Consider the following 72,089-nt stretch of genomic DNA (forward strand, 5'->3'; position numbering starts at 1 on the left):
TGTCACAATCCACATTATCCGTGTTTTGCTCCCTGCTGCTACTGTCTCTCTCTCCGCAGGAGGCGTGGTTGACCTACTACCTGATGACACCAGTGATCGTCTACACCTGCGCAGCTCCTCCTCAGCTGTTTCTGATCAGCGATCAGAAGGACTCTTAAGGCGGGGCTTCGCGGATCACCGGTGTCAGTTCGTTGTTTCGCCAAGCTGGTAACAGTGACTCGAAACTTGATTCCCTCTCTGGATATTTACTCACGGCATGTTCCTCTCCAGGTCACCACGTCTCCTGCGCTCGAGAGATCACGGGGCTTCAGTGGACTCCATCTTCCCCGGAGTCACTTCCTCCTCCGGTCTTCTCCTCTCGTCACCTCCTCGTCAGCAGAACGCTTCGCCTGTGCACACGCCATCTTCGTCAGGTGGATTCCTCTTCTCCTCTTCACCACCTTGAGTGAATTCGTTCCGAGGAACCCGAACTGATGAACTGTTGCCTCTGTGGGATCGCTGACGTCGCCCAATTCCCCCCTATGCTGTCACATTTACCTATATGCTCATACTTACGTGCTCGCTAGCTTGCTGTACCTCAGGCTAAATCAATACGGTATTTTACATATGTAACCAGGGAGCCATGTCTGGGATTGTACTTCCGTGTTTGCTTTGTTTACATGTTGGTATGGCAGCTACCGGAGGCACAAGCACGGGCAGTATACAGCTGCGGTGAATCTTTTTATTTCCTTTAACAGTCGCCGGGTATCTCCTTTCCGGCGTTTGATCGCAGTATGGACTTGCAGCACGAGCAGCGATTACGGTATTTGTTTAAAAAGTTATTACTTTACTGATTTGTGTGGAATGCTTTTATCTTAACACTGACTTTGTTGTAGATTTCTGATGTGACGGAGGGCTACGGGGTTCTGTGTATGCCTGTGTGTGCGCCATATTGCAGGTATGAGGCATTAACATATAGTAATGACACGGCAAATGGCATAAATTGTGTGTTATCATGGTTTGTGTGATGCTAATTGTGTGTGTATATTTGCAGGAGTCTGCCATTGCTGTTTTGCCTAAACATTGTTATTATTTTTTTATTAATTGAATTTAGTTGATTGTGTTGTCCTGTCTTATTTTACATTTCTGATTTCGTAATCTGTGTCAGTAAAGTGCTTGATTGGGCAAAATTGGTCATGTGGTTAGGGTTGTGACGGTTTATTAATCTCGCCTCCTGGGTACTGGCTGTCCCGTTAGTTTGGGCAGTAGGCCCAAATAATAACCATTCGTCTCCCCCTTTTTCTTCCAAACAGCGGCCAGTGAAAGTGGTACCGGTGTACTGTGGGTTTTGGGTTCTTCCTTCTACACTGCATGAGTTGAGACTAGGCGTAAGGTTAATGAGCATGATTCACTGTTTTATAGTTTGCTGTGGATGCTTGTGTGTGTTCTGCCATTTTAGATATTTGAAGCACTTGAAGTGGTTGCTGCGGTGAACTCCTTTCCCTCACTGTACCAGGTAAACCCCCCTCATTGGCCTGCACTAATTTTACTTATCTCCAGACGGTTCTATAGGACAGCTTGTACCCTGCAATGGCTGTTGTGTGTTATTTTAATCATACTTCATTATAATAAAATGTGTTTCTATTTGACGTTTTCTTGATTTAATTATTTAATAAACATTGCCCAGTCAACTGGAATACCTGTTCCTGTCTCATCTTTATTGTAACAGAGTTACAAATTGGTGTTGTCAGCAGGATCTTGAATGGTGACAACAGAGACAGGTTTTCCAGATGGCACCTTTTGCTATGTGAATTTGTACAATTTGTACAATTTTTTGTTTGTTTGTTTTTTTTTGGTTCAAGTATCGTTAGAAGGCAAAACAGCAGTGGCACGGCGTGGGACGTTTTAAAGCACCAGCTCGTAAGTTTTGCATCCGACTGGTTTGGAAACTAATCCCAACTTCTTCTCCTCCTTGCTGCTGAAGCCATGTCTGAGGAGGTACAGGACCTGCAGGACTTGATCCAGCAGTTACAGGCTGAAAATGCTCACCTCAGGGATAGGCAGAATGATGGAGAGTCTGGTGCTAGGGGCCCCACCCCAAGGACTGATGGACAATTAAGGGATTCTGCAGCTGAACGATTACTTTATATACCCAGAGAAAGAAAATTTCCTGTTTTTAGGGGAAATTCTGGGATCGGGGTTGAACAATGGTTGGACGAGGTAAAGGCATGCATCAGGGCTAGACATTTAGTGGGCTTAGATGAAGCCTACTTTATGTATGACCACCTAGAGGGGGAAGCCAAAGACGAGATCAGATATCGCGATAGGATTGAAAGGGAGGACCCAGCTAAAATAACTTTGGTTTTGAGAGAGTTGTATGGTTGTGATAAATCCTATGTTGAATTACAGGAAAGTTTCTTTTCACGCAAGCAGCTGGAGGGAGAATCGTTACAAGCGACGTGTCTAATTCTGACGCTTTATTATGTGATCAGTTTATTGAATATGTGTTTGATCCAGATCTTCGTAGGGAGTTGAAGCGCCTTGTTCGACAGTCTCCCCATATGATTATGCTTGAAGTCCGGGCTGAAGCTATACGGTGGGAGAGGGAGGGTAGGCCCAGTGAGTGTGGGAGGAGTAGGAGTTATTCTGTCCCATCCCTGTGTGCCTTGCATCACTCCAGGCCCCCACAAAATTCTGTAGTACCCTCTAGTCAAGCTAATATGCAGTTGACAGAACTTGGATGTTGTTAAAACAGCAAGAACAAATCAATCGCCTCACCCAAAGTATTGCATCGCTTTCGGTCTCTCAGCGCCCGATGAGACCAAGCTGCCCAACCACTGTCATCTGCCGCAGGTGTCAACAACCAGGCCACTATGCACGTGACTGTAACAATCAACGTGTTGAAGTACCATCTCTACACACCCCAGCTGCCCAAGCTAATAGCACTTCCCAGTCATTGGGAAAACTAGGCCCCTCCCACGCACCGAGCCATACATTGGAAGGGGGCAGTGCTGGCTCCAGCCTACCTATTCCGGTAAGCCAGTCTAATTCTTACCTATTAAGTCAGTGTCCCACAGTAACTGTTACATTGGGAGGGGTGGAGGTGAACTGTCTGTTAGATACAGGATCAATAATATCAACCATACGTGAAAGTTTCTTTCGACGACACCTGCAAGGTCAACTTAATGATTGCAGCTGGTTACAGCTGCAAGCAGCCAATGGACTTGAAATACCATATTTGGGGTATGTTGAGCTGCCGGTTGAGGTTCTGGGAAGGTTGTTGCCTGAGAGGGGTTGGTTAGTGGTAAAAGATCCTCCTGGACAAGCCCCTCTTAGCACACCAGGTGTGCTAGGAATGAACGTGATAAAACAATGTTATTTTGAATTGTTCGTTCAGTCTGGCCCTGCTCTTTTTGACAGCCCGACGGCCACTCGAGATGGTAAAATGTGGAAGGAAGCCTTCCAGTTATGCCACAATGCCGAGACTAAGATCCCTCGCCCTACGTGGTTGGCAAAGGTAAGAGGCCGGAAGGCTGTCCATATTCCTGCAGGTGCCGTTAAGTTTGTAGCATCAACTTGTGCTCAACAGTTTTGTGAAAACCCAGGTTTTGTTTTACTTGAGTCCCCCAGTACTACCCAGCAATTACCTAATGGTTTAATGCCCCTTTCTGCCCTTCTTAAGGTGCATAATGGCACCGTCTATGTCCCCATTTTGAATGTGAATACGTCCAGTGCTCTCCTCCCTCCACGTTGCCCAGTGGGTATCTTAACGAGGGCCCAAATAGTGAGTCTGCCTCCCGGGGTAACAGAGAAAGTACAACCCTTGGGTCATCTTGCAGGGGGGGTGGGAATGTCACACAAGTTTACTGTTCCTGTGTACACCCAAATGACTGGCTGTAATCCAGTCCACGAGAAAATTCAGAAGTTAAATTTATCAGTACTTCCTGACCAAGAGCAGGAGAAGGTTAGGGGTTTGCTGAGTGGATATGCTTCAGTGTTTTCCTCCTCAGAGAGTGATCTTGGTTGTACAACACTTCTGTCACACGATATTCCCCTCCTAGATGACAAGCCAGTGAGGCAAAGATTTAAGCATATTCCCCCATCAGATTATGAAGCCGTTCAGGCCCATATTAGACAGCCAGGTTATCCGTGAGAGTTGCAGCCCCTTTGCCTCTCCCATTGTACTGGTCAAGAAGAAAGATGGCAGCCTCAGGATGTGTATCGATTATCGGCAGCTAAACAGCAGGACCCGTAGAGATGCTTTCCCCTTGCCACGCATTGAAGAGACACTGGATTCCCTGTCAGGTGCTCGGTGGTTCTCAACTATTGATCTGTCCAGTGGGTACCATCAAATCCCAGTAACAGAAAGTGATCGCCCTAAAACATCCTTTTGCACACCCTTTGGAGTGTTTGAGTTTAATAGAATGCCCTTTGGCCTGTGCAATGCACCCAGCACATTCCAGCGGCTCATGGAGCGGATATTTGGAGATCAGAATGGTCAAACACTATGGCTGTATTTAGATGACGTTATAATCTTCTCGTCTGATGCAGCTGAACATCTGAAGCGCCTAGAACTTGTACTGGGACGGTTACAGAGGGAGGGAGTGACAGCTAAATTGGAGAAGTGCTGTTTCTTTCAGAAGGAGGTCCGGTACCTGGGCCACCTTGTATCTCAGCAGGGAGTATCCACAGACCCTGAAAAGGTGGTTGCAGTGGCTAATTGGCCCCGGCCTAGTAACATCCAGGAACTGCGGTCGTTCTTAGGCTTTGCCAGTTACTATCGGCGTTTTGTGAATGGCTTCGCAAAACTAGCTGGGCCCCTACACCGCCTGGTGGCTGACCAAGGGAGCGCCAAGGGCCACAAAAGAAAGAGGTCGAATTTGGAAGATGTTTGGTCAGAAGAGTGTGAAAACCACTTCCAGGGCATGAAGGTACAGCTTGTCAATGCTCCAATATTGGCTTTTGCTAATTTTTCCCTGCCTTTCATCCTAGAAATAGATGCTAGCCATCAAGGTTTGGGAGCCGTGCTGTCACAAGAGCAACACGGGAAGATGCGTCCTCTGGCATATGCCAGTTGGAGCCTTAATCCAGCCGAGTGGAAGTACAGCTCCATGAAGCTGGAGTTCTTGGGCCTGAAGTGGGCCATGACTGACAAGTTCCGCGAGTATCTGTTGGGCCAACAGTGTGTCGTGTGGACTGACAACAACCCTTTAAGTCACCTGAATACTGCTAAGCTAGGGGCCACAGAGCAGAGGTGGGTTGCTGAATTGGCAGCATTTAACTTTACTGTCTGTTACAGACCCGGTCAAACCAACCAAAATGCTGACTCCCTGTCCCGGCAATGCTTCGCCCCCAGTGCTGACACTACTTTTGCTGTGTTCCCTGGAATTGTGCTACCAGCACCCCTGCAGGAGGCCATTGGGGGAAGGCTGCAACCAGCGACGCAGTCAACTATAACTGTCTTCCCAGGCCGCTCATCTGGAAACTTGAAGCAACTGCAGGAGGCGGACCCAACTATCCGTGACTTTCTCTCATTTTGGAAGGAAGGCTGTGTGCCAAGCCGGGCAGAACGAGAGGGGTTACCAGGGACCACCCAAGTACTGCTGCGGGAGTGGGGTCAGATAATATTGGTTGATGGACTCTTATACCGGAGGACTTTTAGATCTGATGGAGGGGAGGAATTGCTGCAACTTCTACTTCCATAGTGCCTGCGGGATGAAGTCTTGACCCAGCTCCACGATGTGCATTGGCACCAAGGGAATGACCGGACAGCTGATCTGGTACGACAAAGGTGCTTTTGGCCAAGGATGGCCAAGGACATTAAAGAGTGGTGCCAACGATGTGTGCATTGCACACTTTCTAAACTAGTTCAGCCACAGAGTCGGGCCCCCATGGGCCACTTGCTGGCATCTAGGCAAATGAAGTGGTGGCAATAGACTTTTCATTTTTGGAGCCTTCCAGAGATGGACTTGAACAAGTGTTGGTATTAACAGACGTCTTCTCCAAGTTCACCTAAGTCATACCCACCCGAGACCAACGGGCATCTACTGTGGCAGGTGTCCTCCTTAAAGACTGGTTTTACCGTTTTGGGGTCCCGAGTAGACTTCATTCAGATCAAGGCAAGTGTTTTGAGAGTTCCATTGTTCATCAGTTGTGCGATCTCTACAGGATCCAGAAGACACGGACCACACCATATCACCCCCAAGGGAATGGCCAGTGTGAGCGCTTCAATCGCACCATGCACAATCTACTGCGTACCCTTTCCACTGAACAGAAGAGCCACTGGCCACAGTACCTCCCACAATTGATATTTAGTTATAACACTACGGTCCACCAAACTACGGGTGAGTCTCCACATTTTCTGATGTTTGGTCAAGAACCCCAACTCCCTGTTGATTTCCTCCTAGGTCGAATCCCTGAACCACAAAGTGGTACCACCTGTGAATGGGTCCAGGAACATCAGAGGCGCCTAGATGTAGCCTTCAGTGGTGTCCGGGAGCAGCTGAAGCTAGCTGCAGAGCGTCGGAAGGAAAGGCATGATCGAAGGGCACAGTGTGCCCCACTGGAGGTGGGACAGCTGGTGTACTTACGTAACCATTCAGTGCGTGGCCGCAACAAGATCCAAGATGCCTGGTCTCCTGTAGTGTACCAAGTGCTTCGGTCTCCCAGCCCCGACGATGTGGTGTACACTGTGGCACCAAAACAAGATTTGAGCAAAGCACAGCAGGTACATCGGACAATGATGAAGTGCATTCCACCCAGTAGGCATCCTGACCCCACTACAGTGGTAAAATTTACAGAATCGCCATCCAGAGTTTCTTACCAAGCAGACCCCCTACATCAAGACGATGATCCTGTCCAAGGGATACTGTGTGCCGGAGCGATATCCACCACTGCCTTCCTTGTGGCCCAGCCTCCAACTGTCCAGTGCACCAGGAGCTGATCCCCTGGTCAATGACCCAACTCTGGATGTGGCTATAAGAAGACCACCAGCTCCCAGCCGAGTAACACCATTGACCGGTACTGAAGCCCCTCGACGAAGTACCCGACCAACAGCAGGGCAACATACCAACCTACACCACCTTCCAGTTTCAGTGGGTCTGGGCATTGGGGCTGCGGACTCTAGGAGACCTGGCTCTCCTGGTTCCAGCAATAGGTGTTAGTATACTAGTCACCCCCCTGCCCTTGCCTTTTACTTATGTAAAACTATCGATGGGACGTCGATTCATGTGGGGGGGGTAGAATGTAACCAGGGAGCCATGTCTGGGATTGTACTTCCGTGTTTGCTTTGTTTACATGTTGCTATGGCAGCTACCGGAGGCACAAGCGCGGGCAGTATACAGCTGCGGTGAATCTTGTGATTATGCTGATAGACGCAAGGTTAAAAACCAGGAACTAGTAGCTCGTACGTTTGTTGCCAATTCATCTTTTAGATATCCAGCCGCGGGTAACAGACGGGAATCCTGGCGAGGTGAGCGAGCCGGCGTTGTCGGGTTAGTGATCGCAAACTGACTAGATTTAATAGATTTTTTAATTCCTTTAACAGTCGCCAGGTATCTCCTTTCCGGCGTTTGATCGCAGTATGGACATGCAGCACGAGCAGCGATTACGGTATTTGTTTAAAAAGTTATTACTTCACTGATTTGTGTGGAATGCTTTTATCTTAACACTGACTTTGTTGTAGATTTCTGATGTGACGGAGGGCTACGGGGTTGTGTGTATGCCTGTGTGTGCGCCATATTGCAGGTATGAGGCATTAACATATAGTAATGACACGGCAAATGGCATAAATTGTGTGTTATCATGGTTTGTGTGATGCTAATTGTGTGTGTATATTTGCAGGAGTCTGCCATTGCTGTTTTGCCTAAACATTGTTATTATTTTTTTATTAATTTCATTTAGTTGATTGTGTTGTCCTGTCTTATTTTACATTTCTGATTTCTTAATCTGTGTCAGTAAAGTGCTTGATTGGGCAAAATTAGTCGTGGTTAGGGTTGTGACGGTTTATTAATCTTGCCTCCTGGGTACTGGCTGTCCCGTTAGTTTGGGCAGTAGGCCCAAATAATAACCATTCCTCTCCCTCTTTTTTCTTCCAAACAGCGGCCAGTGAACCTGGTACCGGTGTACTGTGGGTTTTGGGTTCTTCCTTCTACACTGCATGAGTTGAGACTAGGCGTAAGGTTAATAAGCACGATTCACTGTTTTATAGTTTGTTGTGGATGCTTGTGTGTGTTCTGCCATTTTAGATATTTGAAGCACTTGAAGTGGTTGCTGCGGTGAACTCCTTTCCCTCACTGTACCAGGTAAACCCCCCTCATTGGCCTGCACTAATTTTACTTATCCCCAGACGGTTCTATAGGACAGCTTGTACCCTGCAATGGCTGTTGTGTGTTATTTTAATCATACTTCATTATGAAGTATGATTAAAATACTTCATAAATGTGTTAAAATGTGTTTCTATTTGACCTTTTCTTGTTTTAATTATTTAATAAACATTGCCCAGTCAACTGGAATACCTGTTCCTGTCTCATCTTTATTGTAACAGAGTTACACATACTTACCTTGTCCTGTACTGCATTCGGGTCCTCCATTCTTACCTCTGTTTTCCCTTAAAGGAAAACGTAACAGGAACAGCCGTTCCTCTGTGGCAATTTAAAGTTTGTAGTTGCGTCCCAAAAGGAACGGACTCACTCGTGTTGCTGTTAGCTGCTCAGGAGACGAGAAGGATTGAAGAGTGACGCTTCTTCAGGAAGGGACGAAGAAGCGGCAGCGCCTCGGCTGAGGCGAAGGTGAGTGGGGGGAAATCACAGAGGACAGGAAGGTCCTTGAAGAACATGCTGTACGGCGAGGAGGCGACGAAGAGGAAGCAGGCGGAGGCGATCCCAGGAGAATAGTGATCGGCGAAACTTCCGTGTCTTTGCAGCCAGCAGGAGATGTGGCGACCTGGAGAGGAGACGAGGTGAGTATCAAACGGGAGTCACAGTTTGTAGTTGCTAGTAAGAGCTATCTTTACCAGCGGTAGCAGACTACTATCTGACGCTGGTGTCACGACTGGTCCTCGCTTATGAGCGCTCCCGATTGTCGATCAGGAGCAGCTGGGTGGAATCGCGCAGGTGCAGTGATCACCAGTGTCATCCGGAAAGTGGGTCAACCACGCCTCCTGCAGAGAGAGAAAACAAAGACACGGAGCAGCAGGGAAAACACAGGAACTTGCAAATGGATGTGAGTGAGAGTGTGGATTGTGACACATAAGTTAGCTTTATTTGTAAACCACCTATCCAAAAACAATTACAATAGCATAGCATAGCAATTACAATAGCATAGCATAGCAATGAGACCAAAAAGTCCTTTTCATGATAAATCCACCCAACAAGGCAGTGGCATAGCCAGGATTTTTCAATAGGGTGGACTTTTGCTAAGTAGGGTGGACCCCTATTTTCCCCTTTTTTTTTTACATTTCTAAAAAAATCACGTTATAGTCAGCAGGCCTACAGCTATTGTCCTGTAATTAAAGCGGACCTAGACCGGAAGTTCCTATTAACGCTGTTTTTTAGTGTGTATCTGCGTCATTAACTTGTTTATGAAGCCCTGAAGTTTCTAAACAAACAGTTCAGCCACTGCTGAGAACACTGTGTTTTATTGTAATCTCGGGCTCAGTGAGATCTCTGAAAAAACCCGGTCCGGTTACATAAACACCGGTTCTCCTGAACAGCCGATCGTCCTGCTCCGGGCACTAGTCCGGGCACATCCGGTTGCGTACATTGGACCGCAGAAGAAGAATATCGCCGTTGTGGAGGGGTTTCACTTCCGGGGAAGTTGAGCTCCAGCACAGAGCAGGTGTGCTGGGACATCCGCCCGGAACGGCGGAATAGAAGTTTTTTGTTCACCCGGGCAAAGTTTGCAGAGGTTTTGACTACTGGCGATCATATACCAGCAAAGAGTTAATGGTCCTCGGGACAGATGCCAATAAAAGAATAACCACAAAAATTGCCAGCGTTAGACGGCCTGCCAGACACACCGGTGCCATCTTGGACCATCTAACAACACTTTCTCATTACAAAGTAGTATATCAGAAACTACATGGTACAAGTTTGTGTTTATTTACCAGTGAGGTAAATTATCTATTAAAAAGTATATAGATTATTATATTATAAGAATGTGGTAACTACATGGAAACAAACAAGGCTTTCTTTACAGTACAATTTCACTTTACTTACTGAGAAAATGATCATGTATTATCTGAACTACATGGTACAAGTTTGTGCTTAATGAATGGCAAAGGGAAGGTATCTGCATCTTAATTTACCATACATATAACAGGGAAATACTTACCTGCTCATTACGAGTGGTCATTTTACAATAACACAATATAATTTACCAGATTAATACCTAATATTCGTCTGTAGATTCACTGCATTTATTTGGTGAAAGCTGCAGAAGAGAGGGATGAATAAAACGGCAGAAACGGGCTCTCACACCATCCAAGTTAATATTAACTGCTGAAAAGAACTCTGAGACTGTGGTCACTCAAGACGGTTCAATAAGGACACATGTACGGACATACACGTAGACTGTTGACTGTCCTGAGCTGAACTGCAGCTCTGATTGCTACTGCTGCTGAAACATGTTACGTCAAACTGTCAAAAGAAAAGAAAAGTGTATGCTGGGGTAATGGGGGCGGGACTAGATAAGCTTTTGCTTCTCCCGCTTTCCCTTTTGGTCATGTGTATGAATTAAACTGATGATCTGTGATAATGCTGATCTAAATGACATGCCCAAAATAAACAAATAAAAAAATAAAAAAATGTACCTACTTATCACTTATCATACCAATGACCCTTTATAATTTACTGGGTAATTACCCAGGCCATGGTTTCATTGTTCTTACCTTCTAATTACAGGTTAATACCTAGTAACACATTTCTGTTACCATATATTTACTGGGTAAATAGCTAGCAATTAGGGGACTGTAGCTACCTGCTTATTACCAGTTTATAACCCAATAATACACTAACATTTACCATATAGAAACCAGGTAATACCAACATTTTGGCCATAGTTTCATTGTATTTACTTTCTTAGAACCAGAAGTAATTAACCTAGTAACACTTTTGTGTTACCATGAATTTACCAGGTAAATACCTGGTAATTAGGGGACTGGAAAAGAAAAGGTTATCAAAAAGGGCTCTTTAATTATTATTTTTTTAGTCTTTGGTTTAATGAAAAGTCGAGTGATTCTTCACACATTAACCTGCAAATTTTTTTATTATTCATTTAATAATTGACATGTTTAAGTATTGAATATTTGGGTGCGTGCTACTGCCTGTCAGCTCACCCTGTTGCAGCGCCCCCTGGTAATAAACCACCCCTATTTCAGCCCCCTGTGTTTAAATCTAATCAGCCTCTGTGACCATGAGCTTTGTGTTCACTCTTATCTCTGTATCACACAAGGATTCTTTTTTATTTTTAATTACAGTAGCAGAGTTTTATGTAAGCATTCTGAAAAGCTGCTGGTGTTTCTGACAGCAGTGTCCTTCACAAACTTAAACACTGACTGTTTAACTACACACTTAAGATGAATACGAGCTTCTGTCACCAATTCAATTCATGAATTCACACTCGCTGCTAAGGGTCAACTTCATGTTTTTTCAAAGAGTCACTCATTAACCAGTGAGGAGAGATATGTTAACTTAGTTTTTCCCCAAAACAAATGCAGCAGTTAAACTTGTGTCACGCAGCTCTGCCACTGACGGGAGGTAAAGTCTGCTGACATCTTTCTTTGATGATTCTAATGTTTTTTTCTGGCAGATACTGAACCCAAAATCTCCTGACGCTAAAATTGTGTTATTTACCTCCGCCAGGAAGAATATGGTTTCGCCAGAGTTTATTTGTTTGTCTGTCTGTCTGTCTGTTTGTCTGTCTGTCTGTCTGTCTGTCTGTTTGTCTGTCTGTCTGTCTGTCTGTCTGTCTGTTTGTCTGTCTGTCTGTCTGTCTGTCTGTCTGTCTGTCTGTCTGTTTGTCTGTCTGTCTGTCTGTTTGTCTGTCTGTCTGTCTGTGTCTGTGTCTGTGTCTGTGTCTGTTTGGCTGTCTGTCTGTCTGTCTGTCTGTCTGTCTGTTTGTCTGTCTGTCTGTTTGTCTGTCTGTCTATGGTTAGATTTGTGTCTTTATTATTCAATCAAAAAAAAGTTTGCGTCAATCAAAAAAAACGTTTTCAATCAAAAAAACATTCACTTCAATCAAAAAAAACCTTTTCAATCAAAGAAAAAAATTGTTTGAATGCAAAAATATATTTGAGACTCAAAAAAATGCATTTGAACACTGTTTTTCTTTGATTGAAAATGTTTTCTTTGATCGAAGTGAAGGTTTTTTTGGTTAGAAGCAAATTTTTGATTGAAGTAATGCTGTTTTGCGTTTGGGCCATATTATGGGTAGGACATTTGTGTCTTTATAACTCAATCAAAGAAGAAGTTGCTACAAACAAAAAAAAAATATTTTCAATTAAAAGAAATCACTTAAATAAAAAAAATCATTTTCAATCAAAGAAAAAAAGTGTTTGATTGCAAAAAATATTTGAGATTCAAAATTCGCCACCGGCTGTCGGCTGGCCCCCGCGGGGCGCATTTCCTCCGCCGGTGGTGAGCCGCGACTGGCTCTAGGTCGGCTTGGAAAGGCTCGGGGCGAAGGTGGCAGGCGGCTCCGGCCGTCTGCTTTACAGCGACCCCCACCCGGACCTCGCCGCTTCCCTGGGCCGCGGACATGTGTACTCGTCTCGCTGCGCCTTCTCTCGCCCCCGCTGGCCGCCTCCTCCTCACCGGGGGGACGTTCGTCGTTCCCGTACGGAACGGCATATTTATGTCCTGCTCTCAAAATAAAAGCACCTGCCTCTGTCTGTGAGCGTTTGATGGTGGGGAGACCACTACCCGTGAACGCGCGCGCGAGAGAGAGAGAGAGAGAGAGAGAGAGAGAGAGAGAGAGAGAGAGATAGTCAAACAGCTGTACTGTGGACTGTGTGAGAACACAGGCTCTGCATTACCTGTTGCTGCTAAACAGTCAGGGCTGCGGGCAACAGTTGGCCTGTGGACTGTTGTTTGACCACTAATTACGTTACTTATTATAACATAACATAGCACTAGCACATAGCAAGCCTCTGTACTTAAGTAAAATAAACAATTCATTCAGTGTGCAGAGCCATGGGCTAACGTTATCAGCTAGCCGTTCGTGCACTATGACGGCGAGAGATATCTAACACCAAGCTTTATGTTTAATCCAAATATCAAACAGAGTGGGATAATAACATGACACAAATCATTTTAATACTGTTCTGCCACTGCACTGCGACCTGACTTGCTGACGACCATGACTTGCTTGTCAGAAAGACATCATTGGTGTAAACACTTGTCTCACTGTCTGTCTGTCTGTCTGTTTGTCTGTCTGTCTGTCTGTTTGTCTGTCTGTCTGTTTGTCTGTCTGTCTGTCTGTCTGTTCGCAACATAACTCGAGAAGTCACAGACGGATTTGGATGAAATTTTCAGGGAATGTCCGCGACGCGACCAGGAACAAGTGATTAAATTTGGGCGTGATCTGTACTCGCTGCGCACCGACAGGGTGTATTTTGTCGGCACTGAGTTGCCTTGGCGGAGGTCTGCGCTCTCCGAGTGCTTTTCTAGTTTCTTTTGTTTTTATCTTGTTCTTTTATTCTCCTTTTCCAAGAGGTTCTGACATAACGAAGGTCATCACTTCTGTCTGAACTGTAAGTCAGACTCTGATGATGCCTCTCTGATGCTTTGGATTGCTGATTTTCAGTTTAACCCACATTAGGGACTCACATTGGGGAAGAATCTTAGAAGCACTTTAAATCCTCCACTCTCCATCTGCAGGAGCCAAGTTAGAAAACGAAATATGATGATGATGTGCGTTCGCTTGCGACCCTCGTTTCGCCTCATGCTGCTGAGGATGACTGGTACTGCGGCCACCAGGTCGGTTGCTGCCAGGCAGCCTGACCTTCTCCCAACGACTCTGGACTTCACAGATCCCAGTGCCTTCAAGGTGAAGAGCTGGACTGAGCTGCTCCGAGCTCTGGCAGTCTTCCGCTTCTGCTCCTTCCCTGTCCTGGTAAATAACAGTGACAAGGTGAGTCATAATATGTCATGCATTGCTAGGAGAATAAGACTCTCTGAGGCATGAGCATAGGCTTGTTAAATATCATCCTGGATGGCATCATCTTGTTTAACTTTAAACACTAACAAAAAAAACTCTGTTTTTCCATAAAAAAACGACCTTTAACACAACTTTTAAATGTACAAATTAATGGTGAACCTATTGAACAAGTACCTGAAGTGAAGTACCGGGGAATATTTATAGACTATCAGTTGAATTTTAAAAGTCCTATTAAGAAAATCTGTAAAACCATTAAGACCAACCTGGGCTGTTTTAAGTTGATAAGAAACTGCCTGACTTATGACTGTGCTTTCATTTTTATGAACTCTATGATTCTTACAAATATTTCTTATGGCTTAACCACATGATTGGTAGACGGCGGTAGATGGCGCGTCATGCAAAAACATGATTTCATAACATAAACAAACTTTCCGGTGCGGAAAATATTTTTTTTAATGCAAATATTTTTTTTTTACTAGTTTTGTTGGTGAGTTCAGTATGTTATATGAACATTATTCCTGGTCCTCCGTGACATATTAGGAGGATTTTATGGCCAGTTGCTCTAAATTTATTACCAATTTTTCAATTTTATTCAGGTTAGTGTATAAAGCTACTGTTTATGACGGGTCATTAAAGCATGTCTGAGTGAATAATTTTCTTTTTTCCAGCTGTTGTCTGTAGCACGTACCCTCCTGGGAAGAAGAGGTCTGTCCCTGCTCATGAGTCCCACTGTGTACGCTCAGTTTGTGGCTGGAGAGAATGAGGAGGAGATTTCTAAGTCAATGGAGAAGATGAAGCTGCTGGGACTGAGGCCAATGCTGGCAGTCCCCATCGAGGAGGATCTTGGAGAAAGCACTGGGTTTGTGCCTTTTTTTTCTTTTTTAAATAAATCAATTTTAGATAACGGGCAGAAAAAAAAAAAGTTTTTAAACTTAAAGACAACGTCACACAAATGCTGAGTTTCTCCTCTTCACACGTGAAAAAACATCTGTGTAGTGAAGAATTATGGAGTAAAGACTGCAAATGTGCTGTCTAAAGATATGGTTCAGTGACACACATAGTTTGTCTTGTATAAAGTACATATAAGGGACAGAGTAAAAGTATGTTATTGAAGTCACCTTTTACAATATTACTAAGTATTAGTAATAATTTGTAATTAGTAATTTTCTGATGATTTAAAAAGTGAGGGGTTAGAATTTTACTATTGAACTTCACAACAACGTTTAAACGCTAAACTTTAAACTAAATTAAACTTAAGCTTGTGTGGTGCTGTAAACCTCCTTGTGAGTTATATGGACAAACTGCACACATCCTTTAACTGGCACAAAAACAATTTATGAGCTGAAATTGTAAAAGTGTTTTCCAAAGTTGTGGGAATTCATTTTTCCTCTTCTTCCTGCAATGCTGAAGAGGCAGGTAGATGAGTGTTCAGCTTCACAGAAAGCTTGCAAACCATTCCAGCCATGGTTTCACTGAGAGTGAGTGATGGTGTAGGGGAGGAAATTTCTACAGATATATTTGTTAATACAGTTACTGAGGTTCTCAGAACACAGTATTTAACCTGTCTCTACCTTAGTTCAGGGATGGCAGATATAGGCTTAAGCTATTTAGTGAACTTCTTAACATGGAGGAACAGCCCTGACACCCAGGTTGAGAAGCAGAGGTTTTACAACATAACGTTAGGTTACTCACGTAACCCCAGTTCTCTGATAACCGAATGAGGTATCTAACTATGGGAAACGCCCTCTGGCGTGACCGATCATGGAAGCTCCAATGACACCACGTCTGTCATATGACAGACCAATCATCTCGAGATGCATGGGCCAGCTCGCCCCCCTTATAAACTCGCTGTGCCCTGTACCCACCATTCTCAAACGTATTTCTTCCACCCCACCTAAGCTAATAGGGCAGTGTTGTGAGATAACTCACTCTGTGAGAGAATCGGGGTTACGTGAGTAACCTAACGTTCTCTTTCAAACCTCCCTCGGTATCTCACCATGGGAGATATGGCCCACAAAGTGGGTCGACACCCTAAACCCTCCCCATCTCCGTACAGGGATTCCCTCTGGAGAGTAAATCGGCCCCCGCTGTTCAGTAAACCCGGCACATGCGCCGCACGTAACGATAGCAGGTGCTCAATGCTCCATAATATCAGACTCTGAGCCAGCCTGTGTAAACTCACAGAGCGCATGCCTCCCTGCCTGTTTATGTAAGCCACGGCTGTCGTGTTGCTCTGAACAACACATGACACATTCCTAGGAGAGGCAGAAAATGTTTGAGCGCCAGGAAAACAGCCAACAGCTCCAGGTAGTTTATATGTGCCTGGTGAAGCGTCGGGGGCCAGGTCCCGTTCACTGACCTGCCCTCGAAAACCGCTCCCCACCCCGTTAACGAGGCATCTGTTGTAACGGTCATCACTACGGCTCCCAGTGGGACGCCGGTAGTAAATATCCACGGGTCTCTCCAGTAACGGAGAGCCAGGAGGCATTCCGGGGAAACCCTCACCATACATCTGAGGTCGTCGTTCATCTAGATGTAGGGAGGATACCCAGCGCTGAAAATCCCTAATTTTCAGCAGTCCGTGCAGAACGACAGAAATTGATGCCGCCATCCGCCCCGACAGCCGGAAACAGTTCCATAACGACACTGAATTTCCTCATTAAAATAGAGCCAGGTGACGGCGAAAATTCAGGGTTGTTCAGGGTTCAGGGCTGCTTCCACACATTTGCTGAAGTCCCTCGGGGCTAATGACAGCCTGAAAGGCAGGGTCTGATACTCGTAGGCTGCGCCTTTGAAAGCAAACCTGAGATATTTCCTGTGTGCTGGATATATGCTTATATGAAAATAAGCGTCCTGCAGATCCACAGAAGTGAACCAGTCGCCTGGTCGAATGGACTGGAACAGAACATTGTGTGTGAGCATTTTGAATTTGTATTTCCGGAAGTGTAAATTGAGGCAGAGCAGATCTAGGATCGGACGTAATGAACCTCCTTTGTTTGGGATGAGGAAATAACGGGAATAAAAACTCTGATTTCTCTCCCCCTCCGGTAAGCTTGTGTACACTTCGTGCATCGCCTCATCCTGGTCGTCATTAGCCACTTTCCTCAACATGTCGCCAATTGTTTTAGTGAATCGAGTGATGGCGTCCTCTGGCTTCTCCAGCTGCCGTAGGAGTATCGCCCTGTTCTCCTTTAACTCCTCCAATGCCTGGTTCACGTTGTCCTCCTGCTGCAGCCTCGACCTTTTCACACTTAAAAAATATTTTGTGCAGTCGGAGACGACGCAGAGGCTCTACGACAGGCTCTGCGTAACCTACGTGCAAGTCGACATCAGAAGGAGCAGGGGTTGGTTGGATTTCTCTGCTGACGGAGCTGCCAGGGCAGGATGTCTGGGCTGGAGGGAGGATGGCGTCCTCGTCATCATCCTCATTCTCGTCGTTGAGAAGGTCCAGATTATCATCTTCCTCCACACATTCCCCTCCGTATTCCTCTTCTGAGTCGAGGAGCTGGTCAAACTGCGTTAAGAAATCCTCCACCGGGAGGTTATCCCAGCTTGCGCTAGCTTTAGCCAGCTTCGGCTTAGCCGCACTGTCGGACAGACAGGGGTCTGCTTTAGAAGCGGCTGAAACTTTCTATTCCACTCAGAGGTTGAGAGTATAAATGTTACCTAAAGAAACTTATAATAACGAAAGACTTAAACAGAAAACAGATCCTTTGCCACTAAAATGAAATCCCAGCGAGGTAATGACAGGAATTAATGGTTAACATAATGTATAACAGTTTATTGCAATGTCCAAAAGTGAATAAGCTATAGTTAGCATAAACAGATATTTACAACACACCTGATGTGGGAGTTCTGGTAATCGGTTCAGCTCGCAGAGTGAGTCTTTTTTCTTTCCTTAAATATTAGTGCTGTCAGTTAAACGCGTTAATTAACGCGTTAACGTAAACCCATTTTAACGGCGTAAATTTTTTTATCACGCGATTAACGCTCTTTTTGGCCGAGCAAACTTGTCGTTTTTTTGACATGCTGTTGCAGGAACTAGTAACGTTAGAACAACTACAACACCACAGCGGATCTAGATAGACCAGAGACACATCGACAGACACGCTGCGCGAGCCGGCCAAAGAGTAGTCGGCTCTCGTAAGTAAGAGTAAAAGTTCCGTTTTGAGTGGATGGTGAGCGATGTGAGCTTCTCCGCTAGCTCCTTCAGCTCAGATTAGCTAGTTACAGCAACAACACTTAAACCACGGGACGTCGTCTGCGTTAAATAACGGCTCTTTTTTCACAGAACTGCAGGCTGATACAGTCTCTGTTATTATTGTGCAGCTCTCACAATAAGAGCAATAACTCAAAATATGCAGTGACAGAGATATTCACCTGCGGCTCGCTAATATAAACACACGGAACACATTATTTCCTGCTTCACCTACGCACCTACTCTGACGTCACACGCGAACGTCTCGTAACTCATACAGTACACACACACACATACACAGCTCCTCACACACACGCAGAAGTTACACACACCAGGTTTAGCCTGTAACATAGATTAGTTTGTCTGTCAGGGTGGTTGTCTGTAGAATAAGATGTGTAATAATAATTAATCTAAAATTCGATTTTGGCTTGAACAAATATTATAAATATTGTGTCTTGAAATTGCAGTAACTTGTATTGCAATTTAGATACATTTCGATTAATTGTTCAGCCCTACACTACAGTATATGCCAAAATATGCAAATAACAACAACAAAGCAAGCCAATCCACGTTTCTATGTTGATAAGAGTATTAAAATGAGGAAAAATAATGGTACAAAAAGAAATCACGTGTTAATGTGAGCCAATGCAAAAAAAGAGGGAACCACTAAAGTCAATCATAAGGGATTGATTCAATTACAAGTCATCAAAGACACAATACACAGAAAGTGGTTCCTTCCAGTCTGGGGCAAACTTCCATTATTTCAGAGATGAGAATCTAGGGTGGGGTACGGTGGCCCTGAGGTGAAAAACACAAACGCAAATCACAAAACACAAAAACGGAAACGCAAATCACACAACGCAAACACAAAAGCACGAAACATTAACTCAAAACGGAAACGCAAATCACACAACGCAAACACAAAAGCACCAAACACATTAACTCAAAGAACATCACGATACACACACACACAAAGGGCTGTGTTGTCTGCTTTAGTGTTTACATATTTTGCTTGAGGGATTCGAACCGGAGCTCTCTGTAGTGTGCACGTCAACATGTTCGCGATCATGGCAGAGCCCTCCGTTCTTCTGGCCAGCTCCTGTTAGATGTCCCGAGCTCTAGGCGTAAACAGTGGGGCGATCGCTCTTTTGCTGTCGCAGCTGCAGGCTGTAGAACAGACTGCCCTCTGAGATTCGCACCATTACTGACTTCAGCCTTTTTAAATCGAAGCCGAAGACACACTTTTTTAGATTGGCTTTTAACTCTGACTAGGGTAGTCCTCTCAGGTGTACTTATTTTACCTGTATTCTAATTTATGCACTTTTAGAATGCCTCTAACACCCTGCAGCACTAGTTGCACTTTCTGTTTTTATGTATTGTTTTTACATATTGTTTTTATGTATTATTTTATTGATTTTATGTAAAGCACTTTGGGTACCGTCTGGCTATTGTAAAGGGCTATACAAATAAGACTTGATTGATTGATTGATTGAACATGGAATGGCAGCTCTACTAAGTGAGCTAAAAGCCCTTTGTTTGTGTGTGTGTGCGTGCGTGTGTGTCGTGATTTGCATTTGTGTTTTCTGCTTTTGTGTTTCTGTTTTGAGTTAATGTTTTCGTGTTTTGTGCTTTTGTGTTTGTGTTTTTCGATTTGCGTTTGTGTTTTGCACCTCAGGGCCACCGTAGTGGTGATCGAGCTGTCTTACAATGGTTGGGGTTGTCAGCGGTTCCATAAAATAAGGATTTGTTCCGTATTTGAAAGATAAAGAACACACTTTGTTCCTTATTTTTGATAATCGACTCAGTGCAAAACCATGACAGAAAAATTACACATTAGTCCACTAATGAAGACAAATTGTGTGATTTGTATGAGGAAAAATTCAATCTTCCTACTGCTGTCATTCATTACATCAACAGGAAATGATCATGTTTAATTGGTCGTCCAATTCACTGTGAGTCCTGTGTATCGTAGTATAACTGCGACTTGGTGAAATGTAAAGGTAAAATGACGGTATGAAGATAGGGAATAGTAGGGGATGTGAAACAATAATACATGTTAACAAAATAACGTCTGTCTCTCCATCTCAAAAGAAAGTAAAGGACATCATTGTCACTGTTAATCACCTGCAGGGAGAAGCGGTATGAAGACAACATGGAGGCCATGCTGGAGTGTGTGCGAATGTCACACAGCAACTCCTGGAGCAAAGAGCCAATGATGCAGCTGAAGGTCACAGCTCTGATCAGCGCTGACCTGTGTGTAAGCCAACGCATCCATTCATTATGTTTTCAGTCACTTTTTAATCAAGGTTTTTGTTTTAAAATGACCTTTAAAATTGCATTTATTATTAGACACTCTAAATTGACCCCAGTGTACTCCTAGTGTAAATAGGTGGGTTGCATCAGGCATAAAAAAACTAAAAAGTACAGACGTCAACGGGGCCCCACCCTGGTGCGCCTGGTGGCTGGGTCTTTGTCCGCGGGACCCGGGGTCAGCCCGACCGAGCAACGTGGGCGCCTCTCCAAGTGGGCTCACCACCTGCATGGAGGGCCATAAGGGGTCGGTGCTGTGTGATTTGGGTGGCAGTCGTGGGCGGGGGCCCCGGCGGCCCAATCGCGGGACAACAACTCGAGCTATGGGGACATGGAATGTCACCTCGCTGGGGGGAAAAGAGCCTGAGCTTGTGCGGGAGGTGGTACCGACTAGAAATAGTCGGGCTCACCTCCACGCACAGTCTGGGCTCTGGAACCCAACTCCTTGAGAGAGGCTGGACTCTCTATTAATCTGGAGTTGCCCAAGGTGAGAGGTGGCGAGCTGGTGTGGGCTTGCTCATAGCTCCCCAGATCAGCCGCCATGTGTTGGAGTTCTCTCCGCAGAACGAAAGGGTCGTGTCCCTCCGCCTTCGGGTGGGGGGTAGGTATCTCACTGTTGTTTCGGCTTACGGGCCAAACAGCAGTGCAGAGTACCCGGCCTTTTTGGAGTCTCTGGAAGGAGTACTGGAAAGTGCTCCAACCGGGGTCTCCATAGTTCTGTTGGGAGACTTCAACACCCACGTGGGCAATGACAGTGTGACCTGGAGAGGCGTGATTGGGAGGAATGGCCTCCCCGATCTGAACCCGAGTGGTGTTTTGTTACTGGACTTCTGTGCTAGTCACAGTTTGTCCATAACAAACACCATGTTCGAGCATAAGGGTGTCCATCAGTGCACGTGGCACCAGGACACCCTAGGCCGGAGGTCAATGATCGACTTTGTGTTCATGTCATCTGACCTCCGACCGTATGTCTTGGACACTCGGGTGAAGAGAGGGGCTGAGCTGTCAACCGATCACCACCTGGTGGTGAGTTGGAGCCGCTGGCTTGGCAGACCCAAGCGCGATGTGAGGGTCTGCTGGGAACGCCTGGCGGAATCACCTGTCAGGGAGGTCTTCAACTCCCACCTCCGGGAGAGCTTTGACCAGATCCAGAGGGAAGCTGGAGATATTGAGTCAGAGTGGACCATGTTCTCCACTTCCATTGTGGACGCGGCTGTTCGAAGTTGCTGCCGCAAGGTCTCCGGTGCCTGTCGTGGCGGAAATCCCCGAACCCGGTGGTGGACGCCGGAAGTAAGGGATGCTGTGAAGCTGAAGGAGTCCTATCGAGCCTGGCTGGTTCGAGGGACTCCTGAGGCAGCTGACGGGTACCGACAGGCCAAGCGGACGTCGGCTCGAGCAGTCGCAGTAGCAAAAACTCGGGTCTGGGAAAAGTTCGGGGAGGCCATGGAGGAGTACTACCGGTCGGCCTCGAAGAAATTGTGGCAAACCATCCGGCGCCTCAGGAGGGGGAAGCAGCACTCCACCAACACTGTTTACAGTGGAGGTGGGGAGCTGTTGACCTCGACTGGGGACATTGTCGGGCGGTGGAAGGAATACTCTGAGGATCTCCTCAATCCCACTGACACGTCTTTCCTAGAGGAAGCAGAGGCTGGGGACTCAGAGGTCGACTCATTCATTACCCAAGCCGAAGTCACTGAGGTAGTTAGGAAGCTACCCAGTGGCAAGGCACCGGGAGTGGATGAGATCCGACCTGAGTACCTAAAGTCTCTGGATGCTGTAGGGCTGTCCTGGTTGACACGTCTCTGCAGCATTGCGTGGCAGTTGGGGACAGTGCCTCTAGACTGGCAGACCGGGGTGGTGGTCCCTCTTTTTAAAAAGGGGGACCGGAGGGTGTGTTCCAACTATCGGGGGATCACACTCCTCAGCCTCCTGGGTAAAGTCTATTCCAGGGTACTGGAGAGGAGAGTTCGGCCGATAGTCGAACCTCGGATTCAAGAGGAACAATGCGGTTTTCGTCCTGGCCGTGGAACACTGGACCAGCTCTATACCCTTCGCAGGGTTCTCGAGGGTTCATGGGAGTTTGCTCAACCAGTCCACATGTGTTTTGGTAGGAGATCCAGAGGAAGACCCAGGACTCGCTGGAGTGACTATGTCACTCGGCTGGCTTGGGAACGCCTTGGGGTCCCCCCCGAGGAGCTGGAGGAAGTGTCCTGCGAGAGGGAAGTCTGGGCATCCCTTCTCAAACTACTGCCCCCGCGACCCGGCTCCGGATAAGCGGAAGAAGATGGATGGATGGATGTTATAGCAATATTTACTGTACTTGAGTATGAAACGAAATAATGTATGACTCAATATCTACATTTACATAAAAATAATTATTAAATGTTCATAAAGCATGAATTAATTTAGCAGTTAGTAAATGCTTTACTAATGTTAGTTACTGTACTCTTATGGTAAAGTGTTACCAATAAAGGTTTGTCATTTATTTAGAAATGTAGACGAGTGAATGTTCCCCAAAATACTCAAGTACATTAATGAAGTATTATTTAATCAATGAATGATTTGTTTATTTCGGGCATGACAGTTAATCAACATCTGCACACATCAACATTTAAATTCATACTAGTGATGGGATCGGCAGTTCATTTGAGTGTACTGAATCACTTGAATCAGTTCATTAAAATGATTCGTTCAAAAGATTCGTTCACCGAATCGTTCAGTTCTAAGCCGGAGCCCAGTGCCCCGCTACGTGACTCACCTCCTCCCTGAGTGCAGTACGTGCGCGCCGCAGGTCATAGAGTGAGTGAGTGACAGCGCGGACGAGATTCATGTCCTCAGTGTCAGTACATCTGCTCTCTGTGTGTCAGTTCGTCCCTCAGCGTCAGTTCACCTGCTCTCTGTGTGTCAGTTAATCCTTCAGCGTCAGTTCACCTGCTCTCTGTGTGTCAGTTCGTCCCTCAGCGTCAGTTCACCTGCTCTCTGTATGTAAGTTCGTACCTCAGTGTCAGTTCACCTGCTCTGTGTGTGTCAGTTCGTCTCTCAGCGTCAGTTCACCTGCTCTCTGTGTGTCAGTTCATCCCTCAGCGTCAGTTCACCTGCTCTCTGTGTGTCAGTTCGTCTCTCAGCGTCAGTTCACCTGCTCTCTGTGTGTCAGTTCATCCCTCAGCGTCAGTACACCAGTTCTCTGTGTGTCAGTTTGTACCTCAGCGTCAGTTCACCTGCTCTCTGCCTCTCAGTTCGTTCGTACGAGCGAATCATGAGTGAGTCAGTGTACTGACAGTGTACGAATCACAGCAGCACGGCCGAGCAGACACAGTTCCCAGTCACTCCCTCTCCCTCCCCGCTCGGCGCTCGGCGCACGTAGGCTGGCGTAGTTTGCCGAAGATTCACGAGTGAGTGACAGCGACAGTGTCGGCGAATGACTTCACGAGTGATTCACAGGACCCGGCAGTTCCACTCCCGGCCACCACGCTCGCTGCTGAGCTCAACTGAACTAAAAATGGAACGAATCAGTTCATGAAGTGAATCCCAGTCAATTCGTTCACTCAAATGATTCGTACTTTCGAACGAATCACTCCTGACCGACACAACACGAATTCATACACATGACTGAAAGGGAAAGTGGGAGAAGCTTATCTAGTCCCGCCCCCATTACCGCAGAATAATTATTTCTTTTTTCTATTCTTTTTCTTTTTTTCTGGACTTTCGACAGTATTGACATAACAGCAGCAGTAGCATAAGGCTGTCGTTAATCTCAGGACAGTCAACAGTCTACGTGCACGTCCGTACATGTGTCCTTATTGAAGCCTGAGAACCCTGACACATGTACATGATCTGTACCTGAAGCAAACAGCAGCAGCAGAGTGTAGTTCAAATACGTGCAAACAAAGATAAGAATGATCACAATGTTAACAGCTGCTGCAGGTTTAACTGGAAACTGTGACTGTAATTCAGTCTGTGCTTCTTGTATGAAGGTGAAGCTCACAACCATCAACGCACAGCAACCGTATGACCTGAGTCAGGTTGTGAGAGCTATGGATGGAGAGGTATGTCCACGTCTATGCTCACGTCCCAGCAAAATCACCCACTTCACTTTGTTTATCTTGCCTCTGCCTGTGCCTCCAATAGTTCTTGTTTCTCTTTCAGATGATCAGCTTCCCTGGTTTAAACGACAGTGAACTTGCTCACTTCCTCTGTGGTTTGCAGAGACTCAACAAAATAGCTGAGGTGCACACCTGAGGGTTGATGGGACATTTTGCAAGAAAAACTGATTTAAAAACAAACAAACATGAGTTATAATTTTGTTACCTTTCTTTTTTAGGCTAGTGTAAACAAAGTCCGAGTCCTGGTGGATGCAGAGTATACCTACATGAACCCTGCCCTCTCTCTTGTCACCATGGCGATGATGAAGAAGTATAACAAAGATAGTGCCTGGATTTGGAACACATATCAATGTTACCTGAAGGCAAATATCTACACGTTTCAGATAATTGCTTCAGTTCAAAAGTCAATTTAATCAAAATTTCCCCCCTCTGTATATTACATGAGAAGTCAGTCATTGCATTTTGTGCACAGAAACATTGTAGTGACATATCCACAGTTAAACATTAAAGAGTTGTATGTGTATGACTGATTTACTGTGAAACAAATAATGATAGAAGTGATATTAACGGTAAAAGTAACAGCGTTGTATGTGACATTTGTGTATTTCAGGAGTCCAGGAGCCTCCTGTTAGAAGCTGTGGATCTGTCTAACAAGGAAGATTTCTGTCTGGGAGTGAAGCTGGTACGAGGAGCTTACATGGACAAAGAGAGGGCGAAAGCAGAGAAAGACGGTCAACCTGACCCCGTACACCAGTGCTGGGAGGACACGAATGACAGGTGGACACACGACAGATGATAAAACAAGACAATCTGTCTCTAATGCTAACTTTTAATCCGCTTCAAGACACAAACAATTCTTCTTTCGGCTTCTTCCTATAGGGATAGATAGATATAGCGGCAGCTCCTTCTTCAACATCGTATGTCCAATATAATCCCTCTGTGGCACGTGATAAAACCATCTCAACCATGACTCTCTTTCTTTATTTCCAAACTGGTCAATGTGAGCTGTCCGTCGAATATGCTAATTTCTCCCCAACAAATATCTCAGCGTCTTCTGCTTTGCCACATCCAGCTCCTTCAACAACAAAAAATTGACTGCATATAAGCAACCACTGTAGTTCTCCAGTGGCATAACAAACTCCAGTTTGAACAGTCCCATGTCGGTTCATGAAACAGGATGTCACCTGCAACCTGGCTCATATTGGACAATACAAGCATGTGTGTTATGCTTTATTGTCTATTTTCCTCTCATCATTTACAAAATATACAAGACATAAATCTAGTGATTGAGATCATTAACCCATTAGGAAAATGTTTACTGACATATATTTAGAGTTAACAGTTTCCCATGTTTGCGACCAGCTGACATATGTATGATGATGTAATCCCACCTCTCTCTCTTGTGCTTGCATTCGCTGTAATTAGGGATTTTTGCCTCAGCATTTAGAGTCGTTTGTGTGGATGAAGACATTTCTTGATTATGGAAACTATTTTAAGAATAAAAAAGAAGATGATCTTATAGCGTAGGTTTTGTTGCAGTGTGTATAAGGCTTGATTTAGTGAGTGACTGCCACTTCCACCCTACTCTATAGACTTCACTTTTCAAACCTGAAGGTTTGGCCGATCAAAAGACTCTGGCTGGTTTGTCTGTTCAGGCTTCTGTAGAGACACGGCAGTGCAAGATGACAGCCTCTGTAAAGCAAGATCCTCGCCTGAAGTACAGTGTAAAAGTCTTATTCTGACACAAAGAAGTTTCAGATGGGTTTCCTGTTAAGGTGGTGGAGTAAATTGTTTGTGCTGCCACCACTTTAAGATTCTTAAAGTAAACAATTTCCTGGAAATTTTGCAGTAAATTGTTGTTTGGTCCACATCAGACTATTGAAACCCAAAGAAATTTCCAAACAACAGACAACAACAGCTCCTCTTTCTGGTACAACATTGTCTGTGTCATCCTGTTCTAACATTTTAGTTTCAGAACCTTCAAGATGCAGTTACTTCTTCAGCTAAGCCCTTAACATATGTTTGAACAGTGTTCTGCTGCACATTCAAGATAACACAGTCCTTTATCTGTCCCACAGCGCTAAAAGTTACAGTTGTTCTGCACAGGTTGTTCCTCTCTGCAGCTGCTAGACAACAACAAGCACTGCTCTCAGTCGACCGCACATAACCAGGCTCCTCATTCCTACACTGTACATTTACATTAGTGCAATACAGATATACTGATATCATTTCCAATATTCAACCTGTACTGTAAATATCAAGCAGATACTGTGTATATTCTGCAAACTGTCTATAATGTAAATTCTACTTTTACTTTTTTTTTATAGTCTTAGCGTTAATATATTTACATATTGTAAAAAAAAAAAAAAAAGGAGGGTAATGCATATTTATTATTTATTATGTTTACTGTCTTTTCTGCTGTAGCAATGTACATTTCCCCATTGTGGGACAAATAAAGGACTATCTTATCTTATCTTAATAATTCATACCATAATAAATAAATACCAGTTTCTGGTATGAACGACTATACCACCCAGCACTACTTTACACTAGAATAAACTGTCATTAAACCCTCAACATTCATTTCTGCCAGAGAGCCTGACAACATGTTCCATGTGTTCACCTGTGTTTTCATAGTTACAACAACTCTGTGGATGTCCTGCTCAAAGCCATATCCCAGCGGCCGGAGCACTACAGGATCATAGTTGCCTCTCACAATGAGGAGTCAGCGAGACGAGCAGCAAAACGGTCAGACAACTTCAACCTGAAAATCACATGATGTCAACAATAGATAACCATGTTCTGTCTCATCAAAGTAACTGTATTCCACTGGGACAATAGTAGATTTTATCACAATAGGTTGATTGTGGAAAAATACTATTTTAAGTGAGATGGTGTTTTGTTCACCAACATACAGTCCTTGAGCTTTATTTTGAAGTGCCTCAAAGGGACACTGTTATTCCAGGACCTTGTGTTTTTCACTAATGATGGAGTTTAAAGCAGATTTTTACAATTATTGTCACACATCCTCTGAAAGCTTACAGGTATTAATCAAACAAAGTAATGTACAGATAAGGCACTCATTACTACAACTTGTTAAAAATAGCACACTGCTATTAAAATAATAGCAGTGCGTTTAAAAACACGAATAAAGCACAAAATCCTGATAATAGTTTTTATTTCCATGCATTACACTGCACCTTATATTCGAAATCATAACATGAAGAAAAATATATACTCTAACTATTTGACAGAATATTAAGAAAGATCAATATTGACTTTTCAAAAAAAAAAAAAAAATATCAGTGTGTGCATTTTTCTTTACAAACTCAAATATTTACTGTATAAATTGTAAACATCTTTAGGATTTAGCATCCCTTTGAATCGCTAAACTAATTGTAAAGTTGTATAACCACTGTTTCTGAGAACTGCTTAATATCTGTGGTGCATGGAGCCGACCAACTTCTTGCACCTGTGAACAGGTATTCCAACACAAGATGATTTGACAACATTACACAATCATCTGCATTTCTTGGTTTTGCCTCAAAAACGACATTTTTGATATCACCACACAAATCGGATCCAGGTCCAGGGATTGGGCTGGTCACTCCATATCTTTAATTTTGTTGGTCTGGAACCAAGTTGATGCTGGCGTACTGGTGCATGTGTTTGTGGTCGTTGTTGTGTTGAAACACCCATTTCAATGGCATTTCCTCTTCAGCATAAGGCAAAATGACCTCTTCAAGTGTTTTGATACGTGCAAACTGATCCATGATCCCTGGTATGTGATAAATAGTAAGAGAAGCATCCCCATATCATGATGCTTCACTGTCTTCAGAGTGAACTGTGGCTTTAATTCAGTGTTTGGGGTCGTCTGACAAACTGTCAATGGCCCTTGCAAACAATCTTACTTTCATCAGCCCACAGAATGTTTCTCCATGTCTCTTTATGCCAGTCGACGTGTTTTTTGGCAAACTGTACCCTCTTCAGCACGTTTTTTTATTTAAAAAAAAAAAGAGGGTCATTGTGGGGGCTTCTTGCTGAAAGATTAGCTTCACACAGGTGTCTTCTAATTGTCACAGAACTCATGGGTAACTTCAGGCCATCTTTGATGACCCTGGAGCTCATCATTGGCTGAGTCTTTACCATTCTGGCTATTCTTCCATATATTTGAACGGTAGTCTTCGGTTTCCTTCATGTCTCTGGTTTTGCTTTCCATTTTAAAGCATTGGAGATCATTTTAGCCAAGCAGCCTTTAATTTTCTGCACTTTTTTTCTTTTCTAGTCAAAGTATGCTGTTCTCATAAACCATGCCTGCATCGATCCATTTTGTCAGTTTTTCAGAGAGAAATGGATTTAAAACATGTGCTGGCTTCATCCTTAAATAAGGGCCACCTGAGTGACACTGGTTTTTTCACAGAAAATTTCCTCACTAATAGAACTCCACACTGTTATTATCCTCACCCCTCTTCCTCGATGCTGACTTTCCATTTCAGTGTCACAGAATTGTAGAAATGGTACACACTATGTCCTGCTCGGTTCATACTGTATATGCTTGCCAAGTGAGGGTTCATGGGATTCATCCCTGAGTGACTGTGAACAAGTGGATTGTCATTGGTTACAACTAATAAGATTAAGATTCCCTTATTAGTCCCGCAATGGGGAAATTCCAATTACTGCAACCGTGAATTAGTGAACTCACACAGCACACAGTGAGGTGAAGTACAAACTAACCCAGAGCAGTGAGCTGCCTGCATTCAGCGGCGCTCGGGGAGCAGTGAGGGGGTTAGGTGCCTTGCTCAGGGGCACTTCAGCCGCGAACTGGTCGGGGATCGAACCGGCTACCTTGCTGTCGCAAGCTCGAAGCCCTAATCACTAGGCCACAGCTGCCCCAAAACAACTTTTTGTCCGAGTTTGCACTGTTTTTCTGAACTGTATAGCACTTAATCACATGTTGCATATAAACCGATGCAACGATTATGTGCCATTTGACACGTGCTGCCGAAACCTGGGATTGAACCAGGGACCTTCAGACTTCACACACCTCCTCGTGAGTGAAATCTGAAGTTCTCCTGAGAGTTCATTTTGACTGACATGACATAAGCACATGATAATGTTATAAAACAGCAGAGAATTGTATGAAAGCAACTGATACATGTCCAAACGCATTTGCAGTTGGTTCAGAGGAAGGAGAAATTCAAAATGATTCTGATCTGAGAAAAGCACCAAAGCGACTGAGAAAAACTGTAATTATTCAACTACACACTCAGGAGCATCATGCATAGCCAATAACTCTTCTACACCTACTGGTAAATTATTTGCCATGCTGTGATACAATTTCTACCAAAAACAGTGATTGATCTGGTTAGACATGTTGGACTGCTATTATTTGTTAGCTTTTAGTTCAATTTACGAGAAATTGAGAAGTTGAGAAATCAGATACACTTCTGTATCCTGGGCTAGCCAGTGTTAGCAATATCAGTTGATAACAACAGTCAAAAAGCATAGCACCATGTCTACGATTCAAAATTTAAGTTATTGAACAATGGAGTTGGTGAGGTCACCCCAAGTTGGAAATTTCAAGTTCCAACAACTACAAATGCAGCCGATTCATCCCTAAACAGAGAGCAACACGTGTGTCCTGTGGTAAGGGTCTGGAACCCCATTGTTGGATACCACTGATATACACTGTCTGATATTAAGGTAACTTTTGTGTATCATGTTCAGGATGCAAGAGCTCGGGATAGAAAAAGATGGAGGATCAGTGTGTTTTGGTCAGCTGCTGGGCATGTGTGATCACGTCTCCCTCACACTCGGTGAGTTCCCCTTCTGGTGGGATTCTTAACATTATCTTATCAGCACAGGTATCGATGTATTCAATATTTCCACTGTACAAATGATGCTATTATTGAATGAATTACTTTGTTGCTTTCTAACTCTTGGATACTTCTCACACAATTGTGTTCAGTTATTTCTTCAATTCAGTTTTCTTGAAGTCTTCATTCATGTTCAAGTTTTCTTCATGTGTGCAGTCACTTCTGTCTCTACATCTGTCTGTCTTCTCATCTCTACAGCGAAGGAAGGTTATGCCGTATATAAGTCAGTGCCATATGGCTCAGTGGAGGACACTCTGCCCTACTTGGTGCGTCGGGCTCAGGAGAATCGCACTGTGTTGCAGGGAATCCGGAAAGAGCGAGACCTTATGAGACAGGAACTGAAGAGGAGATTGGGACTGAAGAGACTCACTTAATCCTTAAGACTGATTACAATCCCGATGAGGACATGGAGATGAGGCTCTTCTGATGCAACTGTTAAGTAAAGTAGTTGCTCAATTAAAAAAAATGAAACCGGCAACAGGCGTAATATTGATTTAAATGACTTGAACTAAGCTTAGAACCATTAGGTGCAACATTCTACTCGTCACAAGCTGTAAAAAGCAAGAGACACGTTTGTTAAACTTTGTTACTTTTTATAGTAATAAACTGCTTATATGTATATAATTACTTACCCTTATGAACTGCTGAGGAGCAGCAGTTCATAAATGATTCAAAAGTAGTTTTTCAGTGTTGACGAGTCATTATTACAAAATGCATCTTAACTTAATTTTTAAGACTTAAGTTACTTGTGAGTTAATAAGTAACAAGATAATGTGATAGTATTAGACAATGTTTAAACAAACATCTCTGGCTGATGTGGACACTAAATAAATACATCACCAGCAACTTTTCATCTGTTCTCTGATTAATATGGAGAAAATACTTCAGGATGAAATGCTTTTGCATTTTTGAAAATCCTGCCCCATAGCCTTAAAAAAAAGGGAAAACTGACACTCTTTATTCATTCACTTTATTAAAGCATCCTTTTAAATCCAAACATTTCCAGCTCAGTAATTGCCTTGGTTCTGGTTTCTGTAGCCTCCTCTCTGGTAGCCTGACTTATTCTGCTGGTAGCCACCTTTCTGATCTGTGAACATGAATAATAAAAATATATATATACACTGTAACAGCAAACGGCAGCAGAGTAAGCAGCAGGAATAAAGGAGCAGAGGACGTTGTGTGAGCTCAGTGTCATAACTTACCTCTCTGGTATGACTGTTTCTGTTGGTAACCTCCTTTCTGATCTATAACGCAAACAAACAACAAACCGTGACCAATGTGACTTAAACCAGGTGGAAGAAAACGTACAAATATGTAGCAGGGTAACGGGGGCAATGCACTCTTACTCTTCTAATGAACCCTCTAACCGGTTTAGTGTTGGATGCCATTCATTACTACCTAGGGCCCTATGATTTCCGTGTTAACGGAATCCTGGAATTGCCCAATAAAAACGGAATCTACTGTTAAGCATGCAATATCGCGGAAATGTACATAATGTGACAGAAATGCCGTCATTGTAAGGAGAAGGAACGTTTGTCTGGAGAAATGTTTCCGGGGACTGCTCATTTGTTGCACCACCTGTGCATCTCCTCACAAACACTGACCCGCCCAGGGTCCTCCAAGTGCCCACCATGGTTATGATGTTATATTTAGGGATGCACAGATAATTCGGCGGCCGAAACACAGAGAGTACATTGTGGAACAGCACCTATTCAATGCTGGAAAGTATCTGCGCAAAAGTGAACTTTGGCTAAGTACCGCACAGATTATGAACTCCCTGTGACATTCACTTCACACCAGAGAACATTCTCTCTCTTTGAGCAGTTGACTAAAAAGATCAGCTCATCTGATGCATCTGTGATCCCCTAAATTACAGCGTTAAAGTGTCTTCTACACAAAGATTGAGACCACGGAGTGAAAAGAATGAAAAGTGCGCTCTGCTCAAGAGTGTCACCATGTTTTACTAAGATCTACTCGGATCCCCTGCACTTCATCGCGATTGTACTTGATCCTTCTCATAAAGATCATTATTTGGATGTGGGGATAAAGCTGCTTGTCGAGAAAATATTCAGTCCGAGTTGGATAGGGAGAGTCCGCTTGGAGACATGGCGCAGGAGAGGGAGAAAAGAACAGTGCAGGGGCGGTGTGAAGAAAAAAAAAGGCTGTCTGCCAGCATTACATGGCTTTTTTAAAGATTCATTGGCCGATTACTTAATTAGGATTTAACTAAAGTGAAACAATTGAGAAATCAGCAGATTCAAGAGGAAAGTTGCATTTAATTAATGGACATTATATTCACTGGCACAAAAAGAACACATACAGTAAATGTAAAAGGTAAAAAAGAAATTCTGAAAAATTTGATTTGGAAATTGGAATTTGGAAAAAATCTGATTTTTTTGGGGGGGGGGGGGGGGGGGGGGGTGATATAGAATTTGGAAAAAAATTACTACCTTTCGCTTAGGGATGGGTACTGAAACCCAGACCCAGGGCAAAATGTTTAAATATTTAAGTTAACAGCGGTGTTAACGGTATTGGACAAAATCAGGTCTGATTTTGACTCCCAATACTGATGAGAGATCCTTGTTTGTCTCTGTTGGTACAGAGGGTGAGGCTAGCTCTCTCTTCCTCTCTAAAATTAAAACTCTCGCTCGCACGCACACACACATTTGTCCTCCTCTCTCCTAGCATGTCCTGGCGCTTGTTAATGTGACTCAGTCCTACCGCTCCTCTGGAGAGTCCAGTGTTCATGGCTACTGCTGTGATCCGTCTCTTCTTCACTTTCCCCATTTAACTTTTCTGCTGCTTCAAGTAACATACAATAAAACAGCCAAGTGTCTCACACATTAGTGCTGGGAGCTGCCTGCTTCATCTAATCGTATTATTAAGTGTGAACAAGTTGCAGAGTTTTGACACAATTATTTTAAGTTCATTAAGCTTTTCTATTTCAGCTATATTTTTCAGTGTCTCAATCTCTTCTCTCTTTTTTTTCCTACCCCACCCTACTTTTCTCATGGTCATTGACACTGTGCATGTCTGTAAGCTGTGACCAATGCTGGGCTTCAGGGATACACAGTTAACCATTACCTCTGTTGAAGTAGCCTCCATAGACGCCCTGTTTGAGGTCAAAGACGCGCTCGTTGTTCTCCACCAGGCTACCCAGTTTCTCCGCCAGCTGCAGGGCCATGTTCTGCAGGGATGTGGGCTCTGTGCGGTGCATCACCACCGTCTGTGTGGGTTGGTCCAGTGACGCCTGTTAGAAGAAGATGAGGACAATTTCCTTTACTGGAAAAAAACAACTGGGAAACAAACACCGCACATGTACAGCTTGTGATAAGGATTAAGAAGAGAAACTGTGATACTCACCATCAACTCCTCATTGATGATCATCTTACTGATGATGCTGTGAACTGTGGGGATCTCCAACTCAAACATCTCAGACAGTGTCTGCATGCTGGAGGACACAAATACACCAACTTCATACATGAACATTTTTCACTTAAACTTTGAGGATAGCTCAGGTTTGCAATAACACTAGTAGGTGGAGCAACACTAATTAAAGCTACTTCTGGTTAGGGATGGGAATTACACTACATTTTGAGAGTCGATTGTCGAGGACCACATGTCAAATTTTTGTTGAATTGTCTGCCTTTTTTCTTTTTGCAGTAACAGCAGAAATACAGGGTTGGAAAATATTAAACTGCTGTAATGTCCAATATTGACAATCAAAGCAGAGATACATTTTTTATTATCAATGCTTTGAGGGACAAAAAAAAATAAAAACTTGGGCGCCGTAGCTGGCAGATAGATGGATGGCAAGACGGCTCAGGTTTTTGAATCTGCACTTGTTAGGTGCAGGATCTTGACTGGGTGAGATGCCATCTTCATTTGTGTAGTGCTTGTGTTGTGCCCCCCACCCCCGCTGTAAACATAAGTGCACGCTTGGTCGCACTGCACACACACACACTTGGTCACACACGCACAGCCACTGGAGAGAACAGCTGTTGTCACCATGTAGGCTAACGTTACAGGTGACTGGCCTCATCCTGCAAACCAGCCTTTGAGCAACACTGACAGTGGCCGAAGCTCCATAGCGCTAACATACCAACCCGCCCCCAGCTATTCCATTCACAAAAACGGGCCAGTGACTCGTCCTCAACGCACGCACCATCATCTGAGACTGCAGAGAGCATGGACAGAACAACTTTTCGTTCACAGCTTCCTTAACCTCGTTTGTCGTGAACTGTAGGCGTTTGTGACATTTCAACGTTTTTTTTTTGTCAAGGTGCGCACGTGTCGATCCCTATTTCTGGTGCAGTGGATACAGAATAAAAGGTCAAGTTGAAGTGATTCAGTAATGACAGGCACAGAGTCATACCTGATGGAGTCATACACACTGCTGTATGTGAACAGGTAAGTCCTCAGTGACTCCTCTTGGATCTTCCTGTAAAATGTAATAAAATTAACAAAATGTGACAACAATCCTATCAGTTTACATGTCAATTATGACAGGTGAATGAGACAAAAAAATATTGAGATAAAAGAGAATGCATGCTTCTTCTTACCTGACAAGCATCTCGCGCACCCTCTGAGTCTCAGGAAATAGGTCCCAGACCTTACAGTTCATCTTCTCATTGATGATGAATGAGTGACAGGTCCTCCAGTCTCCCATCTTCATGGCCTTGCTGGCAGCTACCACATGCTCCCTCATGCTTTCTGGGGGCCCTGGAGGAAAAACAGTGATACAATGTCAACCACTTTGGTCAGTGCTATGTGAAACTAATTTAACAGGGTATTCAGATGTCACATACCCAGTAGAGGCTGTCTCTCTCCCACCCTGAGCTGGTGATGGAACTGCTTGCTGATCATCCTGCGGCGTGCGTCAAACTCATGGGCAGCCATGTACGGAATTTCAAGCAACATGGCTGACACCAGGTACACACACTCCAGCAGCTCCAGGTTGATGTGCATGTGGAATGGCACCTATTCAAGAAGGGTAGGGATAAAAGTAATGACCATCAGAACCACATTGTGTGTGTGTGTGTTTATATATATATATATATATATATATATATATATATATATATGAAAAACTTAAAATTTATAATTTACTTTGTAAATGTGGACACCAGCGGTGAAAAGTAACAAATTACATTTACTCGGGTTTCTGTAACTGAGTAGGTTTTTGGTGTAACTTTTCAAGTAATCTTTAAAATGTGTACTTTTACTTTAGTAAGTACTGTAATTCGCTAAGTTTTAAAGGTCCCATATTATACCCTATTAACCCAAGTTAAACTAGGTCCTGGTGCCCTAATGAACATGTCTGTGTCATGCTTTAGTCAAAATATAAGGATGAAGCACAATAGCAGTTCAATAACCCTGCCAAAACAGCCTTTTTCAGAACACTCGGTTTTGTGCCTGGTCATTTACATGTGAATGGGACCCAGATAAACACACATCCACTGCTTCCAGGGGAGTGTCGATCTAACTTACTATCCACAGCCATACTGTCACCACTTGTCACCTATTGTCATGCACCGTCGTCACAACCCCCGCTCCATATACCCCATAGTAATGTCCGTTTACACGTTGTTGCCGAGTTTCACCGTAATGCATAGAGTGACCACGATTTTGGCTTCTCGCGATCATAAAAACATTAAAATCAAAGAAAAACGATTAATGCGCCGCGTGTATGTAAATTCAAACACGTGCTCCTCATATCACCGATCCACACACGCCACTCACTAACCGCAGGCACGTAACTGGTGCGTTCAAGGTGTCCCTCCAGCATAGGAATTTACACACACGATCGACAAAGCGCTTGTGAAGCTTGTGGGGAGCTACGGTGGAGCTGTGAAGTACTCTGCCTGGCGGGGTGCCAACATTCACGGTGAAATGTGTTGCTATGTCGTCATTGCGAGTAAGGTTAAAACATCGCGTGTTTTAGCGCCTATACTTACACAAAGTGGAACCTCTAAAACATGACCGAGTCTTGTTTTTTCACATTTTGGGGACCGGTATGGCCCACTGAGTCCCAAATATAAGTACTAAAAGATTAAAAAGTTGATTTTTCACAATAGGGGACCTTTAACTCACATCCGTTACTGAGAACAAAAAATGTTGAATAAAAATCATGCAACGGAAACTGGCTGTGAATGATCACAAGGATGGAGACGGACAAGTCAGAGACCAGCGGTGCAGACCCAGCTGGCAGAGCTCCCCAGCTACGGCGCGTGTACTAGTGATATCTAGAGTCTTTTCAGACTACCTTTAGTTACTTTTCATTGACAGTATTTGTTAGTGATATAATCATAATACAGTCTTCAATATAACAAGTTTATGTTCAAGTGTGAGTAAATATCTCGTCAGTGTAGTAACAGACAGCTCTCATCACTACTCCAGTATGGCCTAACTATAGATTAAATTGGAATATCATCTGTTGCACCTTCCACTATGTTCATCATGATTACTAACCTCCACCAGGAGGTATATGTGTATGTGCTTTTCTAGTTTAAATATGTAGTCATCAATAACAACATACATGGCAGTGGAGAGAATCATTAGGAATATGGAGCATGACTTGTTTAGAGTTGTTTTGACGTTTTTTGTCATTTGAACATAGTCTGATATCAGACTTTAATTAAAAATAATGATTTGTGTCCCCTTGTCCTTTTAGCACAACACAAGAAAGAACCCCAACCTTGTTAAAAAACTAACAGTAACTTTTACTCTGAGTAAATGTCCTACTTTTTTTTACTTGAGTACATTTTCAGACAAGTAAAAGTACTGGAGTAAAATTGTATCAAAATAGTGGTACTTTTACTTGAGTAGAATATTTTAGTACTCTTTCCATCTCTGGTGGAAACTGATCTATATCCTTTCCCTGTTATATGGTGAGGGTCACATCAGCACATTTCAGCAGTGGCTGCTCTTTCGCAAAGTGGAGGGGTCTCGCATTTAGATTTCCCCAGGGAGCCAGCCAGGCTAGTCACCATCACTTTCCATCTTTTTTCACCTAAAACAAAACCACGAAAGGATGCTGTGATGACTGTGCCACTTAAGAGTCGATCCAAGATCAGTTTGGAACACCAATAAAACGGTTCCAACAAGATGTGTCTTCTTTCAAACGAAACTTGGCTGCACAGATTAACTAACCTTCACCCTCATCTGTTATTCCCTTAATTACAGCAATAAAGTGTCTTCAACACAAATATTGAGAACATGGAGTGAAAACAATGAAAAGTGCGCTCTGCTCTTAAGAGTCTGTCAACACGTTTAGCTAAGATCTACTCAGATCCCCTGCACTTCATCGCGACTGTACTCGATCCTCGTCATAAAGATCACCGGGAGGTCTTTTCCCCCTGGATCACCACTCTTTCTATGGGCTAGCCTTTTGCCCTTCACAAAGGGATCCCTCTTTTTTTTTCACGTCCTACGGCAAAAACCATCGTCTTTTTACAATCTCCTGCCATGAATTTAAGGCCATTTGACTGTCTCTGTGCCCTCGGACAGAAGAGTCACACAAATGCGTGTACAAGCGGACCTGCTCCGCCATTCTTCCATTGAAATTGAAGTGTTTCACCATAGCCGACAAAAAATTCAGATGTGCGTGCCCTAGCGCCGCGCCACTTTTTGGAGCTCACGCACCCCATGTGATACACAGGATATGACTCCCTTTTTGGCGCACCCAGCACACTACAGCGAGTATAAACCACACTACGGCGAGAGCACTGTCTGCATTGGCTATGGAGAAGCACACAGTGCAGGAGCGGTACGCAGAAGAAAAAGAAAGCCAGTCTATATGCAACAGATGAGGGGCATGCATCCTTGTCTGATATGTTTGATGAGATCCTCCTAAATATTTTCATCGATTCCTTGAAGCATGAATTTTAATCTACACTATGATAGGATAAAGCAGTAGATAATGGATGGATGGATAATTGCAATGCCTTGACTTTAGTTAGGTAAGTACATACAGTCCCAGCTATAACAATAATATTAGATTTAATAAAAAAATAAATAAAAATGGCACAGAATTGGCATAATAATTTATTTCGGTTTTTCAGGCCATTGGTTTCGGCCAACAATTTTCATTTTGGTGCATCCCAATTAAATGCAGATAGGGATGCACCGATTAATCGGCCAGTGATCGGAATCGGCCGATTTTCACGTGATCAGCCGATCAGTCAGAATATTCCGATTTTAATAAGCCGGTCAAATGCATTGTGCAGCATCAGCAACACACGTGCACGCGGCTACACGCACATGTAGTAGAGTGTAGGGCTGGGGGTATACCGGTTCACACTGAAAACCTTTTTTATTTCCGTTATGATATGCATTTTTAATATACGGCCGTGCCGGTGTATTTATTACACAACATCCGCGCACCCACAGCGCTGTGGCGGTGCTGCGCTGCTGTTGTCAGCTTTGCGAGTGAGCGCTCTGCATGTAAATGTTTCATTAATGTTTATATATTTGTTTCAATCACTGAACGAAGCCTGTCATATTTGGGACAAGAGTCAGGATCTTAAATCACTTGCACAAAACTGCACTTTTAAGATGTGTGTGAATATTCCACAGCATTATTTAGTTCTATTTTATCTGTTCAAAAAGTCGCACTTTAAGTTATTATGTTCCATGGTAGCATGATCAAATGTATCATGACAATTGTTTTTGTATTTTTATATATACTTCAGTTTTATAGTGATTCGTTTTGTATTTTAAGTTGGATATTGGATGTGAACTGATTGTATTTCTATGTTAAAATGTTCTATTAAAGAGAAAAGATGCAAAAATATATATCTTTCTGTATGCTGAAAAGTGGTTTAAAAAAATTGAAATCGGCTAAAATCGGTATCGGCAGGTCAAACTTCTTGAAAAATCGGAAATGGCCCCAAAAATGGCAATCGGTGCATCCCTAAATGCAGATTATGCAAAGAAGATGCTCTGTTCTCTTGTTCTGCATAGGCATTGTCTCCAGTTTTACTTGAAACTGTTGATGCCCAAATGGCCACCAATCATTTGGTTTCCTCTGCAGACCACTGCACCATGGTCACTGTCAGTCGCTGCTTTTTCTATTTTCTTTCTTAAAATTTAAGACACACCCACTGGTGATGTCACAGTTGACAGGGAAGAACCAGGTATTTCGTGGTTCCCTCTTTTCTCTGATTCTCAACTTTTTCGGTTCTGAACCCGTTTGGTCTGAATGCACTGGCCAGTTCAAATTGGGTTTAGGAACCGGAACAGAGCCCTGCTGTTGTGAAAGCCCATAAAAGAGAGGCATTAAATACCAAAGTGGGGCAACAAACAATCAGCTCCTCTAGATGGAGGATATCAACCTGTATGCCAAGAATGAGCGAGACATTGACTCACTTATCCACCATACCAAGATCTACAATGAAGACACTCGAATACCATTCAGACATGACAAATGTGGCCAGTTGGTATCAAAAATGTAAAAGAATGAACACTAGAGCGAGAGAAGACAGGTGATGGGAGCATTGAGGGTGCAGAACCCTCAGGCTCTAATATGTCTTTACCAGAGCCACTGGTGAAGGACCTGAGCTTGGAAGAGACATGCAAACACCCGAGTTGGAGAGTGGGGGAAATATAGAATACTGAAAAAGTCAGCCTTACAACCAAAAAACCACATATTTTTATTTAACCTCCCTTGAAAGCCATGACAATTACTAAACAAAACCACCTCTTGAATAGGTCCAGTGTCAGAATTAAAGGCACTAATTTATTCAATAAGAATAAATTGAAGAAAGTCACTCTAAGAAGCAGTGACTTTCCCGCTTCTTAGAGACTTACTTGTCTTCTCTTTTCAATCTTCTCCTGCTCAGCGTTCCTTTCCTGCATGTTCCTCATGAGCAAACCCTGACCGAGCAGCTCTTTGGCACGGCCAGAAGACTGGATGTCCAACAGGGCATTGTGGGCATCTTTTATCATGCCCTGCCTAAAAGCACAGATGCCCAGTTGGACCATAGTTCTGTTGTACAGGATCTAAAAAAAACAAAAAAACAAACAGTGGTCAGTTTCACAGTTGGGCCCAACTCTTTTAAATTCTCTTGTGTAGCGTTGTGTCTGCATGCTGACCTGTACGGGTGGGTCAGCATGCTGAATGTTGTCCTGCAGGTGGCTCATCAGCATCAGGTCCCGAGCCTGGTACCAGCGTGAATGCAGAGCGTGGTGATAGATATGGCAGAGGATGGCACAGGTACGGATACGGTCTGTGCGATCCTTGGCGTAGATGAACTTGCAGAGGCGATCCATAATGATGGCGCTGTCCTCGCTCTCACTCTCCTCCTGGTCCTGCTCAGACTACACAGCACAGAGACGACAACACTGTTAAGACTTTGGTCAAATAAAAAAAAAACATATGCAGTTTGTTGCGACAAGTCTTTCATTATCAGCAGTAGCCAAAGTTTAAAGCTCTCCTTAAAAAGCCACTCTGTTGTAACTTTCTTTCATACTTGATTTGAATTATTATTCGAGTAATGTTTTAAGTAATGGTTAAAAGAGAGTTGTATTCTGTAAGGGCTTTTTTGTTGTTCACGTTTTGGTTCACGCCTGCAGTATACACTTGCAGCCACTGTGTGGTAGCGTTTGCTTGTGAATGGTTGTCCCCTATAGACGTCTCCTTTTTTTTTTTTTATACCTCCGAGTAAGAACGCCCGGAGGTGTGTTGCCTTGTGTTTTTAGCTTCTCCGTTAGCTTTTGTGTGTTAGCCGGCGAAACCCACACGCCAGGACTGAATGATCGTCTCCGTACTACTTATTTGCATAGACGGAGTTAAATCATATCACACTCGTTGAAACTACACTCTCCTGGCATTTTGTCATTGAATAGAGCTCAAAATCCATGTGAGGACTGGAGGGTCGCTAAGCACGGTGCCAGTGATCTGCTTGTTTCCGCTTGACACTCCAGTGTCAATTTAAATTTAATCGCACATTACATCCAAAATATTATCCATACAATATTTTCATGACTTTTCCAAAACTTTACAGGAAATTTAGTTTTTCATCAACTTTTCAAGGACCTAGAAAATGCATTTTCAAGTTCCAAAACTTTTCCAGGTTTTTCAAGACCGTACGAACCCTGTTTAATGTAAGTGCGGCCCGCAGTGGCGATAAGGAAGAGCAGCGCAAAGAGGGAGCAAAAAAAGGTGCAGACTGTAGCAGCTGCTGATTCAAAACAGCAGTTATGCACACACATCTATATCACGTCGTCTCAGCTGTTGTCAAGTTACTATAGCATCCTATATGTGATTCTGTTTTCGCTTAAACGTGCGCCCATGCATCGTCAGCGGCTGCACTGGCCTGCCACACCCGTAGAGCTGCAGCCAGGGAGAAGATATCAGTCAAAACTCGCTGCAATAAAATTAGACGCCCTACTTTTAGGCTATTATTACTATTTTTATTTAAATTACTATTATTTCCTCCCGTTTCCCCCGGTAACCACCGAAACTATGTTGTAATGATGCACGCAAAACTGCGGCCAGCACGTGCCTGTCTAAACCGGTTAGAGTCTGTCCAAGATCAGTTTGGGACATCAATAAAACGATGGCAACAAGATGTGAGGACACAGTGGAACAGCACCTGTTAAATGCTGGAAAGTCTCTTTGCGCAAAAGCGAAACTTTGTTGCAGCACAGCTCGGATTATGAACTCCCCACAACAGAACTCTTATCTCTCTCTCTCTTTGAGCAGTTAACTGAAGAGATCAGTTCATCTGATGCATCTGTTATTCCCTTAATTACAGCACTAAAGCATTTCTACAGAAAGAATGAGACAAAAGAGTGAAAACAATGAAAAGTGCGCTCTTGAGAATCTGTCAACACGTTTTACTAAGATCTACTAGGATCTCCTGTATTTCAAAGCGACTGTACTCGATCCTCGTCATAAAGAACATTATGTATGTGTCATATGGATGTGGAGAGATCACTGCGCATAGAGAAATTATCCATTCTGCATTGGATATGCAGAGTCTGCTTGGAGCTGCGCAGAATGCAGGAGAGAGAAGAGCAGAGTCAGCAGGGTGGTGCAGAGAAGAAAAAAAAAGGCCCGCAACAGATGAGGGGCACCCTCTATAATTCCAATGCCTTGACATTAGTGATGTAAGTAAACACAGTCCCAGCCATAACAACACAGTTTGAGTACAAAACAATGCTACAGAATTGGAATAATAATTAATTTCGTTTTTTTTTTTGTTACTTGCCCTTACGTCATGAGTCACCATATTGGTCTTTCAAAAAGCCTCTGAATGCTCAATTTTTACCTCAAATTTTAAAAACTGCGCATGCCCCATTTATTTTTTATTTATTTTTTACTTACTTGATGCGGCACAGACTCAACCAGACTCTAACTCATGCAGCCCCCAGGTAAATTGAGTTTGAGACCCTGGTATAGAGGAATGTTCAAAAGTAATTGTTTATCATGACCCACTTGAGACCTGAGATCATAGAGACCATCTGTGATGTTTTACAAAAGTAAAACTGTCCCTTATTTCCTCCTTTGCCTGTAGGAGGTCATGAAGTAGTAATTATCAGACTGAGAACAGGCCCAGAAAGACAGATAAATACCATGCTTTTCTAATAGGACATTTGAGTCTTCAATTTGTAACAGGACCTGCATGTTGCCCTGTGAAGGCTCCTTGTGTACAAGATTAGACCCTTGTTTGAATCCTGAGCTGGCTCCGACCTCCTTCCTCCATTACTAAGTTATCAGTGGATTATTTTAACATATTACATCTGTGATTTTCTCACCTTGGTCTCTCCTTGGAGGCCTAGGCTGCGCCGGTGGGCTTTGTAGTCAAACTTGTAGTAGGTGTGCATGATCCTGCGCAGGTAAACACGACAAATTTCCTCTGCGGAGCCCTTGTTCTCCAAATAGTTTAGCAGCCGGTCAATGATGCCACAAACTCTTCCCTCGTCTTTCAGATTGTCAACATATTCTATACGTGGGAGGAATAAAGGAGGAACACATATTTGACAACCACATATGATGCAAAATGTCTTTCAAAATCTTTATGCAATAATATATTATTTGCTTTTACCTGGGATGTGATTCATTGGACAAGAACTTAGGATACATAAATGCGTCAGTAAGTGCATTAGACATGCTGTAAAGAGAGACCTGCACTGCTGATGCCATGTGACCAATGTGAACAACACATCTGCCAAGCTGCAGTAACCATGTCAGTTGTGAGGACTTATTTTAAGATAAAGAAATAAAACAAAGAACAAAACAAAAACGTTTTTCTTTTTTGTGAAAAGAATATATGAGACAATGTTTTTAGTGACTGGTTATTGCCAGGTGGTAAAAGCATCAACAGAGTTAACTTCAGGTCAATTGTTCGAAAAGACTAAAATGGCAGTATCAGACAACATCAGATCAGTTTATCCTCATTGTATTGGCATCAGCCATGAAAACTATTACCAAGGCACTTCAACCGTTCAAGACTCGATGTGTTTTACTTAATAGCTCACCTTGTGAATGGGGATCGGTGTTCTGCATGATCTTGGTAAATTCTTCATCCATTCTTTCAATCAGTGTCAAGACGCAGCCACGCACCCTGAACGGCTGACAAACGCACAAATAAATATATTAACTGTATTTGTATTGTGCACTTCTAACAATATTACAGCTCAGGTTATGGCTGAACGGTAATTCATATCTAAAATATACAAATGACGCCGCTTCCACAAATGAAAACTTTGCATTCTGTCTTACTATGCAAAGTCCCTGGAGATAATACATGTGATTGAGATTCAGCTTTGGCTTGATGGTCTCGCCAACCACAACAAGCTGTGCCCTAAAAATATCAGCAATGAAAAACAAGAACCGTAAAAGAAAATACCTGGTCAGAGATGCTTAGAGTCTCACTGTCCTCCGCAATGTTCTCTCCAATGAAGATGTTGTTGTTCCCAAAGAGGATGTCCAGCAGCTCGTCAATACATTCCAGACACTTTTTCCACATATCAGGCTAAAGATAATGATGAATCCAAGAGTTTTTTTTCATCAAAAAATGTTTAAGCATTCACACATGTTTAATTCATTTACAGCATCAACCATCTGTTGAATTAAAATTCTTCAGATTTATCTTTCTCCAAGTAGTAAAATTTGGTTTAATTAAGTAGTTACTTACCTTCATGAATGCTGCCAAGTTGGGGTTGTAGTCATACAGGGATGCAATTATGTTGAACTTAATCTTGACCAGGATTCCTTGACCCAGGTTATGCTCATTTGATATGCCTGCCAGTGCATGCAGCAGTTCAATTTGGGCAGCCCTGTTAAATGGACAGTTTATAATTTTTTTAATATAATTTCCTGCTGACTTTACAGTGATTGTTGAAGCTTTTGAAGTTAGGTCACATCAGGTTTTGACAGTCAAGTGCCCAATTCACTGTACAAGCCCTTTTTCTGCTGCTGGGAACCTGACTGAGACAGACTACAGGGTTCTAGCTAACGCAGTCGTTAAGCTTTTTTGACATCAGTAAATATGACCTCCTAATGCTGCAAATTCAACACATTTCTTTACAAAGTTCTTTACAACCTATAAAATGTTTTCAAACTCTGTTGTGCGTAATAATTTGGAACAGCGCATTTCAAGTTTTTTATTTATGTTATCATATGAGGCTTATTCAATAGCATTTGGATTATACGTTTAATGGTTGATGACTTGAAAATTATCCTGACTGTTGGAAAATCAGAGAAAAATAAAATTTGCATAATCATTTGGAACACAGTGTAAATGCAGGTGGTGAAGCACTACGCGATAGCCATTTGGTCACAGAAAACACATTCTAATGCCAGGTGTAAAGGTACTCGCATGTAGACACAGAGACCAAAGTTTTAACCAAAGGCTTACGTTATAGGATATATACCCGTTTAAGAATGTGGCCACCACAGGCCACCTCATATTTCCAGTGATGTCTCATTTATAGTTTAAAATAGCCTTTTCCAAGTGGAAACTAATGTTTGTAAGCCACTCACTCTGCCACACCAAAGTCCATAGAGAAAATGACAATTTTTTTTAGCTCAGTGGGACATGCTGCTGGTCAAAAAGGCTGTCTTATAGCAACATTAAGCAGAGTGCATATTCTTTAGATATCACAAGCAGCTAAGTATAGGTTTTATTTGGTAATCCTTTGGTAAAATGAGTAAAATCTTGTTTTTTAAAGTGACCTACTGGCAGCCATGTTTTCTGTGAGGGCAAGCGTCAATAATTCGAAAAAAAAGTGGTAATTTTCTACACTTATTCACAGTCACAGAAACTCTAATTTCTTGCATTTTAAAAGGGTAAAAAGGAATCGATGAAGATGACATTTTCAGGTTGAGGTAAATGATGTACCGTTACCTGTCTGTGCCCTTTTTGCCTCTTGCTTGCAGGATCTCATTCAGCTTCTTCACCACCACTGGTACATTGATCTCTGTGCCTTTGGCAAACATCTTGGGCTTTTCCTGATGAATTGAACAAAATGATATACACATTATTTTCAATCCAATAATATCCATAAACAATTGTATGGCATCAGATTTATCTCAAAAGTTGTGAGAGCAGTAAATCGTGCTCACAAGCAAAGAATATTTCTCCATGCTTGCAGTAATATTGACTCAGTCTCTTGTTTCAGCAAAAGTAATTATGACAAAAAAATGTCTAAAAAGTATCACAGTCTCTTTACCTTGACCATGGGGGCACCTCCCTTCACCTTCTCCCAGCCTCCCTCAACCTCCTCTCCTTCTTCCTCAATTTCCTCCTCGAGTCGCTCTTTCTTCTTGGGCTTCTTCTTTTTGCTGACCTTCTTTTCAGTGGACTTCTCACTCTCCTGGGTCCTGAGGACAGACACAAGTGTGTGTCAGGATGATGTTCAGTATATAAAGTTTGCAAGATTGTGTCGAAAAGGTAATTACTTGAAATGTACTCACAAGACACTATGCATTACACCTACTTAAGCTTTTAAAATGTAATCAGTTTCAAAATTCCATACTTTTCTAGACTTCTCGGAGGATTTTTTTCAGTCAATATTAAACATCTGAATACCAATTGTTAGATGCTTATTATGTAGATAAATGGTTTTAAAATCCTTCATTCGTTTTGAAAAACTTGCATCAACCCATGACACTGTTGTGGCTGACAATAGGTGGCTGGGTCAAAGACACGCAGTGTTGGGCAAGTTACTCTAAAAAAGTAACTAATTAGAAAACTAGTTACTTCTCCCAGAAAGTAACTTAAGTAGATTCAGAGTTACAAATTCTAAAAGTTACTCTAAACTAGTTACTTTGGAAATTAACTATTGCGTTACTTTCAAGTAATTTTTAAATACTCTTATGTGTCAAATAATCTGGACCCCATCTCCACCCTTCTTTGACGGAACTTGTGTGCGTGTTCAAATATTTATGATAAATGAATACTATAATGAAATGGACACTCAATACAATACAAGCAGAAATCCACAGTGCACACATCTAAACATTCCTGTGTGAGACTAGCATCCAATAAGATGTGATGGGTTATTGTAGATATAATTACCATGCTTATGTGAGTAGATTGATAAAAACAACATATGTTTTGGAACTTTTGAACTTATTTATTGCAAACTAACTAAGCAAAATTAAATTATGCTCGTTAAGCAATGTACCAACAATAAATAATAAACAGATTTACTCTTTAGTGTAAATTAGAAAGAAAAAACAGTCGATATACTGTACGTACACAGCAGTAACACAGCTGGTAAAAAAAAAACAGCCTATCAGAAAAGTCATTGATCGCTATCCTCATCTTCCTCGGACTTTAAAGTGATAGTTCGGAATTTTGAACATAAGACCTATTTTCCAACTCAGCCGGTGTGATGGAGACGTATGGAGACGTTTTCAAGAAATTTCATTCAGTTCTTCTAGTTGCCGAGTTCGCTGATGCTAACTCGGCAATGTCAATGATACAAGTTAGCATGGCTTCAAATTGCAAGGTTGGTTTTATTTCAAACATTCTATCAACACAGATGTACAATCGATAGTCTGCCGTTACAATTGATTTGCTTTGGGTGCACTGTGGAGTCGGTATGAGTGTTTTTAATGCCATGCTAACTTGTATCATTGACTTGCGCTAGCCATAGCATCAGCAATCTCGGCAACTAGAAGAACTGAACGAAATTTCTTGAAAACGTCTCCATCACACCGGCTGAGTTGGAAAATAGGTCTTATGTTCAAAATTCAGAACTATCCCTTTAACCTCTTCTTCCCTGACCCTCTTTTTGGAGTCCCTGCTCGAAAATGACATGCCAAAACTAAATAGAGTAAATCTCTGCAGTGACAAGCTCTATGTGAATTATCTTGATATCAAACTACAGATAACACTTGTGAGATTCCACCAGAGGTGTACGTTTCACTGTAGATGCCACTGTGTCAGAGTAAATGTACATGGAACACAGCATAAATGAAGGATTTTTTTCTCTCACCTAAAAAAATATTGCATTTTAAAGCAAATGTCACCTTTGAAATATGCAGGAGGAGCTTAAAAACACATGGAGGTCATGTAACAACATGTGGACATGAGCTATGCAAAGTCTGATGCTGCTGAAATGAAGCAGAGTGAAATTACAGATGTTTTATTAAAGAGATGTCTGGGCGTCCTCACTTTTGGCACAGCTAGGCATCATCTGTGCCAGTTGAGATTTCTTAGGTACCAAATTATTAAAAACCAATTTAATTTTATTTATATGTCACTACAGGTCTAAAAAGAACTTGTTTTGAAAAAAAATAAAAAAAATATCTGGCTTACCTTGGTACATTAGGGTGATTGACAGCTCTTTTTAAACCTCTAAACCGGTAGAATCAGACCCCGGTCTCCAAATGTGTGTGAATCACTTCATTAGCGAGTCAAAAGGACATAAATGCATATGACGCATTTAGGAGGACATTCGCCTTTCTCTAATCAGAACGATGTGATGTCTCTCTGTAATGATCAATCAGATTGGGATTTGTTCTCAAAGCATGCTGGGAAGTGTAGTTCTTCATTAGAAGCGGTTTTGTTCCGGTGGAAATAACTTATTTTGATAAACAGCAAAGGTAAGGCAACATTTCTGCTTTGTATTTCTTGAAAGTCAGTCGTTGTTTTGCTCTTATTTTGGGGCTGGATCCGTGAATCTTTGTCGTAGAGTGATAAAAATGGTACCACTGGAATCTGTAGATTCTCCGCTGTCCAGTCAACACTTTTTTTTTGTTTACATAATCACGCTGACGATCCGGTGCCGCTTTTCAATGTGTGCGCGGTGACGTTTTTTTTCCGCTCCTGCTGTTTGATCCATCTGTGTTTTAACTGTGTTTCGTGAACATAAGAATGGTTTATATGAGCTTTTAGCGGAGTTTCTGACCTTTCTGTGGGTATGCAGCATGTATGTCTGTTAAAGTTAGATGTGGTTTTATGACGCTTTTGTCGCTGCGTCTGAAGAAGAGGTTAACTGCCTCAGAATGACTTCGTCTGACATTTTCAGACTAAGCACCCACCCAACTTCACCTCTGATTGGTTTACCATAGAATTTTACTCATCCTCAGCCAATCGTCATCACTTTTGCGATTGTTTTGTGCCCCCACCCTCACCAAGGAGGAACAAGACATTTCTCTGTTGCTCAGCTCAGAGGTCTGATGTAAAACTGCCTTCAAATAGTAACGCAACAGATTTTTTGTCAGTAACGGTACAATAATGAGAAGAGTGATAAATTAAAGTACTCGTTACTGAAAAAAGTAACTGCGTTAGTAACGCCGTAATTTATAACGGCATTATTCCCATCACTGATAACACGTATAAATGAGAATCGCAGTCAGTAACAGTAACCAAGGTAACTCGACACCATTCTACAGCAGCTTGATTAATTTCAAGCTCAACTCAAGGTATTTTCATTTAAATTCATTATCACATTATTGTGGCAGATCAAAAGATTGATATATGACAAAAAAGTGGCCTTACATAGTAATTTATTATTTGGACAAAGCCATTTACATTCTGCTGTGTTATTGTCAAACTCTAAATGATTAGAAAATAGTTTCATATCATCTACAGGTAGGCTATGTTGTGTTAGTAACTTGTTTTGATTTGTATATATGAATATATTTAATTTTAGAAAGTGATATAATAGTCTGTAAACAACAAAATAGTATCGGTATCGGCAGATATTCAAATTCAGGTATCGGGATCGGATCGGAAGTGAAAAAAGTGGATCGGTGCATCGCTAATACTTGATACATTGTTTTTGAGTTTTGAAAGTAATACATGAGACTTACTTCTTGAGGAAGACCAAAGCCAGAGAGGAACTCTTTCCCTCTCCTTCATCTGAGCTCTCGCTCCCACTATCTACGCTGTCTGAGCCCCAGTCTTCATCATCCTCATCGTCGTCACTGGAAGAGGACTCATCCTATCAGAGAAAAAACATTTGCTCAGGCATCTCCTCACACTGGAGTTCATGAACACACAACTTCATGTTTGTCATGCACCAGATTTGATATTATTTTCCCTGAAGGGGATTCTTGTATCTTGCATCTTCTTACCCCGGATCCCTTGCGGAACTTGCTGGCATCTGGAATAGCCTCAGGCTTTTTCTTCAAGAAGGCCTTGGCTGATATACCTTCATCACCTCCCTCTGTCTCACTTTCAGAGGATGAGCCTTTGGAAGCAAAATTACAATGACTAAGACACATTATTTGCACTTAAATCATTATTTTTGCTTTAAATTTTAGCTAGTATCTTGATAGAAAACAAAAACTGTTTTCAGGATTTGTAAAGCTATTCCAACTTTCAAGTACAATCTTGATTCACAAAACTGTGCCTATTTCAACAAGGCATAATTAAAAAGTTTGTACTTTATCCAATCAACTAGGTGTTCAGCAGGACTCTGAAGGATTCCCTACATTAATGGGCTGCAATGGTTGAATCGATTATTAATTGATGACTGAATGAATTACCAACTATACTGACAATTGATTTAGGGATGCACCGATTAATCGGCCAGTGACCGGAACCGGCCGATTTTCACGTGAGCGGCCGCAATCGGCGACCGGCCGGTCAGACAGAAATATTCCGATTTTAATAAGCCGGTCAAATGCACCCGCATCGCGCAGCATCAGCAAAACAAGTGCACGCGGTTACACGCACATGTGGTAGAGTGTAGGGCTGGGCGGTATACTGGTTAACACCGATTACCTGTTTTTATTTTTCGCTATATGAATTTTTAATATACCGCCATACCGGTGTATTTGATTACACAACATCCACGCAGCAGCGGTGCTGCTGTCTGCTTAGCAAGTGAGCGCGCTCTGCATGTAAACGTTTTATTAATGTTTATACATTTGTTTCAATCACTGAATGAAGCCTGTCGTATTTGGGACAAGAGTCAGGACCTTAAATCACTTGCACAAAACTTTTGATCAGCACTCAGCATTTGTTTGTCATTTAAACCTGTGTGAGCAGAGAGCGCGAGGCCTTGTTGGCACAGGGCGAGGGAGGGAGAGAGAGAGAGAGAGAGAGAGAGAGAGAGAGAGAGAGTGAAGTCTGCGCTCTTGGTCATTAGTTCATTTACTTATTTGTGTGTAGGTAATATGTTGTGAAATACGTTTGAACTTAAATAAACTACACATACAGGTAGTGATTCGTTTTGTATTTTAAGTTGGATATTGGATGTGAACTGATTGTATTTCTATGTTAAAATGTTCTATTAAAGAGAAAAGATGCAAAAATATATATCTTTCTGTATGCTGAAAAGTGGTTTAAAAAATTGAAATCGGAAGCTGCTAAAATCTGTATCGGCAGGTCAAACTTCTTGAAATATCGGAAATGGACCCAAAAAGGCAATCTGTGCATCCCTAAATTGATTATTCTAGTTATTTTTGTCTGTTTTTAAATAATGAGATTTCTTGCTTTACCCCTAAGATGACCAGTTTTATAAAGTTCCTCTGAAACTTACCAGATTCTTCTGGCTCCTTCTCATCCTCTTCATCTGCAGACTCTTGTGGGTTCTAATAGACACAGAAAAGACAACAGGATTTTTAATTTACCATTGAAAACACTATTATGCCCAGTACGACATATCAGATGACATAACCAGTTAAGTTTTAACGAAGACTGTGATTCAAATTGCTCAAAGTGGCTTTTCTGAACTACCTCCTTGTATGCCGCTATTTCCGTTTCATAATCTCTGTTGTACTTGCGGATCTTCTGACGCAGGGTACTGAGGGCTTTTGCGTTGTTCTTGTTCATCTTCTTCTTGCCCTCTTTGTCCTCCCAGAGCTGGAAAGAAAATCACATTAATGGGACACTAAACACATCAGACAGAACTACCTAGGGATATGACCCATATATCATTATGGAAACCAACATGACAACCAAGTTTAATTACAAATATAGCAGGGGTGTCACGGTTTGCAAAAGTCATGTTTGTAGTCAGTGTGTAGCTCGGTTTTGACGTTACAGTTCGGTACATTTTCTGTATGGAAACAGCTAAGAATTATTAAAAAATTATTCTCAATATTGCTGCACCTACTACTAACAAAACTTAGGTGAATGTGAACGTTCTCACATACAAAGTAATAATAATAATAATAATAACCATGAAATAAATATCAATTATAGTGCAGCACGTAAAAAATACTGTAACCATTTCCAGCTTCACATTCAGTTAGTACAACAATCCCAGCTTGTACTCGGACTCATTCCATTTTGAAAAGCACACACACAGGAGTGTTTGCTTGTCTGTCTGTTAGTTAGCATTTTCACTGGACATGTTACAGCTGCGGAGCGGTGCCTTGGGAGGCAGCGGTATTCACGCAAGATCACGCGATAATCTCAAACGGATGCGAGATCCCGCGATAGACTGTGTGTATAAAGGAAACAACAACACAGCTTCTTTTCATTCTCCGACGTGGAAGAACTGTTAATCTGGTTTCATAAATGATTTTATGTTTCTCCACTTCAACAATCAGTCTCTCGTCGTACATTATGACTCTCCGAGACGCTCTGATTAATTGACTGTTGACCTGGCAGCACCGGTCACGACGTAATGTTGATGTTAGGTTGTGACAGGCTATATGACCTTCGTATTGTGTTTTATTTTATTGAAAGCGGGGCGGAAGTGTTTTACTTTGAGTCTGTGTGGGACTTCATGTCTGGTGCGACACGGTAGAAATAAAAATCAGGTCCATATAATATGCTGTAAGTAAACATGAAAAAACAGTAAGCAGTAAGAATTTGTGAGCAATACAACACTGAACTTGATGTTTCTCTGCTTCAGATAATAAAAAATAAGTAAATCAGACCCATCAGTCACAGTGCTGTTAGCACGTATGCCGCATTTGTGCGGACATTCGCCCTTCTCTAATCAGAACGATCTAATGTTGCTCTGGAATGATCAATCAGACCGGGATTTGTCCCCAAAGCATGCTGGGAAGTGTAGTTCTTCATGAGAAGTGGTTTTGCTTCTTAGCTTGTTTTGATAAACAGCAAAGGTAAAATAACAACATTTCTGCTTGTATTTCTTGAAAGTCAGTTGTTGTTTTACTCTTATTTTGGGGCTGGATCCGTGAATCCATGGTCGTAGAGTGATAAAAATGGTACTGTTGGAATCTGGGGATTCTCCGCTGCCGGGATGCCCCTGGTACCGGGGACATCCGTAAAGAAGAGATTAACGTGATTAAAAAACATTTTAAAAAATATTTGTGGCATGGGCCTCTTCATCAACTCTTCTGCCGACTGTTGACTATTTTTTTTCCCTCACGGAAGTGAATGAGTCTCTGGGGTGTCTGGTGTGTGTGGGGCTGTGCATGTGTGTGTGGTGTAAGGTGTATGGAAGTTAGTGTATTGTGCGTGCGTGCGACGTCAGAGTGAATCAACAAGTGTGTGTGCGCCGTGTTATTGTTTTGATGTTGAAGAGAGAGAGGGAGGAGAGCCTGTTGCGCTGAATACGATTGCTCGGCTATGTTTTTTCCCTCTCTGCGGGAGTCGCATTGTACCCAGTAAGCTGTGCATCATCTACAGAACTAAATTAAGTGCCTTGTTCACTACAGACTAGGGCTGTAAAGTCAAAGTCGACTGGTCGACTAATTGGTCGACACGCTCTGGCTCGACCAAAATTGTGATTGGTCGACTAATTTTTATTTATTTATTATTATTATTTTATGGTGAATTTCATTAGGAGGAAAGTACCAAGTCTAGTAGGGGTGTTTTAGAGCACCCGTGTTTCACAGGTAACAGCCTGTCTTCAGAGAACACCCCCCTTGTTTTCCACTATTTTGGTTTAGTCCAGCCCAGTGTGTTGTTGTCGCTCCGTGGCTCATGAGCGACAGACAGATTAGCGTTGCCATTAATTAGACGTGAATTTTAAACTTTTCATTTGAGGCTACAGTCCGTCCTCCTGTCACATCCATGTCAAAGACATCAGCAGTGTGGCAGCATTTTTCAAAGGTAGATGAGGTAAAAAAGTGGAATGCAAACTTTGCAAGCAACAGTTTGCTTTTCACAGCTCTACAACAAACATGGCATATCATTTAAAAACGCTAAGCAAAGGTTGCTCCGTCCGTTTTGAGTATGAACATCAGAATTACTAGCATATTTCAATGTTTTAGTCTAATAATCGTTGATTAATCGATTTTTAGTCGAAGTTTCAGTGCTTTAGTCGACCAAGAGTTTCTTTGATAGATTACAGCCCTACTACAGACGGAGTCCAGCAATCATTTTGTTGTTACCAAAATGAGCTAATCTGAGCGAATGAGCTAACGGATCCCTTTGCTACGGTTTTGGTAACATCATCACACAAGTCATCACAAGTCAAAGAGACGAAGTCCGAGTCAAGTCTCGAGTGAATAGTATTCAAGCCGAGTCTTATACCAGTGATATCCATATTTTGATGATGCCATTTTAAATTAGTTATCATGGTTGATGCATTACCAGCAGCACTATGGAATTTGTGCCATTATCCAAATTAAAATGCATTAACAGAAATGCTTTTTCATTTTCAAAATGGAGCTGCATTTTGTTACTCATAAATAAAATGAATAATCAATATTTCAGAATGCATTTTCAAATTCAAGACTGCTCATTCTGTGACTTAATTAAAAACATTTAAGATTTAATTTTCAAAACATCCTCCAGCAAAAAGGTAACAAAATTCAATTTGAAATGTCAAATTTCAAAATTAAATGATTTTTCATTTTCAAAATGCAGCTGCATTTTTTGACTCATAAATACAATTAATAATCAATATTCCAAAATCCATTTTAATTGACAACTACTAGACTGCTTATTCTGTGCCTTAAATAAAAGACAAAACAAGCAGAGAAATGCTTTTTCATTATAATGTTCGCCGAAAAAAGTGTTTCATAATTCAAATGAATTCGCAATACATATGGGCGCAGGATAGTGACGTCACTGGCCACTCCCCTTCTTCTGGCTCTTCTACACACACTCACACAAATGAGTGGAGGACCATCACGAACCAGACTTCGCTGTTAAATATTGAAATGTCAGACATTTCCCTGGTAATTGTCGGAGATTAACCCACGTTTTTTGGATTGTTAAAGTAGTTTTAACCGATCTACAGTTCAGCATTATTGTTTGGCTCAATCCTTGTGTCGGAGTTCTCTGGAGCGAAGACTGTGTGACACAAACACACACAGCTGCAGCGTCTATGCAGCCGGTCACAGTCAGCGGTGCTGTCCCTAAACACACCAGACTCTTTATTGAGATTTTAGATGTTTCCCCCGGTAATTGTTGGAGATTAACCCGCGTTTTTGGGATTGTTACGTTAGTTTTAACTGATCTACAGTTGTGTAAGACTTGTTTTTTTCTGTGACGGCCTCTGGTCAATCAGTCGTCGGCAGTCTGGCGACATCACGCATAGTACAGACCATAGATATATAAAAGGTAGATGTGTCGCCCGCGCTGCTGGCCAATACTGTCATTTGACACTCCGCCGTAAGACATCTATACTTTACATACCTATGCTCAGCATGATTGGAAGTAGAGCTGAAACGATGAATCGATGATTAATCGATTACTAAATTAATTGCCAACTATTTTGATAATCGGTTTGAAGCTTTTTTCATTATTAAAACAAGATTTCTGATTGTTTTAGCTTCTTAAATGTTAATATTTCCTTTGTTTCTTTGCTCCACATAACAGAGAAATCTTTAAAACTGAATCTTTTTTTTTATTTTACATTTTCTGACATTTAATGGACCAAACGATTCATCAATTAATCGAGAAAATAATCTACAGATTAAACGATTACGAAAATAATAGTTAGTTGCAGCTCAGTTATCATTTTCTTTATAATTTTTATTAAGAATGAGCAGTCTTGAATTTGAAAATTCATTTTGAAATATTGTTTATTCATTTTATTTATGAGTCATAAAATAGAGCTCCATTTTGAAAATGAAAAAGCATTTCTGTTAATGCATTTTAATTTGGATAATGGCACACATTTGCTTCCATACAGCACAGCCGATTTCAACTGAACATTGTCTTCCATCTGTGCCAACATTACCCGGGGATTCCACTAAATGTTTCTGCTGTCTGGCCATCACGCGACGCAACATGCATGCAGTGGAATCCCTTTCCATCTGCAGTAGCGTGGTTGCCGCTTACATATTTTGAAATAGCCACGCGTTTACCAAAAATGAATTTAGAACACGTATGTATTCCTCCCGAAAGTCCTGTACCAGACAGTTTGCGACAGACACAGGTACTGTTACACCCCTAAAATTTAGTATAGTAGTCTTGATAATTGTGGCACTGACCTGGTTCAGATAGTCCTCCAGGTCAGCCAGAAGCCGGATGTAGAAAGGAGGAACACCTTCTTTATCCACAATGTTCTTGCTTTTGATGAAGGCTCGACATAACTGCTCAAACTCCTCCAGACATTTAGCCATGTCACGGATCTTCATGGCATTGCGGATGGTTTTAATGAGGTTAGTCAACTCCTCAAATCTGTGATTGAAAAATGAATGCATTCAAATGCAAAATCTGAAAACATCTGCATAGTTTTGTTTTTAAAGGCTTGCTGCATGACACCAACCTCTTGTCTTTGGCACTGCGCACCACTCTCTTAGTGTCCTCCTCATCATCACTAAGTAGCAACGACCTGTGAAGACAATACATGTTTGTGAGACTTCGCTCTAACGCTACAGTTAGAGTACGTTGATGGGATGTAAGTAAAGTTGCACTGACTGCTTGAAAGTTGCCCCGGATGCTTTTGGGGTGATCTCGTCGGCAGACGATGACTCCTCTGACTCACTGTCAGACCCGGTGGCAAAGAAACGGGACATGGTTGTATTGATTTGTCAAGCTGCAAAGACAGAAAATGGGATGTTTTAGGGGGAAAAAAACACTTCACATACACCATACAAGTACACTTAATCATGATGCGTACAAACTATTTTGACTCCTATAACTAACCACATGGATGACAACTCTTTTATTCAAAAGAATATATTATTTATGTTCATGAACACAAAACTATAAAAGACTTTTCAGTAAAATAGGTGATTTCTACTTCACATAATAATTACTACTGGTTTATAGGGTTAAACACTGCTGGTAATATGATGTGGTATGATAGATCAGTGTTACATAGGATGTGAAATGACTGCAATATTATAAACTGTGATGAACTCCCGTTGGCTTGTATCATGTCAGATGTATCCCTCTTTCCTTCTGCATTTGTTATGAGTGTGGCTGCACTGACATCAAAATAACAAAATAGTTTATATTTATATGATTTAGCTTTCTTTAACCGTCGGTCGCCGGTAAATTAAGCACCCTCGGTCTCAGCGCGCTAGGATACGACACCAGACATTAGCTCACACTGTTAGCAAGCTCCGACAGATGGGTTAGCTCCTAAACGCTTCTTGGCAAATTTAAGTAATTCGTTTCAAAAGTACCTTTTGAAATCCACATAATATTGGTGCATGTAACAGTCTGCTGACTGTCAATCAACCACTGACTTGAATTAACCTCATAAAACAGGCAGGGCACGTTGTTGCTTAGCTAAAGCTAACTCACAGTCTACGAGTACACCAGGCCTCCCCGCGTGCGTAACCGGCCAAAACGAATTCACAACAAATAATTTCCCCAAAATTCAGTATAACGAAGACGTAGACTCACCTATGGCCGTGTTAAAGTTACACTGTGGTGTGTCTGTCTGCTCGGAGACGTTGTAAATTCCAGTTTTGCTGCACAACGGCCACAAACTAAAGGCGTGCGACAGCCTTGCCGGGTAATTGGGTCAGGAAAGGAAGTGTGATATAGATCTACAAGGCATAGGGATGGACACAAACAGCACAGGTCTACGTTGTAACAAAGAGGACAGGCGCCACCAAGCGGCCGATTGCCAACATGACAGGAGTCAGTGTTTTCAAAGTATGTTTATTTCAAATACCTCACATACTGCATACACGCTAAAGATCGCAACACGATTTGTTTTTCATTACGAATAACTCCATATTAAAGGGTATAATCATAAACAAAGCAAAGGTACACACACATACAAGTTTCTTCATTGTAGCATTGTCAACAGATATATTTTAATATGTACTGTGGCAGCGTTAAATCACTTCCTGTACAGTTAAAAACAAATTTGTCAAAAACTTTGTCAAGTTGGGTATCATTTAGGTGACCAGTGGTTAACAACATTTAACACATGGTATGGTGTATATAACTTTAGGAGGTTAAATGTTAAACTTGTGTAGTTTTCCTGTAAACATCAAAACAGTTCAGTACAACAGCATATTATATTTATATAATATTTAGTATTTACAGTGAATCAACATTTTTTTTACTCTATAGATGTGTTATTAAAAATCACATTGGGACTTTATTGGAGCGTTCATCTTTCCTCTCGTTTATTGTACTTTAGCAACTCTAGAAAAGAGAAAAAAAATCAAAATCACACATGATTAAAACATTTAAAACATGGCATGAAATAAACAAAATTGACAGATTTTTGAGATATTGCAAATAAGACCACATCATTGCTCCTTGTACACCTAATAGAGGAAGATTTTTCTTAATTGATATACCGTATCGCAATTTCCTTTTAAAAGTTAGAAAGAAAGAAATCTGTATTATGATATTTATATTTGATTGATGAACAGAAACTAAATGTAGCAGCTGCCAAATTACCTCAAAAATAATGGAAGTTGTATTTGAAGTTTATTAATGTAAAGGCTCACATTGTCATGTTTTGAGATGCTCTATTCATTCTAGCCCAGTATTTTCTTTTCTTATAGCATTAGCTCATTGTTTAACTAAACTAACTTTTGATTTAAGGAGGAAAAGAAAGAGCTTTTGTGGATATTATTGAATTGCAATACAAATCGAATCAGCACACAAGTATCGTAATACAACTGTATGTGTAAGAAAACCATATTGTTGTTGCCCTAACTAATGACTCAACATTATTCTCTACTGGAATGCAGTGTTGATATGTCAAATATGAGGTTTCTCTGGGTTCTTGGACATTTAACCTGTTTTTTTTTTTTAAAGGCTTCTTGTTTTCTGTTCTGATGACAGCAGTGAAAAGCACCGACATCTCTTCCATTAATGATCTGATTGTATGGTGATTATCCTTTTTTATTCTTTTTTTTTTAAAGCCTCACCTTCTTTCAGTCTTCGGATTTCCTCCAACTTTATTTTCAGTTGCTCTTCAAGCGCAGCACATTTAGCACAACCTGCAACACAGCTCTAATGAGTACAGTGGACAACTTTCACTGAAGGAGTTATTTAACCATTTTTATGGCACAGAACTGCTAATAAATTGAAGGTGAATTCTAATGTACCCTTTCTATGCATATGTTGCATGACACAAATGAGAAAATAAATGATAAGGACCAGAAAAAAATAGGCTCACAGAAAAAAAAAACCCCTCTTAAAAGGAACCCCGGCTATAAAACTTGTAGTTCTTAAAAGATAAATGTTAGTATCAGTTTTAATAAATTGATATAAAAAACCTTCTTGAAGTCTTCGTTTTTATAAAATTTGTAAAAATAGTTTAACTCGTAGGTCGCCATTGTTGTTTACGTCGCAATGCACTCCCCTTGTTGCCTTTCGATAAAAGCCAATCGAAAGTCGCCCACAGCTGCTAAAAGACCTCACCGGAGAGGGTGGATACAAACGGAGACGTAAACCAAATGCCTGTCCGACAATTCTCCCACATAAGGAGCCTAAACGCCCGCGTGAAGCGAGTGAAATCCGCGTTAAAAAGCGGCAGAGACGAGAGACGCTGGATGCTCTCCTGAGCAGACAACCCGCGTCTGCAGTCGCCGCGTCACTGTATATCCATATATGGAGACGCAGTTGCCGCACGTACACCACAGGTTTTGTCCCACTCTCGCCTCATCCCGTCTTTCTTGCGCTTCATTTTGATGCTCGTTTTGTGAAACATCGTCAGTGCTGTCCTCCTCCTGTATGTTTCGCTCGGGTTCAAATTGAAAAGGCTGAACAGATTACATGTTTGTGCTGAACAGTCACAACAGGGTCCCGAAGCCCCCAGTACAACCTTTTTACGTCACTACCCAGAGTGCATTGCGACGTAAACAACAACGGCGACATACGAGTTAAACTATTTTTACAAATTTTATAAAAACGAAGACATCAAGAAGGTTTTTTATATAAATTTATTAAAACTGATACTAACATTTATCTTTTAAGAACTACAAGTTTTATAGCCGGGGGTCTAAAATATCCCAAGAATGTGGTCAACACTTGCTCTTTGAAATATTTTCCTAACGTGTGGAGGAGAGCAGTTTACAGAACTACACAAACTTCAGTTTCTATTGTGAAAATCAGTGATTTTACAGTTGTTGACCCACTCTGCTTCCATCATCAGTAAGTTATTTGTTGTTTGCAATCTTTTGTTTATACACACCACTGCTGACACAATCAGTGCGCCAACTCACCATGGCCTTGGGGTTTGGTGAGATGAGCTCTGGAGCTGAGAGCAGACGGTTTCAGAGTTCCGGCTTTGCCAGAAGTGTTGCAAGATTTTAAGGTTTCCGCAGCACTGACTGGCACTGCAGCACCTGAAAGAATACACCAAAACAGTTAATTAGCTCACAAAGACACTGTTCAGATCTACACTTATCTGTCCTCAGTGATCGGTGCATCCTTGATGCATCTCCTGTGATCGGATGTGGAGACCCTGCCCTTTATTGCAGTCATCAATATTAATATTAACATTAAGTAATACATGTAAGTGTTGATTGGGGTAAAAAAAAAAATACAAGTTTATCAATGTCAGCTCTGGCGCCGAGTATTGCTGCTGATTTTCTAATTGGAGGTCCCGATTCTGTACGGATTAATTTAAACCTGGAGCATTATTAAAAACATTATCATTTGCAGGGTTTCCACAGGTCATTGAAATCCTTGAAAGCTTGTGAATTTTATTTTTTAAAAGTTGTTTAAAAAATAGTTGTTTTTTTTAAATCACCATAAACAGAGAAGGATTTGAAATTTGTGCCAGAAAGAAGTTAAGTCAAGTCACAATCACTAGTGGTGCTGCGGCCTCTGTACACTGTTTCTTTCCACGCAGCTCAATGAGCATGCAACGTTAAGAAAGAGAGACAAAATGATGTGATGCCTGGGAAATGCAAATTCGAAGATCTCTGGCTCACCAAAGAAAATTCCAATGACTTACAAGTTGGCCTCACATCCTAATCTGTGTCAGCACATTTGGCCCCTGAATTGAATTTTTCATTCCAAATTCGATATTATTTTGACTGTGGGATATAAAGTTCATGCTCCGATGACCTGCTCAAAATGAATAAGTATCCCTTAGCATCCAGCAGAGGGCGCAGATAAGGTTTCCTACCATATCATATGACAGTTACAGCTGATACCAAAGTATCTGATGTGGTGTGCCGAAGTATTTCATAGATGGTAAAGTAATGAACAAATCTGCAGGCTCAAATGTTAGCATAGCTAACAGCTCGCAGCCACACAAGGCTATTGTTATCATTGATTTAAGGGCTAGGCAATATGGGAAAAAAAACAAAAAATAATATATTTTATTTATCATTCAATATAGATATATATCACAGTATAAACCAAATCAATATTTTCGTAAGGTGATATGGTTTATGAATAATATCTGGCTATTTGTGGATATGAGGGCACACATGGTTGGCGTAGTGGTTAGCGACTGGCGATTTGTACCCCGTCTATTGCTCTAAGTCAGCTGAGATAGGCACAGCACTCCCTGCGACAAGGATAATGGAAGTGGATATAAAGCTGCACACAGGTTGTTTTTCTTGACTCATGAAAACTTTTCTTTTGAGATGTTAATAAAATAGAACCAATGTTTATCATCTGTATTGCATGATCTTAAAATACACATATAACCCTTAACTTCAGATAATACCTGCTTTATTTCTTTGGCTTTTCAATGTTAAATGAAGGATATACATGTGTGTTAGAAACAATGAAACGGACTTTAAATATGGTCAAATTCTGATTTAACACAAATAATTAGGATAACAGATAAACATAACATAAACGTGACGCATTTCCCTTTTGATACTGCTGTAGATTAATTCCCAAAAAGAATAATGAACAGACACAAAGGTCACTGGAAAATGAGACCGATAGTGGACAGTGTGGGGACGAGCAGACGTGTGCAGCGATTGTTGACTGTAACCCTGGATTTCCACTGGACGCGGAACGGCCGCGGAACGGCAGCGGCGCGGTCGGCAGCGGCCCAGAAGCGTCTCGCCGCTCCGCAGCGCCATCGATAGGAATCAGTTCTATTTTTTCCGTTGCCGCTGCTGAACCTCGTAAATTTCAACGAAGCAGATCGCACAAGACAGGAAGTCCGACACAGAATCAAAGTAAAACATTTCCGCCCCCCTTTTAAAATAAAACACAATAAGCAGGTCATATAGCCTGTCACAACTTCACATCAACATTACGTCGTGACCGGTGCTGCCAGGTAAACAGTCAATTAATCAGAGCGTCTCGGAGAGTCATAATGTACGACGAGAGACTGATTGTTGAAGTGGAGAAACATAAAATAATTTATGACACCAGATCAAAGGTTCTTCCATGTCGGAGAATGAAAAGAAGCTGTGTTGTTGTTGTTTACTTTATACACACAGTCTATCGCTGGATCTCGCGAACTCGTGTCCGTTCAAGATTATCGCGCGATCTTCCGTGAATACCGCCGGCTCCCAAGGCTCCGCGCCGCTGCCGTAACGCGCCCGGTGGGGATTGACACCGGGCAGAGGACAAAGCAGAACCACGCCGCTGCCGTTCCGCGTCCAGTGGAAATCCGGGGTAAGGATAAGCGAAGCTTCTTCTTTTGCTTGAACTTCCGCAGAATCAGAAGACACTTCTCATGTCAAAATAGTTTTCACCACAATCAGATTACTTAATCTTGTAAATGATGGAAGTGTAAATTCCAGTCAGAACAAATTTTTTCGGAATGAAGACATTTTGCACAACTGAGAACAGATGGCAATACCAGGTCTGAAAGGGGTCAAAAAGTCCAGGTTACTGAACTCACAAGATCACACGGAGACCCAAGAGCAACACAATTTATGCTAAATTCTGGCTCATTTGTTGTAAATAACAGAAGAGAGTGGTATGTAGTGTAGTCTACCGTCACTTTGGGTTTTTGCTGGCACAGTTCTCTGTGCATTCACAGGCTGTTTGAGGTTTCTGGCTCTGTTTCCAGCGTCAAAGGTAGATGTGGGAGCACCAGCACCACTGGATGGTACAGGAGCATCTGAAAGGACATGAAAAAATGGGTGTCAACATGATCACTTTGTGCAAATACTAACAATAACAAAAAAAATGGTTGAGCTGTTCCTCTGCAACAGTTGAATATTTACCCAGTTTCTTCCTCTTTGCACTTGGTAAAGGTTCACTTCTGGTTAAGAGGTGTTTCTTTGTTTGGGTTGTCTTTGTCACAGGGTTAGCAGCTGATAGTGTTTAAAGAGGGAGGGACAACGTAGTAGTGTAAGAATGAGAATAATGTGATTTTTCATTGCAAATATTGAGAGCAAATAATTATTCAACACACTAGCAACAATTATCAATCAATTGTTAAATTAATCGTCATTTTAATTTTCAATTAATCACTTTGAGGTTTTTTATTGTTTTTTTTTATCATTACAACAAGTTCTCCAGTTTTTCAGATTCCTAAACGTAAATATGTTCTGCAATCTTTGCTCTATATAACAAAGATGGTTTGTGGACAAGACATTTACTGTAACAACATCCTTATTTTGAGTTTTGCAAAACATTGATCAATGTTTCTCCAGGACCAAACAACTAATCAAGTAACTGAGAAAACAATCATTAGTTGCAGATCTAAAATCTGCAGATATAATCCATAATTTACTAACTCTACCCCACGGATAAGCATTTCTATACAGATATAGAGATCACTCTATCCAGAATTAATTTACAGCCATGTGTGGTTTTGTGGAATATCAAATGCACCTGATATTCCGATCACATCAATGATTAAAGCACTCCAATTAAGTTGAGTATATTATATTATTATTAGTAGTAATATAATAACAAAAATAACAATAATAATATATCTATTAATATGAAATGCATTAAGGCTATTTAAATTAAAAGTTTACAAGCCAATCGCATAGTTTGACTTGACAATGCAAAACAGTTTAATTTAATTTAATTTAATTTAATTTAATTTAATAGCTCTTAGGTACTGTTTCTTTCTGTGACACTTCTGCATCACGGCTATCAGCAGATCTTATCTTGTCGTCTGTTTTAGCTGGAAACCGTGCCAAAAATAGACAAGACACTGAAACTCAAAAATAGAAGCATGTCTCAAATGGGTGCACATGGGCATTGAATATGCAGTTGCGAGACAGTCATGATGTACACGCGCCACATCCAGCATGAATCTGGTCTTAGTGTGTCATTCAAAAGCATCTGCGACAAGTGTAAAATATTTTAAAGCACATACTGTAAGGCAAATTCCAACAGCAACAATACTGATGGAGAGGACCCACAACACATAAACATATGAAAATTGTGGCATTATTTTCCGACATTATCATCATCATTTATAATTACGCACTTTCCCTAAGAGACACAAATAGCTATGTATGTATTAGTACCTGTGGGCCCATGGATTTTATCAGTACTTGATGAAGGTGGTGCGATGCTTCTCGTTGATGGCGGTCTGAGACCTGGCGCAGTTCTCTGGGTGACTGATGGAATGCCACTCAACTGTGGTCTTGGTAAGGCAGAATTGGGCTGCTTAGATCCTACCATCAACAGAAAGATGATTGAGCGAATGGGTAGATGGTGTGCACATATTCAGTTCCCCTTAACAGGTCCTAACATTGTACACTGTTAAAACATACATGAACATACATAATCAAGAATGATTATAAGATTCATAGTGCTTACCAGTTGTTGTGGAGCGCAAGTTGTAGCAGCTGGATATTTCTGTGGTCTTATACACAAAGCAGAGGTCATCAACAACAGACTCATGCAGGCCATGATAGATAGCGTTTTTTTTTTTTTTTTAAATATGGTTGTATTAAAGCTCACAGAATGGTCCTGTTTGCACATATATGTTAGTTATGGAGGTCTACTTACATACATTAACTTGTTTTTATGCTCAAAAACCTCCTAGTTGCTGTAAACGAGCCGATAGAAATCTGTCCTTATTGAAGCTCTCGTCAGTCGCGATATTTCAGACATAAATCTCACACCCAGAAGACAGAGTGTGTTGTGATTGGCCAGCCAGCATAGAGCCTTCCCAACTTGGCCAATACCCGGAAGTGACATAATCAGCACACCGGCTCTCAGAAGCGCAGCTCCCCCCTCTGGAACGGTGGATGCACTGCTACTCATTATCAAAACATTGTTTTAACAATGTTTAAAAATAGCTTCGTCACGACTCCCCGCCGCAGTCCCTTTTGTGACTTTGACCTGGAGTTAAAGTTTACGTTTACGTAACCGGTCCAGGTTTTTTCAGAGATCTCGCTGACCCCGAGATTACAATATAAAACAGCGTTCTCAGCAATGGCTGAACTGTTTATTTAGAAACTTCAGGGCTTTGTAAACAAGGTAATGACGAAGATACACACTAAAAAACAGCGTTAATTGGAACTTCAGGTCTAGGTCTGCTTTAAGTACAGAGTTTTTCAGTTGCAACAGCATTAAACATATTGTGGAGTTAAATGGTGATTAAGAGCGACAGCCTCCATGTTTGACACTGTTCCTCGGCACATGGGGAACACATAAGGCACACTTTGAACAATCTTGAACAATCACTTTCACAGATTAAACCAATATGAGCAAACTGGTTTAAATTGATACATATCTTAAATTTGGTTCACAAATTGAATTAAAATGAATTTGTACCCCCTTGGCTGCCTCAGGAACTGCAGGATTCTTGAAAGCTTCCACTTGGATTCTCTGTCTTGTCATGGGCAGGTTTGAGGTGGATGGCTCACACCTCCCTGGCAGTGTGGAGGCTGGTTTGTATTTCAACAGCTGTGACGCAGATTTCACAGGAGGCAGAAGGGATTTAGCACCAGGTTGCATCAAGAATGTCTTTCTGTCAGAGACAATGTTTGCTGGGACATCTGATGGCACCTGAACAACTGGTTGACTGACTCCATCCCTGTACAGCTTTTTCTGTGCTCCGATAGTTTTGCTTTCCATATTTTCAGTTTTGAAGTGGAAAACTTTACAGTGGGTCATTGGCGTTGAAGTAACCAGTGGATCTGACTTCATATCAAATGTGTCATCCAAGTTGAATGTGTTTGCTTTGTTGTTCTCAGCATCTATGCATTGATGGTCCATGGTGTCAGACAAAGCAGTCACACATGGGCTCCCTGTTTCAGGAGCTGCCTCTACAGGTGGATTAGCATTAAATGTGCTCTCAGTGCTGTGAACAGTTTTGGTATTAGAGTATAAAGTTGACACAATTTGTTGTGACACTTCAGGAGGGTTGGCCTCGGAGGGATTGTCTTCATGAACAAAAGTTGAGTGACAGACTTTTAAAGGAACAGGAATATCCACAGTATTCTGGTGACTGTCACTTGAGCTTGTCTCAGATAAAGTCATTGTGCCATTCTGTTTACATGGAGGTTTAGTCTCAAATGTGTTGTTCTGGAGGCAAAAGGTCGCAGCACCTGCCTCCCCTGGAATACTAATGCCATTGGCATTGGCATTCTGCACCTCAAAGCAAGCGCTTACCTTTGCACCTGAACTACTCTGACTAAGAGCAAGGGACATTTCAGGAGTCTTCTTCAGTTCAGCACTAGCCTGACCTGTAGCCTCACATTCTGCTTTGGGACCACTAATGTTAGATGGGGGAAAGTCCACAGTGTTCTTGTGAGGATATGACATTTGATCAGTTGTCATTAACTCAGTGGTGGTGCTCAGTTTGGAGAGCTGTGTGACAGTAAATGTGTCGTTCATAGATGGTTGTTGTGCTTTAGCGTTCAACGTATGGCTGGTAAGCAGCACCTCCTTGGTAGTTTCCACAGACCTAGAAGTGTCCACAGGTTCTGCCTGAAGCTCAGAGGTGGCATGTTTTAAACTGGTGTTGCACTGCATATCAGAGGTGGAGGACTGTTGTAAAGCAGCACACTGAACAGACATGTCACCAGATGAGCTCATGTCTCGAGTCACATTAGCAGGATGAATTCCAAGTGCATCCTCAGCCAATGGTTGATTGTTCACCAGGTTTACCTCACTGAGCTTTGATGTATTGTTTCCTCCAACACTACACATAGATATATCCCTAGTTGCTTCCAAAGATTTCATGCTTTCCTCCAAACTCATTGATTGTCTTCTTAATAGGCCTGTCACCTGAGCGAAACCGTCAGTGATAGTAGTGGCGAGTCCTCCACCTTGATTCTTTTCCACTCCTCCAGGCTCTGCCACTATGACTTCACTGAGCTCAGACTTTCTGATTTCCAAAAGGGATATTTCTGCTCCTGGTGACTGCTCTGAATGACATGTAACATCAAGGAGAGTAATTTCTTTTGAATATCTGTCATCCAGCACTACTTTCCAATTATGTTTGGACTGTTTGGGAGGGAGGTCAGAATTGCTTTCTTTAGTACTTGCAATACAGCCATGTGGAGGAGAGATTGTGTTCAAGGTAGACTGGGGACTTTCACTTTCTGACAAAGTTATTGTGGCATTTGCTTCACCTTCAAAACTTCTGTTTTGGAGACCAGAAGCTATGACAACAGCTTCCTCTGACACAGCAGTGAATCTTTCAATAGAACAATTATCAGCGTTAGTATTTGGACTTCTCTGGTTCATATGAAAGGAAGTTTGAGTATTATTCTTAGAGACTGAACTAGCTCGATCTATTGCCTCTCTTTGTGCTGTATTACTTCTAACATTAGTCAGAGGATTGATTGCATCAGTGGAGGGAAGGGAAACCGGAGATGCAGGCACAATGTCAGGAAGAGTTGAAGAATTTCTAGTTATTTTCATCGTGGCATCATCAAGAAACGTCAGTTCTGGCAGGCTTTCCTCATCCATCCAGCACATATGAGCGTCCTTATTACTTGTTGGATGCTTGCTGAATCCTCCATTTGATATTTGACAATTTACCGTGGTAACTGTGGGAAGACTGAGACAAGGGTTGTTCTCAATTTTTAAAGGCTCTGAAGATTGCCGTCTATTTCCAATGTTTAAGTATTTTAAAATTGGTGTCAGAGCAGATTGAAGACCAGATATCCGTGACTTTTTGCCACTTCCATGAGCTGGAGTTGAAAAGGTGCAGGTCTCTGAAAGAAAGTTATTTTCTCCACTTGGTTTTACAGAGGAATATCCATCCACATATGGAGTCTGGGCTGAAGTGGTGACCTCAGGAGCAACATTTTCATCAACCTCTGAAATTTCTTGTATACATGAATGTTGCACTGTTGTCTCATTGGCCATGCTAGTCAATTGGTTGCTCTCTTTCACACAAGAAAATGGTTACTTTTAAGAAAGGGTTCAATATTTAGGCTTCTTGAATCATTCTCTCGGGTGTCTCCTCAGATGCTCTGTTGCTGTCACCTAAGGTGGAAAAAAATGTAATTAATTCAAAAATATCTGTAAGTAATATGTTGATTAAGGCTGCAGCAAACAAATAAATATGACTTCCTACTAGATTTATAATGGTGGTAAACATTATCCTGAAAGACAATGGGTCTCATTTGCTAGTTTCAGGTCCTCTTAAATAGCATATCATGTCAATTGTATCAATAGGTACAGCACATAAGACTGGACACCAGATTGATTGGCAGCTGGGGGTATTGTTCAGTAAGAGCCTGGTTGCAGGTAATGTCCCTGAAATTCAGATTGGAAAACATTGAGATGACCAAATTGCATTTCTGGAGTCTTTGAAAACAGGAGATCAGGTTCCTATGGGTGATTTCATGACCAGCTGTCACATATGATTGACATTGTATGTTTTGGGTAACATCTACTGCACGTCTGTCCGTCCATGGAGTGGATCCCTCACCTGTGGTTCTCCCTAAGGTTTCTACCCTTTTTCCCTTTTACAAGGGTTTTTTTTTTTCCCCTGGTAGTTTTTCCTTACCCTGGTCGAAGGTCTAAGGACAGAGGATGTTACCAACCCTGTGAAGTCCCGTGAGACAAACTATGTTTTGTAAACTGTGGGCTATATAAATAAAGATTGATTGATTGATTGATTGATATGATCGAATCTGGTGACCAAAGTCTTAGTACAAATACAAAACGTCTGATTGGACAGAAAGGTCTGCTATCACTGTACTTTGTGTGTGTACACAAGTAACAGGGAGGGAGAGAGGAAAAAAGAGATGAAAGGAGCTGAGTGAATCAAGGCTCTCCTTGCAGTCAGGACAAGGAATGGCTTGATATCACTTTTCTCATGACTGATACGATATCAGTGTGTCAGTCATCTTAAAACCTGTAAACTATGAAGCACTTAAAAACACAGCTTTTTTGAGCGAGCTATATTGTATAAAATACATTCCCCCAAATGAAACTAAGTGGTAAACATACCGTTTGGCAACTGGAATACTGCATGTTATTGTTTACACAGAGTTCCTATACATTTTCCTGTAAATATTAAACGGCTGGATATTAGTTGTTAGATGCTTATTATGTAAATAAATTGTTTTACAATACTTCACTCATTCTTTATGAAGCCAGCCCTCAAACTTACATCGAACCATGACACTGTCGCTGCCGACAATAGGTGGCTGGCTCGACTATACATATGGAAAATAAATAAATAATGTTGAGTCTCACGGCGAACACTAACCTTGTTAACCCGACACCATTCTACAGCCAGCTTGATTAATTTAATATAATCTACAGGTATGCTATGTTTCGTTCGTCATTTGTTTTGATTTGTATATATAAATATATCAATTTTAGAAAGTAAAATTTTTCCATACGCTTTTCCCGTTTTTGTCACTGTCATTTGAAGCACAAGTACACAGTTTATTTAACAATAACAACAGACGATGACCGAGAAAAGACCCGGTCTGTCACTGGTGCTGTTGTACTGATGATCATTAGGGTACATTCATTTCGTGTCAGTGTAGTTCAATCTAAAACTGCAGTTAAGCGACTTTCGTAAAGTGCAATCGTTTGAGAGAAAAGTAACAGAGGGTGCAGATACCCAACAAAAACTAACAAGGAATAAAACATTGACGGGTGTTACATTTTAAAGTTATTTTAAGAGGCTAATGTCAACTCGACAGGTTAAGCTAACGCTAGCTTAACAACGTAAACGTCAATTAGTAGAGTGGGAACCACAGTGACTTACCGCAACAGTACTTGTATGTGTGAAAATATTTCAAGTCGTTTACTTGAGAATCGTACGTGATCTGAATATTAAATCAACAAGAGAGAGACGTAGTACATCTAAATACATGTTAGAGGAGCGCCGCTCTGTTTCAAATGGAAGATATCTTCACGTCGATTGGATGATTCCAACCAATCACAGAGGGTGACTTCTTCTTCGTGTGGCATAGTTCTTCTTCTTTCTTATTAATGGCGGGTTACAGCTTTTGTTTGCGTATACCGCCACCTACTGTACAGGAGTGTGTAAAGGGACTGGATGGGATAGACTCACATTCTCATTTTTGTAAGGAGAAAATAGATAAGAAATAAATAACTAAGTACAGTAATAATAATAATAATAATAATTATATATATATATATATATATATATATATATATATATATATATATATACATATATATATCAATCAATGAATTAATTGATTTATAAAAAATAAAAATAAAAAAAGGCAAATAAATCTACCTAAATTATTTCCATTAATCTTGTATTCTTTAAGTAACTGATAAGGGCTTTAATTATTTTCCTCTGCATACCTTGTTCTTCTAGTATGTTGTGTATTCCTGTTTCTACTTCCTGTTCATCCCATTCCTGTCTGAAAACATGATATTTTGTACAGTACATTAATACATGCTCAACATCTTCCTTAATTTTACATTCGATACATAGACCATCACTTTTCCCTAATATCTGCAGGGTTGAATTAAGGCCTGTGTGCCCTATCTCAGTCTTGTGTACACTACTTCTGTTCTTCTGTCTAACCCCATTGTTGTAATTCTTCTCCCCCAACCTGACTCTGAACCTTGAAATATTGTCTACCATTGCAATCAGCCTCCCACTCTTCTTGCCATCTTTTCATACTCTCCATTTTAATTATAGCTTTTCCTTCTCCTTTCCCCAATGGAATATGAATTGTTATGTGATCAAGTTTACTTGCTTTTTTGGCTTTTTTTCTGTGAAAATGTGTAAATATCCATAATATGAAGAGGTTAGATAATGTTTACAAAATATTGCAAAATCTTGAGGTTCTGGATGATCTTTTTTGTTTTCAAGAAGGTCAATATTAACTTCAGGTTCTGTAAGGATCCATTGAGGAACATTACTTAATGCCAGTGCAGGGCTGAACTTTAGGTCTTTAATTCCATATTGGATAGCAGTATCCTTAATATTCCATCCAAAGCCCTTTGCTTGTTTATGGTATTCCCAGCAGTCCTTTAGAACAGAGAGAGCTGGATTGTTGATGCTTCCCTGCAGTCTAACCCAGTATGTTAAGGCAAGTTTGTTGAATCTTATCCCGAGTGGGGACTCCTTTGCTTCTACCAGAAGCGCACTTGTGGGAGTTGTTTTAATAGCTCCTAAAGCTATTCTTAGTGCTTTAAATTGAATTCTGTCCAATTTCTGAAGGGATGTTTTTCAAGCTGAGCTGTACACTATGCAACCATAGTCAATGCTGGATCTTATTAGAGCCATGCAAATGTTAATCAGAGATTGCCTATCGGCGCCCCAGCATAGAATAGAAATCATCCTCATCAAGTTAAGAACTTTTTTGCATATTGTTTCAACATAATCATTGTGGTGTTTCCATGTGAGTGTGCTGTCCAACCACATTCCTAAGTATCTAAATTTCATCCCTCT

The 72,089-nt window shown here is 41.8% G+C and overlaps 2 protein-coding genes across 2 annotated transcripts; one reads left to right on the plus strand and one right to left on the minus strand.

Annotated features, from left to right (window-relative positions):
- Positions 1–13,881: 13,881 nt before the first annotated feature.
- Positions 13,882–30,997, plus strand: prodh2 (proline dehydrogenase 2; the record flags this gene model as incomplete). The annotated part of the gene is made up of 10 exons (XM_083904320.1): positions 13,882–14,109; positions 14,805–14,995; positions 20,465–20,591; positions 24,619–24,690; positions 24,791–24,871; positions 24,966–25,109; positions 25,358–25,524; positions 27,385–27,495; positions 30,475–30,563; positions 30,822–30,997. 10 exons carry the CDS (start codon positions 13,882–13,884, stop codon positions 30,995–30,997), a joined length of 1,386 nt encoding a protein of 461 aa, XP_083760446.1.
- Positions 30,998–31,579: 582 nt separating this feature from the next.
- Positions 31,580–57,890, minus strand: eif3c (eukaryotic translation initiation factor 3, subunit C). The gene is made up of 23 exons (XM_083903949.1): positions 57,767–57,890; positions 56,831–56,948; positions 56,679–56,744; positions 56,401–56,590; positions 51,773–51,898; positions 51,576–51,627; positions 50,164–50,279; positions 49,900–50,030; positions 46,305–46,455; positions 45,980–46,083; positions 44,768–44,909; positions 44,480–44,605; positions 44,109–44,202; positions 43,386–43,573; positions 40,719–40,943; positions 40,434–40,625; positions 35,432–35,603; positions 35,186–35,345; positions 34,999–35,064; positions 33,987–34,074; positions 33,708–33,873; positions 31,826–31,867; positions 31,580–31,710 (listed from the first exon to the last, which is right to left on the minus strand). The coding sequence occupies exons 2-23, from the start codon at positions 56,926–56,928 to the stop codon at positions 31,631–31,633; spliced, it is 2,775 nt and encodes a 924-aa protein (XP_083760075.1). The 5' UTR covers positions 56,929–56,948; positions 57,767–57,890; the 3' UTR covers positions 31,580–31,630.
- Positions 57,891–72,089: the final 14,199 nt, after the last annotated feature.

This window comes from Microchirus variegatus, assembly GCF_963457635.1.
Source record: "Microchirus variegatus genome assembly, chromosome: 17".
Taxonomy (NCBI): domain Eukaryota; kingdom Metazoa; phylum Chordata; class Actinopteri; order Pleuronectiformes; family Soleidae; genus Microchirus; species Microchirus variegatus.

Bases quoted from the DNA above. Each gene is read 5' to 3' on its own strand.
- eif3c (XM_083903949.1), bottom strand. From the start codon at position 56,928: ATGTCCCGTTTCTTTGCCACCGGGTCTGACAGTGAGTCAGAGGAGTCA. The intron at 43,574-44,108 runs GTGAGCTATTAA...TCCCACGTATAG, and splicing joins CACCGATCCCCATTCACAAG to AATATGTTGACAATCTGAAA. The intron at 35,065-35,185 runs GTAAGAAGAAGC...TACATTTTACAG, and splicing joins GTGCGCGAGATGCTTGTCAG to GAAGATCCAAGAGGAGTCAC.